Source organism: Durio zibethinus, chromosome 10, assembly GCF_047325235.1.
Source record: "Durio zibethinus cultivar Kanyao isolate XHJ-2024 chromosome 10, ASM4732523v1, whole genome shotgun sequence".
Taxonomy (NCBI): domain Eukaryota; kingdom Viridiplantae; phylum Streptophyta; class Magnoliopsida; order Malvales; family Malvaceae; genus Durio; species Durio zibethinus.
The window spans coordinates 8,259,710-8,331,798 of record NC_143171.1 but is presented as its reverse complement, the minus strand read 5'-3'; the positions used below and the strand labels follow the sequence as shown (position 1 = coordinate 8,331,798).

Here is a 72,089-nt window from a genome sequence, read left to right as displayed (position 1 = left end):
AATTTAAATGGGAGAGCGCCTTGGGTTAAAGGCTGATCCCAAATTTATTTTGATGAAAAATTAAACAATATATGAAATTAGTTAACCATGCTATAATTGGTAAAGTTTTGACTATTAAAAACATGAAAAAAATAATAATCTACTAACAAATTCGTTATTGAACTTTTATTATGAACTTCATATTCTCTTTCTATTATACTTTGAACATCTCATTAATTTTAGTCTCATAAAGATTTGACTTAAATTTGAGTTTTTCATCTTTTATTATAGTTTGTCTATGGACTAAATTTAATAAGGTGCTCTAAGTGCAATGAAGCAACTTGATGCTTAGGAATCATCAATTTGTTTATATTTTCTTTCTTACATTTGAGTAATGTTGAATGATAACATCTTCATTTCTATTGTAATCAAAGACGGCCTGAGCTAGACAAACGTTTGATTATATTGAACTCTGATGATGAGAATGCGATCAAAGCTACAATTGAGGAATTTCTTTGCATGTGCAACTTGATGAAGATAGTGTTTTAAACAAGTAAGAATGCGTGTGTTAGCTAGAATATGAATTAGGATAGGACCAGTGACTTTAGCATTTGTGAAACCTGATAGTTTTTATTACTTTCAGGAAACCAATAATTGATGAGTGTTTCTCAAAGGATACTATTACAAACATTATAAAATCATTTATATGTTCTTAATCTTTCTTCCTTTAATCTTTCACATAGAAAACATATATTATAGTTTTAATTGGCAAAATTCCTCATAATATTCTATAGCCTCTCTTATTTAATTCACATAATCTCTTGGTTTGAATGTACTCTAACAGGAAGTGGAAGCAAGCAAAGATGGAAATGGGTGGATTGGTCCTGTACTAAGAGGGTTGAAAAGATCATCACCAACAAGATTGAAAATAATATTGAGATCGATAAAAAGTTTTTTACTTTATTGTGCCATTCATTCATATGTTTCATTGGTTTGTAAAAATTGACATATATTTAAAAGCATTGGTAGAGATTTAAATTAAACTTTTATAGAGGATTGAGGCTTGTGCTTCTAGTATTAGCAACTCAAGTTAAATTTATTCTATGCTTCAAGGCTTAATTATGTTCATCACTTTTTCTACTAATAATATGGTGTCTAATCTTGACTTCTATGCAAAAAAAACATCTATCTTTTATGTTAATATTGATGCATTATGTTAATCTTGAACATGAGATCAGTGATTTCATCAAAATCTTTCTAATTTCTATACACAAGAGTGTATGAATATTTATATAGTTAGTATTGTAATGATTTTGAAGACCGCTAGACGAATTTAAAAACAAAAGATGGAGTCACCACCAATCTTTTTTGGCTAGGTGTGATTGGCCACCTATTAGAACTTACCTTTTTAATAAAATTTTAAAATTAATTAAAATTTATTAAAAAGATAATTTTTGGATATACGAAAATAGTTTGGGTTCAGGAGTTGGTTACATATGGTGAAGAATTAGCACCCCCATAGCGTTCGTTTAAAACAATACCAATTAATTATATGTTATCTTTTAATATTGACTAAAATGGTCTTAATTTTTTGTATATAAAGATTTAATTTCCTTAATTTTCTTTAAAAACACATTTTTATTTTTTAGCAAGCTTGAAAAATAAATAAGAACCTTATATAGAAAAATTAACTAAAAATATTCTAATACTTTAGCAATATTAAAAGGATCCATCTTACTAAAGAAATTTTTAAGAATCGCTACTTGAAATTCTCAAAAATCCTATCCTCAGTGGTTCAGATTTACTTTCATAAAATATGATATATATAATTTGAAAAACAAATAGTATTTTCTAAAACTCATTTCTATGCCATTTATAAAAAATTGAGAAATCTTTTTCAAAAATTAATTTAAATACTTCAATACATTGGTAATATTTTAGATAAATTTTCTTACCTAAAAATTTCTAAAAAATCACTACTCGGATTTCTTTAAGATCTCATTTTTGGAGATTTTTCATTTATTTTTGTTATAAAAATTATAAGTCATGTAATCATATAATTATCTGTAAATACATTTATTTTCTAAAAACATACTGTTATTTATTAAGAAAAATTGTTCAAATAAAAGAAAACAATTAAAAAATGAAAATTTTTTATATTGAAAAAAAACTTCTAAATATTCTAATATTTTGGCAATTTTTTAAAGACTTTTCTTACCTACGGAATTCTAGAGAATCACTATTCCAACGTGGAGTCCCATAATTGAAAATTCTCATTACTTAATTATTATTATTATTAATAAAAAATGCTTTTATAAATATATACATTTTTTTATCTTTTTTACGAGAATTGTTAAATTAATTAAAAAATTCTTATTGAAAAGAGTTTCTAAATATGCTAATATTTTGGTAATTTTTAAAAATCTTTTCTCGCTTAGGGAATTTTTAGGAACCATTACTTGGATTTCTAGGAGTCCCATCATCGAAAATTTTTATTTATACATAAAATTATGTAATGCAAGACAATAAAGTAGAATATGCATAAGAAACATATAACACTTATTGTTGTATTATACATTTTGTTATTCATTTTAATTATTATAATTATTTTTAAAACTTTTGAAAAAAACAAAGTAAATAAACACTTTATTGAAAATTTTCCTAGATACCCCGATACTTTAGTGGTATTTTAGAAAAGTTTCTCACCTAGGGATTTCTTAAGAATCTCTATTTGGACTTTCTTAGAATCCTATCCTTGAAAGTTCTCATTTACTTTTTCTTTTCTCATTTATTTTATTCTAATTTTTAATCTTTTTAATTATTATTATTATTATTACTCGATATAGATATATATTTATATATACATACATATATAAAATAGTATAACACTTAACTAGTAAACAGATAAGCATGGAATTTAAATTGCAAATAAATAAAGTCTACATGTCTACATGGATATAGATGGTATGCAACATGTGTTAAAAATAGATAAATGTATGACCTGTAGTTTTAAGATGTTAATTTTTGGTTAAAGGAAGAAATATCCTAATTAACAATGAAACAATCATCCCATCTATCTTTCATGCCAAAACCATTGCCTTTTTTCTTCTACCAACATTGTCTTTATTAATTATTTAATGGTTAGAACAATGGGATGAAGAACAAGGTCCTAGGATAACCAATTCTAGTCTTGGCCTGTCAAGCTATGAAGTTTCCAAGACAATTTTTTCTTTCAACTTGTAAGACTTTTGATTTCCAAAAGAAAACCTCATAGTTAGCAATCCATTTTCCTTTTGTTTTATAACTCAATTTCTTTAAATAGACAAAGGGGAAAGCTTTAAACCTTCATAACATATTGCATATGAAAGAAAAGAAGTAGCAAACTCAGAAGATATTAAGCTTTAAATTCCCTTATAGAGATCATGTGCAGAGAACATAAACCCAACTTGAAGAGGTGAACCTTTAAATATCTACTCCCATACTACATATCCAAAAAAGTTAACAAACATGTAAAATGAAACTTTAGGATCTTGTCTTCAGATTATGTAGAAAAATGAATGATAAATATGGGAATAATGGAGTTGAAAACTTCCTTAAACAAGTATGGAAGATAGTATGAATAGTTTTGTTTCTTTCAAAATCATAACATCAAGGTCTGACCTAAACCAAAAATACATTAAATTAGGTTTTGATGCTTTAAACCTTTTAAACCTCTGAAACTTTCTTATGTCTAGTTTATTTCAAAACTTTCTTCCCCTTTTTCAGTGTATAAAAAACTTTTCCATTCTTATGGATCAACCTTATGCAACAGGCTAATGGAGGAGAATTAAACCACTAGCACATATGAAACTTTAGGTGTTTTTGGTTTTTTTTTTTTTAGTCTCATGCCTTTTTTTTACTTATTGCAACAGTTTATGTATTCAGTTTTGCATGGAAGGTGATAGTAGTATTAACTACAACTCATGAATGTAGCAAAACATATGTAAGAACAAAGAAACGGTAAACATGAAATATGGATTAATGCCTAAACTGCATGCCAGAAGAAGAAGGAAGAAACCATTGCAAACATCTTAAGGATGAGATTTTGAGTTTGCAGGAAACATACTTTTCAAACCTTTCTTAGGGCTTTAACTTCCTCTTCTTTTTTTCATGAAGTTTCTCTTATTTCTTTTTTAGCTTTTCTTTTGCTACTTTCTATCTATTTTGTTCATGAAGTTTCTCTTTTTTTTTTAGCAATTCTACTTTTTTTTTAGCCATTTCTATCATTTTTTTTTTCAAATCCTTCTTCTCTCCACTAGCTTCCCAACTCTTTTTTTTTTTCCTTTTTTTTTTCTTTTTTTCTCCTCTATTCAGCTTGCCTTATTTTTTTTTAGCAGCCTTTTCTCTCTTTTTTTATGTGTTTGGCTTCCTTCCCTCTTTCTTTCAACCTTTTTCCCCATCTTCTTTGACTGAACTTCTCCCCTCCTAGTAGACTCTTCCCTTCTTTTCTAATAGTCAGCCTTTAAAAAAATTTTCATTCTTGGTGAATGTAAACCCTTGAATGAAATCTCATCCAAGGGTCAAAGCTTCCCTTTTTTCTTTTCAAGAAACTAACTTTGGCCATTGAATCAAGATCAATAAAAGATCCAATAGTTCACATTATTCACTACAAATGTTGGATTTTTTTAACCTTTTAGACCCATGAAAAGACCATTTTACCCCTAGTGTAAAAAGTTTTGGTATTTAGGTAATTTTTTTAGAAATCAATGTTTCAATGCTCAGTTTTGGGATTTTAAAATACCAAAAATCAAGAAATATTATAAAATTGATATCTAAAAAATTTCATGAAAATCTGAGCTTGGGAAGGTTAAATTACTAAAATACCTTTATAAGGTATTTTAGTAATTTCACACTTTTCGGGGTACTACTATGATTTCAAATGCATCAAAAATTGTGAAATATTATGAAATTAAGATTTGAAAAGTTTCATGAAAATTTGAGCTCGAAAAAGGTAAATTACGAAAATACATTTATAATAATATTTTAATAATTTCACACTTTTCGGGGTACTATTGTAATTTTAAATGCATCAAAAATTATGAAATATTATGAAATTAAGATTTGAAAAGTTTCATAAAATCTGACCTCAGGAAAGCCAAACTATGAAAATACCCCTTAAAGGGCATTTTAGTAATTTTGTACTTTCCTAGTGTAATAAAAATTTTAGTGTTTTAAAAATCACCAAATTTAATTTTAAACGACACTGATTTCAATTAGGTTATGAACTTTAAGGATTGACCTCGGTTCTATTTATTTTGATCAAGTTTTATGCAATTTTGATCGGAGTTGACTTCGGGTTTACTCGTTTCATTTATTTTTTATTTTTCATACATCCAACTGAAAAGATATCATCCATAAAAATCCCATATGAAAGAGCTTGACAATAAGCATATGGGACTCTTTTTCTTTTGTTTATTATAGGCTTAAATATCGATGCATTTTATAGGCTCTTAAAGGGGCATTTTAGAGGTTTCAAATGGGTTTGGGCTAACCATACTAAAATGTTTTGAACAAAATTTGGTATCTACAATTAGGTATATTCACAATTGCACACACCATTTTTAATTAGTTATACATATGAATATTTATACGGTTAGGTATATTTATAGGTATATTTCTACATTTTTAATTAGTTATATATATGAATATTTAATTAGTTATATATACACTGTTGCACATGCCATTTTTAATTAATTATACATATAAATATTGATATGGTTAGGTATATTTATTTGTGCACATTTTTAATTAGTTATACATATGAATATTTATATGGTTAGGTATATTTATAGTATATTTATAAATTTTTAATTAGTTATACATATGAATATTTAATTAGATATATAAACACAATTGTACACACTGTTTTTAATTAGTTATACATATGAATATTTATATGGTTAGGTAAATTTATATTGAATTAGTTATATATACATAATGGCACACACCATTTTTAATTAGTTATACATATGAATAATGATGTAATTAAGGAAAAGTGAGATTTTACTATTAATGCCATTTCTCATGTTTTTATTGAAAAGAATTATTTAATACAAGAGAAGCACTTGCTGTCACCAAAATAGGGAAATTTAGAAGTAGCTTTTGTTAAAGAAGCCCAAAATTAAATGCAAGATACCTTAAAAAGTGGGGTGCAAAAGTGCTGAGCTTGTATGCATGCCTTTCATTATTGTAATTATTTTCCAATATTCCTTCCAAGTTTTGGGTGTCTTAATTTTTTTCTCCCGATTTATTATTTAAGCAGAAGAATTTGGCACTAGAAATATATTGTTTAGTATAATGAAAAATATAGCGAAGTTTAATAGTAATTTTAAAATAGCAAAATGGATAACTTTTTTTTCTTTTTTTAATTTCTAATAAGTGATAACAATATTAGGTCAACTTTAAATTTTTTATTGATTTTCCATATTTATAAATGGTAAGTAGTTAAGCAATGAAAAAATAAAAAAGAAAAGAAACACAAATTAAACAAATAAAATTATTAAACAAATGAATTTTTTAATGGTTTGCTTGAATAAATAAATAAATGTAGTGCATATAAACAAATAAGAAGAATTCGACCACATAAGAATTAGGTGGTCTTTAAAACTATTGTCAACTTCTCAGTAACTATTATGTTATGAGAGATTTGACAATATTGAAAGGCAGATGCAGAAAATGAATAGCAAATAACTAACTGCACCATAATATTTAAGAAAGGAGAAATTAAACTTTCAAATTGAGTTTTAGAGATTAAGAGTTCCAATGTTCCAATGCTAACAAATTTTTACTTGTTACAAACTGCATCATTTTGTTACTAATTTCTCCTTAGCCTCACATTGTCTTACTGGTCCAAATAAATGCTTGCTTATTACTGTCTTTATTTAGCTTATCTCCTTGAATTTTGGTGATAATTAATTGTATTATGGTAGGATTTTTTTACTATTGGATTGGGATAGGTATTGTTTCATTTTGACATAAGTTACAATTTTTTTCTAAAAGACAATCCTTTTCTCTTTATCTTTACAGCCATCGTTACAACCTACAATTTTCTTCATTGGCTCTATTGTTACCATATTCGTTGACACAGTAGGAAGTCTTTTTCCACCTTCAGTCCTTGGTTGCTTCTAAAAGGTAAGTTTTCTTATTGCCATATTATTATATTTTATGATTCTTCATCATGAAAATCACTTTTATTGCTGCCATAACCCCTTCAACCGACAATTCATAGACTCAAATCATGGAAGCCATTTGTTATAAAGCCTTTTGCTTTGATTATTAAACTTTGCTTGGATTTGCTAAAAGTTTATTTAAATCACATGTTACTTTAAATCCATCGCTTATTAGTATATTTTATGAGTTTTTATTTCATGGTTGTCTTATTTGTTAGGACATAAAGGAGTTTTTCTTTAGATAACTTTGATTGTTGTTCTCAAGTTTACTTCAATTTTTAAGTTTTTTAAGAGATGATACATTGAGTTATTTAAATTCAAATTTTGAGTTTTTTATATCGTTACCATATCAAGTCACATTATTATTTTGGTTCTTTTTTTTATATGTATATAACATGTCAGGTAATTAAATATAATTTTATTATTAGGGTAAATTATCCTACATTCTATAGATAAGACGTGGATAAATCGTACATCAAGAGCCAGTGCAGAATACATAAAATGGGTTACTAATTTTTTAGACATTGCCTTTACAAGATCATCTAAGAATGGAAAATTTTGGTATCTTTGTGTTAAATGTGTCAATGCATATTAAGTATGCAAAAGAGATGCATTTGATCATATAATATATGATAGTTTTCTCAAAAGATATGTTCAATGGGTATTTCATGGAGAAGTCTTAGATAGGTGTATATCTACTCGAACAACTAATGAGGAAGAAAGAGAGTTAGATCCTGACATTCATGATTTATTACATGATATGATGGCTGAAAGAGCTATCAATGTTGATGTGGAAGAGCTAGGGTCATATCAAGAATTGAAAGAGCTAGGGTCATATCAAGAATTGAAAAAGATGATTTCTACCTTAAGTTTGGGATATGAAAAAAAATTCATGCTTGTCCTAATGATTGCATGTTGTTTTGGAAGGATAAGATAAATAAAGAAATGTGTTCAAAATATGAAACTTCTAGGTGGAAAGAGAGCTTGAATGATGTAGAAAATGATAATGAAGATACAGTGTTAGAAAAAAAAAAGCTGCCAAGATTTTGCATTGGTTTCCTCTAATTCTAAAACTACAAAGGTTATTCATGTCTTCAAAGACTGTTTCTTCGATGATTTGGCATGAATATGAACATACTAAGGATAGACGTCTAAGACATCCTATAGATTCTCCAGCTTGGAAAGAATTAGATTCTAAATATTCTGAGTTTTCATTTAACCTTTATAATGTTCACTTGAGATTGACTTCTGATGGCTTTAACCCTTTCAAAATTATGAGTGTGACACATCGCACTTGGCTTGTTATATTGATACCTTATATCTTACCTCTATGGATGTGCATGAAACAACCAAACATTATTTTGTCCCTACTTATTCTTGGTCTAAAAGATCCTAGAAACAATAAAGATATCTACCTATAACTTTTGGTAAAAAAGTTACAGGAATTTTAGGAAGTTTGTGTTCAAATTTTTGATGCCTCAAAAAATTAAAACTGTCAACTGCATACAACATTACTTTGGACCATTAATGACTTTCCTAAATATGCCAATTTATCTGGATAGAGTATTAGGAGAAAGTATGCATATCCTTATTATGGATTTGATATTGCATCTAAATGGTTACAACATGATAGAAAGTATTGTTAAATATGCCATCGTAGGTGGTTATAACCTAATTATAAGTTTTGAAATGTTAAAAACTCATTTGATGGGACTCAAAAATTTAGAAATGCTCTTTCACTGCCATCTGGAATGAAATGTTGAGATAGTTAGAATAATGAAAAGGTAATGAAGATGGCCCATGGACGAAGAAAAGTATTTTGTTCACATTACCTTATTGAGAACATCTTCTATTGCGTCACAATCTTAATGTGATGCATATAGAAAAGAATGTTTTATGATAACATTCTTGGTACATTTATTAGGCAAGAAAAAAAGTAAAAAGATAACTACAAAGCATAACTTGACCTTGTACAAATGGGTATAAGGAGTCTTCATCATCCAAAGACTTATTTTGGCACTAACACCTAATATTTGCCTCAAGTTTCATATCAAATGAGCTTGAATGAAAAAAATTCTTTTTTAAAAATTCTCAAGGAAATGAAAATTTTAGAGGAATACTATTCCAATATCTCACATTGTGTGTAACTTAAACAATGGAAGCTAATAGTGCTCAAAAGTTATAATTATAATCTCTTAATGCAATAATTTTTTCCCGTAACAGTACAAAGGTTTTTACATGATAAGGTGTGCTTGGTTCTTATTAAATTATGTACCTTCTTTAAAAAACTTTGTTCTAAAGTTCTTCAAAAGCATGAGTTTAAATTTCTTGAGTTTTAGGCTACATCAATTTTATGTGAAATGGAGAAGATTTTTCCTTCATCTTTTTTCACAATAATGGTACATTTAGTTATCTATTTGGCAAATGAAACAAAATTTGTTGATCCAGTCATTTATCGATGGATGTATCCTATTGAGAGACATATCTTAAAGTGTTATAGATTTTTATACTAAATTTCAACTAATATGTTTGCTAATGATCTTTTCTATTGAAGTTCAATTTAAATAGGTTTTTTTTTCTTTTAAATCATATATGCGTAATTGAGCTTGTCATAAAAGTTCAATTGCAGAAGGCTACTTACAAATGAATACATAACTTTTTGTTCAAGATATTTTGATAGGATAGAGACTACTTTTAATTGACCCATCCAAATTGAAAACCAAAATCCCTTTGTAGAGGAAGATGTATCCATTCTTTCTATTATAAAGAGACCATTGGGAAAGAAAAAAACGTAAAAGTTTTAATGTCAACAAACGTAAAACGGTCTCACGCATTGGACTTGATAAGAAAACTTTAGTTCAATCACATCGATATGTGTTATTTAATTATGATGAGGTTGTTCCTTTTATAAAGTAAAAACACATATCCACATATTTATTATAGTTGTGAAATTTTCACATCTAGTTCATAGTGGAACTAATTTGATCCATGATCCTTTGGTCTTAGCATCACAAGCTAAGAAAGTTTTTTATGTTAATGATGAAAGACATAATGGTTAGGTTTTTGTTAAGCATGCAAAACTTAAAGATATATTTTATATGAGTGATGAATCATCCTTGTATAGAGACTAAGGAAATGAAAAAATTCATGTGAAATTTAATGACACACATAGTGTTTCAAATTGGGTCAAAAGTGATATTGATGATGAAGAAGTTGAGGTCACACCCGAGATGAAAAATAAGCATATAGAAGAAGATCCCATAGATGAACATAATGGGGAGGACATTTTTTAATACTATAATACTATGTAATAGTTTAGCTTTATGTAAAGGTTTGTAATGTAAGTAGTTTAGTATTACTTTGTTTTCGTGTTACCAACTTGAATTACTTAATTTTATGTATGATCAAGTTGTTTATTAAATTATACTTAATTTTTTATATGGTTTGCCAAAATCAAGTTCTCTTTTATATTGTACTTAGTAAATTTTGTATATTATTAGACTTGAGATGGCACAACGTAGACAATTGAATATCACTAGAATAAATCGTGTATTTAGTTCTCAATTGCAAGCACAATTTGAAGAACATGTGCCCTAAGAACTAGAACTTTCACAATATGAGCCTCTACAAGAATCTTAAAAACCAAATTCTCAATCTACAAATAATAAAAATCAAGATGAACAGGTGAAACGTAATTCAGGTATAAAAACATTATATTTTGTTAGTACAAATCTTTATGTGTTATATTGTTGTACACTTAAATTTTTTAATGAATTTAATTTGTTGTTTTTGCATGTAATTTTTCTATGTAGGAAATGCTTAATGTAAAAAAGCTTAAGATCCTACACGTATGGTTGATATTTGAGATTTAGAAGAAGAAGAACGTGTTGTTGTTAAGGTCAATGATGATGCTGTACCTATTGGTGACGAATCTTGCTCTTTAACTCGATTCATTGGTAGCATGGTGAAAATGCCTAGCTTTGCGCCAATTAGTTATACAAATTGGCATGAAGTGTCGGATGATAAAAATGAATAAATGTGAAAAACATTAGAGGTATTAATATGTTAATTTTTACTTGCTAGTTAATGCCATTACAATAATCTTTTAGTTTCTAGTTGATAGTATGAATTCATTAGATATATTAACATTTTGTTTTCAATTACCTTTTTAAAATTTTAGTCAATGTTTGAATTTCATGAGTTTAATTCTAATGAGTGCATTATAAATAAATAATTTAAAAAATTAAATCTTAGGCATTAAGAAACATGGGTGGTAAATGGAGGCAATGAAAAAATGAATTGAAGTCTAAATTTTATGATGAAAATAAGATAACAGAATAAATGGTTGAAAAGGTTGATGATTCTTAAGTAGACAAAGATTAATTATTGTTTCTTGCTACACATTGGTTGACTAGAAAAGCGAAGGTAAATATTTACAAAATATAGGTATTTACTTTGTTTTAATACTGTGATATAATAATGAGCCATTTAATACATTTTTCTTATTCATTTGTTTAAAGGAATAAAGTGTTCAAAATTAAATGACCGTTATTATACAGGAATAAAATCATTCTCAAGAATCATTCAAACTTTGGTACATATATAAATTTTATTTGTGGTACTTAGTTAAATGAATATGAAATTTAATTTTTATATGTGTGATTTTGTCATGATAATAATTAATGTTATATCTTTGTAGAAACATGAAGCTAATGAAATTTCAATATCACGTGCTGAAGTGTATATACTTTCTCATACATGTAAAGATGAAAGTGTTATGAATGACAATGCAGCTGAACTTGTGGTTTTTGATTTAGTTTATACTTGTTTTTACTTATATGTAGTTTATTTGTACTAAAATGTTTGTTTACAATTTTAAAAATTCATGAAAAAAGGTTTGAGGGAAATTAATGCTTAAAATTCTGAAGATAGTTCATGAAAAGATGATGTTTATTCACAAGTTAAAAGGCTAGAAAGAAAACAGTGTGTTCATTATATGGTACAACATTTACTTCATCTAAATAATATGGTTTTTCATCTTCTGAATTGGTATAGCGTAAAGAAGAGGTATAAAAGTTAAAAGTTAAAATTAAAAACTTTAAAGAAACTTTAAGTATCGTCTTATCATTACTTCAAAGACAAATTTCAAATGACAATATAGATGTCTTGAATACTGTTACTCACATAGCAAATAGTCAGAGATATATATAACATCTATTTTAGTTTATATATATGTAACTTGTCATCTTGATCATGAATCTTGAACTTATTCAAATTTATTTTGAATTATTTTTAGGTTCTTGATGCTAGTAGTGCTCCAAAAATCACACATGAAAACTAGGGTTTTCAAATTCAACTCATCAACCTAATCAAAATGAAAATGGTAAATTCATTGTCAAATGATATATATGTGAAAATGCTTCGCTTGATACTTGTTTCCTATATAGAATGCCAATATTAGTGTTTAAATTTAGGTTTTGAATCATATAATTATGAAAATTTATCTTTGCTATAATTTTATGCTAATGGACTGTTATATAAGTGGATATGAACCAAAAACTATATTTGTTTAGGATTGATTTGTTTTTAAGTCACCAGACAGCTCAGTGTTTTTTTCTATTACTAGCCAAAGAAATTGCTTTTCTTTCAAGGATTGCATATGCAACATATTTTTTATATGAACTTTAGGAAAATACATTTATACGTGTATCGAATATCTTGTGCTTATTGTAATTGTCATAGGGGTGTTCATCCAAACAAGATAAAATGATGGTTGCTGCAAGAACAATATTATAGAATTTAATCCACTGCATTATGCTTATCATGTGTATTTAAGGGTAAATGCAAGAATAATATATTAAAATTTAACTCATTGCTTTCCATTTCTCATGTGTATGTAATTGTTGCTATTCATTGTATTGTTTTTATGTTTCTTATATAATGCAATTTGGTTTAATGATCTTTACTAGTTGTTAACAATGTTTTTATATGTGGGGCCATATTTTTATTCCTCTCATGTGGCTTTATTACATGTAAAAATAGATAAGAAAAAAAACAAATATAAATTAGAGATAAAGTGATGGTAGCTAAAAGAACAATATAATAGAATTTAATTCAATATATTATACTTCTCATGTGTATGTAAGGGTAAATGTAAGAATAATACAATAAAATTTAATTCATTGCTTTCCATTTCTTATGTGTATGTAATTGTTACTATTCATTGTAATGTTATCATGTTTCTTATATGATGCAATTTGGTTCGATGATCTTTGCTAATTGTTAATAGTGTTTTTATATGTGGGGTCATATTTTTGTTCCTCTCATATGGCTTTGCTACATGTAAAAATATAAAAGAAAAAAAACAAAGAAACAAATATAAATTAGAGATAAAGTGATGATAGCGGCAAGAACAATATTATAGAATTTAATTCACTGTGTTATGCTTTCCATGTGTATGTAAGGGTAAATGCAAGAATAATACAATAAAATTTAATTCATTGCTTTCCATTTCTCATGTGTAAGTTATTGTTGCTATTCATTGTATTGTTCTCATGTTTCTTAGATGATGCAATTTGGTTTGATGATCTTTACCAATTATTAATAGTGTTTTTATATGTGGGGTCATATTTTTTTCCTCTCATGTGGCTTTTTTACATTTAAAAATAGAAAAGAAAAGAAATAAATAAAAAATAAAAAAATAAGAAATTAGGAAAGGTTGTTATCATAGTGGGTCTGAATGTATTCTTGGCAAAATAAAAATCACACTTGTATTAGTTTTTTGTATGAATCATTTTTAGAATTACCATAATTCTTTTTACCTTTAACTTAATTATCTAATTATGTATTTTATGTTATGCAGATACTTCTCTGTATAAATCTATGATGGGACCACTTACTTTGGAAAGTTGTTTATTTACTTCAAGCACCGTGTTTGTAGACATTAATGTTCTTTTTTCTTTGAACTTGGTACAATAACGTTAGTTTATGACTTATTTTAAATTTATGGCTTATAAAACAATTTGGTTGTTGTTTTATTTCAAATGTTATTAAATATTTTTACTTTTTTGTGTACTTTTACTTTATATGAAATCATATCATATCATGATTATAAATAAATTAATATTTATAACTAAAAATATAATTCAAAAGAAAAGTTTTTATCAATGCTTTAAAATTGATACCAACGTGTTTTACTGTTAGAATATTTTAGGCTATATTGATAGCCATCACGAATAGATCGTCAATAAAAGTAAAAATACATAAGGCTACATTGACGGGCACTGATCATTGGTAAAAATATATTGATAGAGACACCATCGATATAGGTTGAAAAAATTAAAACATATGAGTTTATGCTAATAAAAGATAATAATTGATAAAAGGTATAATGTAAAACACACAATAGTTGCTATACCAACGGCTATACATATAGTGATGGACTAAAACCATCGGTATATCCCTATTACATATTCTGACAGCTTAAAAACCGTCAGTATAGGTCTATATTGACAAGGGATATACTAATGGTTATAAATTCATCGAAATAGATATTTTGACCATCGGTATAACGTTTATTTTGCTATAGTAACATATCTTTAAATTTTACTGATGGTTTTTTTAGCATCAATATATAGCAATTTTCTTGTAGTGAATGTTACATTAGGGTCAATTATTGTTCATGTAAAATCAACATGGCAAACAAATGGTTTTCATGTAAAGTGTATGTTATTTGCTCTGTCAATTAGTGTTGCTTCCAAGGCAGGCAAAAGAAAATCAAAATCTAACATATGTTCAAGTAAAAAAGCTAAAATAATCAAGCCCTAAAACTTAAACCCTAAAATAATCCCTAAATCTAAACTAGGCTAATAAAAAATCAAAATAATCCTTAAAATAATTAACATGAAAAACCTAAAATTTTCAAGTTTGAAAACATAAACCCTAAAATAATTCCCAAATCAAAACATGAATAATAAACAACCAAAATCATAAACAATGCCAAATTAGCAAAAATCAGAAATAAACAAGCAAAATCTAACCATAAAAATGTCATTATCATCCTCTCTTAACCTCTGGCCCATGATATCCCTTTTTTATAACCCTAAAACCACACGATCCCCTTTTGGTTGGTCTCCTTGTTGACAAGTGGTCCCCCATTGGTTAATCCTTTCTTCCATAGTTTTAGAGAAATTTTTCACTTCACAGAATCCCCTCTTTCTTGCTAAACTCTTTCTTTTTCACAGTTTGACAATCGACTTACTATTTTTTTTTTACTCTTTTATGTTTTTGTCTAGTCTAAGGTTTTTTTTTTAATCTTTAGTCTTTTTTGTTTTATGATTTGTTTAGCGGACATAAAAAATTCCATGTCATATTTTCAAACAATAATAAAATTCCATGTAATAAAACTTTGTAAGGTTATATGTCATTCCATGTTGGATTTTTCATCAATTTGGATGATCTAGCAGATGAAGAGACTATATTGATACACGTTTAATTGTGACTTAATTAGAACTTTTTAAAGTTTAAAGACTCATATAAAATTTAGCCCAAAATTTAGGGACCATAGATGGTATTAGAAATTTTTGTTAATTGGTGTAACAAAAATAATTATTGTTGGAGAAAAAAATAAAACTAATTTTAAAAAGTTAATTTTATTATTTTAACCGTAGAAAATATAATCTTATGAGACTCTAAATAAACTAAGGATAAAATAGTAAATTTAATTTTTATAAATTTAATTTTTATTATTTTTTTAATGAATATTTTTTATATTGATTAATAAAATTTTATAATAATTCTAACTAAACTATACTCTTACGAAAATTTTTTCATCTACTTATTAAGGTTTTTCTAGTTAATGTATTAGATTTTGACAAATTTGTATAATTTTCAGTAATATTATTTGCATAGTTTTAAGAAATTTCAATTTTCATATGTTGATAAAAATCAAGTAGCTCCTTCATCATCTTTTGTAATATTAAGAGATAAAGTATTTAATTAGGGCCTTACAATATTTTATTTTTTCTCCAAGATAAAATATTGAAATAAAATTTTTTTATTAATTTTAAAAACTATGATTTTTAATAATATTTTTATTACATCAATTAATAAAAATCTTTAATAAAATCCCTTTATTGTAATTTTTCTTAAATTTTTTTTCGATACAAAAATGAATTTCCCTCAATGTTATAAAACTTACCGAATTTTGAAAATTCATTTTTGATAAGTTTTATAACTTACCAAATATAAATATTAAAAGCTTATGAAAATAGTAATTAAATAATTTTTCTTACAAAAATTATGAAAAAAAAGGTGAAGTGCATTTAAAAACACCCAAAAATTTTTTATTTGAAATAAAGATATTGTAATTATATTTTTATCCTTCAACTAGAATAACTAGAGGAAAAATAAAGGAAATGACTCCACCAACAAGAGTGGAGAAAGATAAGAGATGACTCTACCAATAATAGTGGTCAGTCGGGGCTTTATATATATAAAAAAAGTTCTTTAATATAAGGATTCAATAATTGAAAAAGGTCTTTAGCTAGTTAAAAATCGAACCTAATCATTATTTTACCCATTTTTTACTTTATTTTTCCTTTTTTTTCCCCCTTTTGATCATCAGCAAGACATTGGCAACACCATAATGGTCAAAGCTTCATGAGCAATCACATTTTCCCTTATTTTCTCACTCATCCATTTCTCTCTTATAAACGTTTTAAAAAAGATTTAGAGTTAAAAAATTAAAATAAAATCTTGAAAATAAAGGTAAAATAGTACTTACAATCTTTTATTTTATAATTATTCAAAATTTATGTAAAAAATAACTATTCAAATTTTATTTAATTTTTAATAAATATTTATTATTACAGTAGTTAACTCAAATAATTTAGTTCCATTGGTCCATTTTCTAATTCATTTAATTCTTTTTTTTACTTTAATTTTATGAACATTTAAACATAAATATATAAATAGTACTAGTACTATAGTATAAATTTTTTTGTTACATAAATCTCGTAACTTGATATAGACAAAAATTGTTGCAAGGATTATATTTGAATTTTAAACTTGCTAAATGCTATATTTTAAAAGTAACTGCATAAACCAATTGAGTTATGCTCCAAATTCACCATTTTAAATAAAATGTTGAGTTAGCTCTTGAAAGTTATGGGTTTTAAAAACTATGGATCTATTTGGATAGGTAGTGATATTGGCTTTTCTGAGATTAAAAACAATAATGATGGTGAGATTAATTACCACAACGATAATATTATAAATAGTGGTGAAAGATGTATTTTGATACAAATGCAATGATGCCTATAAAATTAAGTATGATAGCCAACTGCCTAATTAAAGGCAATGCATTACCATAATTAAAAAATGTCGTCTATTTTAATTTTACATTATTGTAATTGTCTATCCTAAGATCAAATGAATCTTTAGACCTTTTAAATAGGAAGAAAAATGGAATCAACTACATCACGAAGTATTATTCAATTGCATCATATGGTGTATTTAACCAAAAAAAGCCCTAAATTCTATTGCACTAGGAATGTGATGGACTCCAAATAGAGGTATGTACATAGATGAAAGTTTATAATGTTAAGAGTAGATTAAGAAATTTAAATAAATAAATATTAAATATTAAAATTTTATTTTTTTTTCACAACTTAGGCTCTATTGGGTAATCATGAAATTCATTTTTAAAAATCCTTTTTATGTTTTTCGATACTTTAAAAGGCAAAATTAAATGATCAATCAAAAATATTTTTTGGTCAATATAAAGTCAAAGCATAACATGTGAAAATTATCTTTTTTTTTAAGTGAAACACAATTTTCCCATGAACTCTCTTGACAAACTCATATCTCTCTCATAAACTTTATCTCTTTCTCCATCACCAACCACCATTGGGGTATCAAGAAAGATTTCTCACCTTTTTTTTTCTCCTCATTTTTTTATTATTGTGGCATCTTTTTTTTTTCTCAGTGGATAAAAATTTCTTGCTCTAACTCTAACTTTTGTTTCAATTACAATAACCCATTTTTGTTTCATCTTTTTTAAAAAAACCCACAAGTAGCTTCAAATCTTTATCTCTTCTCTACAAATCTTTCTTTAATTCCTTTTTTTTTTTTTTATAATCATCATGAAACCCATAAATATCCCATCTTTTTGTTTTATTTTTTAATCTTTTTTCACTCTCAAATATTTTTTGTACAAAAACCCAAGAACCACAACCTTGATGAAAATATCTCTAACAAAAACTTACCTACCATGAAAGATCTTTCAATCTAAAGATTTTGATTGGGTTGTATCAATTTGAAAAAGGTATCATCAATTATTATGCATTTTTATGGGCTTTCATTTAAATTTTTATGAAAAAGGATGTGTTGAGTTTTGAGTTGATGAACTTGTATGAGTATTTGATGAATTTATTATTGTTAAAATCATGAAAATTGATATTAAAATATGGAATATTCATGAAAAAAAATGTTAAAATCATAAAAAGACGTTGATGAAAGCTGGTAGAAAATATTTTTGGTGTTGTCATCCAAAACATTGAAAGTTATTTTCCATAAAATTCTCCAAACAATAGAAAATATTGTCTTTTCTAGAAAAAAATTTTTTTTGTGAAAAATATCTTACTTTTAGAATTTATTTTCCATTTACCAAACGGAGCCTAAAAGTTATAAATTTTTTATGTAAAGTTATGAAACTTTCCTTAATTAGGAATAAGTAGTATTTATATTCTTTTTTAATACATACAAATCTCATTTAGTATGGTATGTACTAAAAGTTTAACATATTTGGCTTAATAATTATCATGTCGGAAGGTTTGATTTATCTTGTCAATATGCCCATTATTAATATGAAAATTTATAAATAAATAAGGTGTATAAGTTTGAATTTGAAAAAGAATTACTAAAGATTGAAAGTTGAAACTTGATTTACTAAAAATGCATTTTAGGATTTGTTGCTATTACCATTATTAGTTGAAAAATGTTGCTTAAATTAAATCTTTTTTAATACATTGTAGAAATATATTTGATTGAAATATATATATATATATATATATGTTTTTTCTGTTAAAATTGCTTTTCAAATCAAAAGTGAAATTTTATTCACTTCCCTAAATCAAAAAAGAAAACCACTTTTATTTCTTTAAATACTATCTAATTGTCGGATGATTGGTTTAAGTGATAAAAAAATGTGCTCTTTTTTATTGTTTGAGTTCAAATCTTTTGAGAGGTTGTAAGAAAATAATTTTTCATAAATTTACTAAATCTTATGTAAATAAACTTGCTTGGACTAATAAAAAAATATATTACGTAAAACCCAATAACCCCTTACTACTTAACTAAAGAAAAATGTAACTCCTATCAAATAATAATATTAATATTACACTAGCATTAAACTTGCGCATTGTTGCGGGTTCTTAAATTGTCAATGGTCATTCGAGAACGATAATAACAACCTACCGGTTTATAGTTGTTTTTTTATTTTGACAAAAATAGTTATATCTTAAAGTTCAAACAAAAGAAGTTGAAGCAAGCAAAATTTAAACATAACATAGATATATTCACCTTATGAAAAGAATTAAAAACAGCAAAAAACACTTAACTTAACCTTTTCATAACAAATTCAAAAATTATAAACAACAATCAACATGTAAAGCACACAAAAGATTGATAACACAAAAAAAAGTACCATTCTAAATAAGTAAGTTGAAGCATAAGCTTAAAAAGACATAAGAAATTTTTTAAATTTTAGATTATTGTAGTGGAGTTAACCAAATCATAGTAAGTTTTCTAATAAATGGACTTAAAATTTAAATTTACTATATATATTTATGATGTCTAAAAAAAAGATAATTACCATGTTGCTACAGTTTTATTAGCTTTTAATATAGGCTTTGAAGTTAATAGATCTTTTAGATTACTTATGTAAACCTAAAACATGCTTATTGAAAAAGTAAAAAAGAATGAGTTATCTAAAGAGACTTGACGAAAAAACTTTTCTAAAGCTCGTGGAACAATTCCTAGCTCAATTGTCGTACCATAATGAACAAACATTCCAATTCATCATTCACCAAACTGAATTTTGAAACTTCTAAAAAATGCAATAATAATACATGCAAAATTTTAATTATATAACATTGTAGATATCTTGCAAGTACCACTTTGACTATAAGAAAAAAATGCATACATTATGCTCATAAAGTGCAAATTTGAAGACTAGTTCAACCTTAACAAAAACATTATGAATTTTCAAACAAGGTTAACTCTTTTAACTACAACTGAAAACAACAAAGCTATGTTACTAAATCAAAGGAAAATCAAATAAAATCTAATGCTAACCTTGATTAGATGCTTGATGAAACACATTATTAAATCCAAACACTTTTCAACTTTCGAATGATCTAACCACAATCCTATTGAATCCACTCAAAATAAGTTCCTGGATTCTTCTTATATGTTCATAAGAAAAGTGTAACTTAATAAAATACTTTAATGGTGCCCACATATTGAAAACCACTCCTTACAATCAAACAAAGCAAACATACAAAATCACGTGTTCAAAATAACCATAACCTAATTACCTTTGATGTCTAATATCTTATTGAATGTTTTTCTCATTTTCTCATCCTGTGATCTTTATTTTAACCTTAATTGAACAGTTTTATCCTAAAATGAGCAATAAAAGATAACATAATTAACTAATACAATAACCTCAATCCTTAATTTATAGTTATAACAAAAACTTAAAATTTACTTTTTAATTTTATCACAGACTGTTCAAACTCATTTTTTACTTGATTAGGGCCAACATTGACATTGAAATAAATGGTAGAAAGTGGTAAATAATCAGGTAAATTAGGAATTGAGATTTGAGAGTAACCTATTAAAGGAATTAAGATTTGATCCCATTCGAAATAAGATAAAAGGCTTTTTTACCTCATTGGGAGCCAATGGGATTAATTTTATTCTATTATAAAGAAAATTAACATTTTTCAAAGAATCAAACTACATATAATAGAGCTTTTTGCAAAAAAAAAAAAATGAAGCAGTTAATAGTGTTAAATAACAATTTTTTGCTTTAATAATAATAACAATGAAAGAGATTTTAAAAAAAGAGAGAGCTGACAAAAAAATGAATGATAATGATCGTAAATGAAAAAGTAGATATTTAAGATACTATTTTTATATTTAAAGAACCTCATAAGTTGGTTAAAAGTATAAATGAATTTAAATAAAAAAACAGCTCGAATTTTCAATGCCTCAAAAGAAAAAATAGCTTGAACCATCTAAAAATTACCTCTGAAACCAAAAAATCTAAATTTAGTTTGTAGAAGAAAATTAAAAAAAATCAACATTTCTTTTATAAAACAAATGTAACCATTTCAAATAGCTTCAAGGTAGGTAACAGTAAAAAAATCCAATAAATCTACAATCAAGAAAACTTGTAATAAGAGAAATGTAGATTGAAAAAAAATTGAAGTATAAAGTTAAAACTGGTATCTTACTATCTTGAATATAACCAAAAAACAGGAAAAATATCATGTAATAATCATGAAAGTAAGAGAAAAAGGAGGTTAAGGCCATTAGTCAATAGCAAAGTGTTTTTTACATCCTAAAAAATTTTGAAAAGCCCCGCATGAGAAAACATTAAGGTTTCATTTATCACTTATTTTAATGATTGAGTAGTTAGGGTACAATATATATGTGTGTATGTGTTTGTATGTATGTTTGTATGCATGCAAGTATGTGTATAATTATAAATCACCAACAAATAAATGGAATGAGAAATCAAATGCCCAAATAATAATAATTTAAAAAATCTTCTTGAAAAGTGTTAAAATATATGAATTTTGGATGTTGTTTGGGAACTAGAAAGCAACCTAAATTAATCCTAAAATTATATTTAGGTTAAATTACAATTTATAAAAATTCAGTACAAACTCTTATAAACTTATAGCTTGAGAGTTTAAAATAAACTTTATATTATTATTTTAGATTGTCTTTTTCAAAAAGAAAATTAATTCAACATATCAAAATAACAAAAACAAAAAGAAAAAATTGAGTATTAATCATAGTGAAATTTCGTATTTAGAGTCAAATTGACTTTTGGATATCATATTAATCAATATCACAAAATAACTACTAATAGAAGAAAGTCACGATGACATACTCACAAAAGTTAAATTTGACAATACTTTCTTTCCAAAAGGCAATAAGCATTAAATAATTTTAAATAAAAAGTGTAAATAATTAAAGGTAACGGCAAAAGAACTGAGAAAGAAAGTTTCTATTCTCAAACAATATCTTCATTGAACTCCCAAAGACACCCAACCATTTTTTGCTTTCACCTTGATTTCAATAAATATTCCAATGTTGACCCAATAGTCTATGAAATCATTACAAATTTCAATCAAAACATATTATTTTATCAGGGGTGGTACCCATAGTAATAAATCAAAATAATACAATAATATATATTCCATTAACATACTTTTCATGATCCAATAAATAAAAATTCAACATTAAATTCAAAGGTAGCATAAAATTTAACAATAAATTCAAAGGTATAATGAGTTAGTATAGTATCATGCTATCAGCATCATTATGCTATTTAAACCCCAAGCAATAAATGTATATAAATGTTTCTACACATTTGTAAGTATAATATAAGATGCTTTTGATTTGAAAAAAAAAAAAAAGCTCTTGAAGGGCCAAAAACATCCTAATAATCTTAAAAAATAATAAAATGTTTGATAATCCATAAGATTAATTATTCAATTCTCAAATAACATAACATATAATAGATCTATTTAATGGATGCTTATCTTACAGATATTCCTTAAGATTAATTAATATTATTTTTAAAAAATTTCATTTAATGTATAAATTTTATCAAATTAAAAAATGTTAGCTATAGTTTTTTATATAAATATCACCTTAACAATATATATTAGTTAACATTCGTCAACATTTTCTTATATCTTATAGAAATAAATATAATTTTAAAGGTTGCAATTAATCTATTCTATTACCAAGTTGCTTTTAGAAAGTATGGATAGCAAAGAAAAATAAATAGTTTCTTATTTTCTTATGTTTATAAACTAAAAAAAAAAAATTAAAAGTACAATTAAAATTACAACTTGTTGTTTAAAGGCCAACAAAATCCTAATATGGTGGCCTTATGGTAACATTAGAATTAGTTTAGCTTCAACTTACAAAAGTGATCAAATAGAAAAAAGACAAAATTGAAAAGATTGATTAAGAAAAAGAGCAAATATGGTACAACACTTATATCAATCAAGACTGAAAGGAAATATAAATCTAAATTAGTTAACACAAATTGCTATGATCTATTCATTTTAAACTAAATTATAGTTCTATTATACAACACAAAATGAAAAATTATCTAATTATATATGTGTGATGCAAGAAATTTATGAAACAATAGGTGAATAATTAATCATATCAAGAAATCAATAGGGGAATATACTATGGAATATTATCCAAGAAATGAGATAAACTAGACAACTAACTAGGATCAATCTATCATTAATATTTCAATATTATTTTTTTAGCCATATAGGAGTTGAGCATATGAAAATGCTCTGAATTTCTTAATGATGTAATTGATGAGCTAACTTGGATAAGCCTCAGATTGAACATTTTTCTGCAAAAAACAAAGGCCATTAGAAAGGACTATCCTTATGAGGATTGTTTGCATCTAATAAGCCTTATCCATGGTATATTTGAAACTTTTATTTCTTAAAAGTATATAATTAAGACTCATGTTTTATAATTTGTAAAATTATGTTTTGTTAATTATTGCTTTATTTTTTTTATGGGGTTTGAACCTTAGAAAGGTGCTTTCTCATTCTAGCTTTGGAGATTTTTCCTAATAGGTTATTGTAAGTGAATCTTATATACTATATCAAGAAGTTCACGTTATTTACTACATCTATAATAGTATATATACTACACTAATAAAAATAAAGATAATGTCATCCCCAATTAACCAATCATATTACTAAATTCTATTCATGATCCTTGGTGTCATAAGTGACTCATAACATGTTGGTTGTACTTTTAACAAATCAATTGTTCACCAAAAGGTAATTCTTTACAGATTTGAAACTTCTATTTAAAAAAAGAATTAAGTTTACAAATAATTCATTACTTTAAATTTCTAACAAAATCCCTACATCTTATAAATTCTGATTCTATTATATTGTTGGTACAATATTTAAGGAAAATCCTAATTCACAACTTTATCTACAACACTAAATGTAGAGTGTACTCAGAGGAATATATACTTAACAATGTGATGATGTCATGGGGGCATGATGACTACATGTATCTAGTATCTCTCTTAATATATCTGTATCTAAGATATGAATTGACAATGCCTTACTGATACCCTTTTAGCATTCTTCAATCTCTATTATCTTTCATAATATATGTGTTAAGATATTGTCTTTTATTTGTCTACTATCTCAAAAACCCATTCAATTAATTTCATAAAAAGCATAATTAAAAATAAAAGAAGTTATATTAAAAAAGAAAACTAAATGATTTGCTTGCACTAGATTGTTGAAGCCGACATTAAACCATTAAGAAAAGGGTGACCAATAGCGAACGATCAAACCATTGATTGAGAAAGGCTTGACCATTGGGATCAAGTTCCTAAGAAAAGAAATTGAAAGGGTTTTTAAAAGCTGACCCTTTCTTTCCATTTAAAGTAATCTTTTTTATTATTAATTTTCTTAGAAAATCAATAAAAAGTTAAAAGAATCAATAAAAGATGAAAGGTAAAAGGATTGAAGTTCTTAAATGAAATCAACATTTTTCCAACTTGAATGATTTATTGAATGGAAAGGGTAAAAAAAATATAATCGAAAGGAAATCAAAGAATAAAAAGAAAAAAAAAAACAAAATCAATAACATTTGTGAAAAGTAAAAGGTTAAGATTAAATTTCTTACTTTTAGAAATATTGGTTCAATGGAACACATGTCAAAAAAAATTTAAAAAGGTATAAGAGTTTTTAAATTTTACCACAATAAAATAAATTTCATTCAAAGTACATGTGCCACGTTCTTAGAATCTTGCAAATAAAAATAATATATTGTTAAATTAAAAGTATGGATTCAAATAATAATCATAAACAATAGAGTTCTACTTCTCAAGTAACATAAAAATTAATTAATTCTACTTTTTAAGTAACATACAAATTAATTTATATGAATAAAAAACAAAAAAAAGTGAAAAATATAAGATTTTTGAGTTCCAATGTTATTCTTTCAATAAAAAAAATCAACTGAGTATTGGTTCATATGATATGTATGATGACCAGGTTTTTGAAAATTATGAGTTCAAGAGAATTTAGATGCATACAAGTTAAACATATATAAATTTGGAGTTAAAAATAGATAAAAAAAAATTCAAAAGATTGGAATGAGAAAATAAAATTAGAACTCTACTAAAACATATTGTTAAAGTTGGAAAGAGAAAAAGATTTGCTATATAATTAATTTAAAAGAGAGTGAATTTTGATTTTTTTTAATATAGACATTAAAAGGGTAAATTTTAATCATAAAATAAAAGTACTAATCTATATTTAAAAAAACACTAATCATATTTGTTCAAATTGTATAATTTATAACGAACAAATAAAATAGTCCCCAACTTCTTAACTTAACAATTTAGTAGCACATTATTGTTGTCTTTAAAAATAACTTGAGGGGTAATTTTGGAATAAAAATTTACATTAAAATGTTCTAGAAAGTTTTAAACTCTTCATCCTAACTCAAACAATTCTTAAATAAGTCACCTAAACCAAAAAAGAAATTCATACCCACCTAACCGTGAAATCACTTAAAACCCAAGGAAAATTCAAAAAATCAAACTAACACATAGTAAGCTCAATCGACCTAGTTTTCACAATATAGAGATAAACCCAAACCCTGTACATAATCAAATCAGAACTTAGAGCAAATACACCCAACAAAGACAACATAATTAAGCAGTTAACACAATCATATGCAAATTCACAATAGTGAAAATATAAAAAAAAAAACCTTAGATGGCTTTAATTTTTAAGCTTTCCTTTAGAATTTCTAGGTATTTGGTTCCTTGGTGGGCATCAATTTTTTGGGTTTTCTTTTGAAATTTTTAGGTATTTGAGGTCATTTAGCTTGTAGAAAAGAGATAGTAGATCTTGTGTGGTTTTATGTGGTATCGACAATAAAAAATAGAGGTAAATAGCTAGGAGATTTCAGGTCGTATAATAATCAACCAATTTTTTTTTATTTTTGGTCTTGAGGTTGTTTGGTGTTTTAGAAAGAATGTAAGAAAAAGAAGAAGGAAATGAGAAGAGAAATAAGGAAACAACGACAACCAATAGTAGTGAGCATTTGCACCGATTATAGTGGGTTCACCGGGTTTTGGATTAAGTTAATAGGGTTTGGAGAAAAAAAAAAGAGACTTTAGGAGGTTGTATGAGAGAACGAGGAAAAAAAAGATGAGAAGATAGCTGAATTTTGGGCTTATACCCTTTATAAAAAAGGTAATATTTCAATTGAAAAATAAAATGATGAGCATACTACTGCAAATTTTGGACTTACAACTTGTGCACCTTAACTAACCCAAATCATAATTTTCACTTTTTTTTTTTATTTTAGATTTTTTATTTGTTTTGGTTCAATTCATGTGAAAATTGAGATTTTGTATGTTAGGTTTCCTAGTTTTATATTTCATGGATATCTCTCTAACACAATTAAAGTTTGTTAAGTGCTTGAAGATTTCTATATATAACTCAATTATAAATGGCTAGGTATGTAATAAGTTTATGTAGTTAGAGTTTTTTTGGTATATTATATTTGTATATATTTTTTTCCTAAAATTTTATGCTTGTCGATACATGTTAGCTAATATGTCTGAAATTCTAGATGATTTTGTTTAAATTGATAAATTATTTTACTCTAAATTAGTAGTTGTTTAGCTTGAATTTGTTAATATATCATACTCTTAAGAATGAATAGTTAGGAATCTGTGGCACTCACATTTTTATGTTTGCCTTATATATTTCTTACTTTTTTTACTGTGTGTTTGTTGATATAGCTTTATGCAAATTGAAGTGCTTCTTTGATCCTTGTGGTTTTAATAGATAAAAAATGATAAATTCTTATTATTTTTCACATTTCAAGCAAAAGGTTGCTTAGTACTAATAAACAATAAGGTTATGATTTTATTTAGGGGCAGTAGAGCTGGTAAGTTGTAATTTGTCATTAATAGTTTCTTTTAAAGGTTTGATTTTTTGTGTCTTTTTTTTTTCCTTTTAATGATAGAAATTAATCATTTCAAGTTGCATCTTTTAAATATTACAAGATGAGAAGCAATAAGGGTTTTACATAAGTTTATAAGGTTTGAATGCTACGTAATTGTTATATAGTTTCTTCGATGGTACAAACACAATGTGTTTTGGTCACACATTCTCTAATGGTATTTTAGATGATAAAGTAGAAGCAGAAATTGTTGTTATGATATGAATCACCTTTTTTATTAAAGTTTATATATTTTTTTTTAACATTGAATTATATTTGAAAAAAAGTTTATATCTTAAGATTACACTATACAATTTTTTTTTATATTTTATAATTATATTTTTAGAATTGAATTATATAAATGCATATTTTAAATTTTTTAACAATTCTCGCAATGACGCACGGATTTATTTTTTATTAACAATAATTTTTTGACAATCAATTTTAGTTATTGTTAGTTGAAATTTAAGGTTGAGAGTGTAAGATTATAATTAAACAGTTCAAATTTAATTTGATTAATGTATAATATTTTAAATTTAAAAAAATTGAGTTGAATTTAAATTAATTTTTTTAAAAATTGAATTAATTAAAATTTTATCAGTTCATTTTGATTCAATTCTTAAAAATTATTTTAAAACTTTTTACTATTATTTTCATATTATTTATAATAAATTTAAATATAAATAATTATTTTTATCTTATAAAAATTTAATAAAATATAATTAGATTTGATTTGAATTTTTTGATTTTTTTATTTATGATAAGAAAAGAAATAAAAAGTTGACTTGATAATAATTGTATATTATATTTTAAATCAAATTTTCGTTTTTTATATGTGATAATGTTATGATTAATTTTTAAATTATAATAAAGTATTTAATATGATATTTAAATTTTAAACATTTTTAATATGATATTTAGACTATAAATTTATTAACTAATATAATATTTAAATAATTATTTATACATCACATGTATGATTTGAAGCTAATTATGTAAGTATTATATTAATTAATAAATTCACAATTAAGATACTTATTAGAAAATTTTAAAATTGCAATCATATTTATATTCTATTTGTTTTGTGAAAAATGATTTTTAAAAAATGATTTTTATATTTTTAGGTATTTATTTAATAAAAAATTGACTGATTAACAGAAAATGACTTACTAATTAATGAAACATGAAGCTATTTTTTAAAAAATTATTTTACGGATTTAAAAAGAGAAATAATTTTAAGCATAATTTATACTTAAAAATAATATTATATTAATAAATAAATAATATTATATTATAATATATTAATAAATAATATAACAAATATTATTAATTTAATTAATAAATATTATAATAATATATGAATAAATAATATATTATTAATAAATAATATACTATTAATATAATATATTAATAAATATTATTAAAATTTTTTTTAAAAGATAATCAAATAACTAAAAATATTTTTTATTAACTCATTCAAATAATTAAAATTTTTTTTAATTCAAAAAATATAAATTTTGGCCTAGCCTGGTTGAGTGGTTGCTGGCTACCAGGCTTGGAATACTAACTAATCCTAATCAGATTTGTTAGACTTAAAAGAGAGCTTTAAACACACAACACTACGCAGTACAGAAGCCATTGAAATCATTTCATTTGTTTTTCCAAAAAAAACCCAAAAAGTTAACAAATCCCCCACAGATTCCAACGCTTCGAACACGAAAACCAGTAAAAATCAGAGAAGGATCCAAAATCCAAACCCAAAAACTTTCTTCCAATTAGCCAAATGTACATCTTCAGTTGCTCAAACAAAGCCCTCAAATGCCAAAGCAAGCATACTTTGATCCCTCACTCTCTAATCCTAACTCTAAATTAAAGAGACAAGAAGAAGAAAAAGATGGCGAAGCACACATCCGTCGCCGTCGGCTGGGGCCACCACCACATACAGAAACGCTGGCTTTTAGCTCTTCTCTTAATGCTCTCTGTTTCGACGGTTATTGCCTTCTTCATTAGAGCCGCCTTCGATTCCTGTGACCGGAGCGTTTCTGGTGCTGTTTCCTCTGATAATGTTATCGGTTCCGCTCGGAATGCCATCCAACTAGCCGAGAAGCGAGCCTCTATGGTCCCTGCTGCAAAGCCGAGTCCACTCAGCTTTATGAAGTCGAAGATTGTTCTACTCGTGTCGCACGAGCTCTCGCTTTCTGGTACTCTCCATTTTATGTTAATAGCTATCGTTGGTGCGTTTCAGTGGTTTTGGAATTAATTTCTAATTTTGCGGTTGAATTTCGATGTATTGGAGTTTGTTTTAATTGCCTAGGTTTACTGTAAAGTGACTTGTTAGGGTTTATTTTACTGTACGATTGTTTCCGTTGAAGTAGTATTAGTATTGCAAAAGAAACGAATTTATGTGGAAGTAGCTTTGAGGTGGCCTTTTTGCATTGTCTCTAGCAGTCATTGCAGAATTATAGATCTATCCATAGATATAAGTAAAATGAGATTTGATATTGTATAGAGGAACTAGCAGAGGATTTACAGTTAATATGTTGGGCTTATTTTGATTGAAGTAATTAATATAAGATGCATTTGCATATGCATTAATTACTATTTGCGGAATGTCAGATTTAATATCATGGTTTTCATGGTCAGCAAATCATTTGCTTTAAGTTTCTTTAACATTGAATGCGGGAAAGCATGTGAGGATCTCTGTTGAATTTCATTGCAAAATTTTAATAAAAAACCATATGTGCATTAGGGCCCCTTTTCATCTTAATTTAATCCCTTTATCAAGTTATGCTATTTTTGAGGCTCAGGAAAAGCATTCCACCAGTGTGCTAATATCTCAAGGTTTAATCAATTTTGGAGGTTCTGTTGACATGTTAGTAATGACTTATCCTTTTGTTCTTATGGATGATAATGTCGTAGGTTCTTAAATTCATTTTGATTCCTAGGTATTCTGCGTTTTATTATAGAATGTACTTTTGGCATTTTGCTAACATGTGCTATAAATGTTTTGTGCATATAAAGAATCTTCATGTTCTTGTACGATGCGTAGTTGTCCTTGTCATCACCTTGTGTGAAAATTTTTTGTTACCAAATCATCAAATTCTTCAGTTATAAAGTAATGTCTATTGCTTTCAGCGGTCAATGCTTGCTCACTCATGTTGACGTCTAAATTGTGGTTTTGCTACTCTATTTTAATCTCTAAATTGTGGTTTTGCTACTCTATTTTCACTGGTATATGTCTTTTTCTTAGACTAATCTTTACTGGAAGATGTGTTTTATTGGTTAGAAGTAAAGAAAACTTATTTCTGAAGACAGTTGTTATTATCATCTTTCCTTGTAAAGAGGCTATTTAGAATTAAATTCTGTCATCTTTATTTCTTTTTATAATGTTTCCTTTTCTTTTTCCAGGTGGACCATTGTTGTTGATGGAGCTGGCATTTCTATTAAGAAGTGTTGGTGCTGAAGTTTATTGGATTACAATTCTGAAACCATCTGAAACAGATGAAGTAATATATAGTTTAGAACATAAGATGTTGGACAGAGGGGTTCAGGTTGTAAGTTCTCTGGATTATTACAATTTGGTTATTTATCTGTTTATACTGCTTTTGCTATATAATGGTGCAACTTTATGTTACTCAATATGATGGACTAGCATTCTATTTGTGAAAGCTTAGATGATTGCATTGTAAATATTTACCTTGCTTCTAATTAGGCTTTTACCTGTATTTTCAGGTTTTCTCTGCAAAGGGAAAAGAGGCTATAAACACTGCTCTGAGAGCTGATTTGGTTGTTTTGAACACTGCGGTTGCTGGGAAATGGCTGGATGCTGTTCTTAAGGAAGATGTTCATCGTGTTCTCCCTAAGGTGTTGTGGTGGATCCATGAAATGCGAGGCCATTACTTCAAATTAGACTATGTAAAGCATCTTCCTTTTGTAGCTGGTGCCATGATTGATTCACATGTTACAGCAGAATACTGGAAGAATAGGACTCAAGAGCGTTTAAAGTAAGCTTCTAAAATCCTCATTTCTACTCTCTGTGCTTATTGTTGCTTTAAAATATTAATATTCATTCTATATACATAGCAACAGAAATCCAAACAACTTTTTCACACATTTAGTTCCTCAATTGATACATACATTTTACCTATCTTAAGTTTTAATGACAAATTTGATCCTCTCTTCTTTTTCATTTGTTTACTTTTGCAGGATTAAAATGCCTGAGACCTATGTTGTTCACCTTGGCAATAGCAAGGAACTGATGCAAGTTGCCGAAGACAGTGTGGCTAAAAGGATTTTGCGTGAACATGTTCGTGAATCTCTTGGAGTGCGCAATGAGGATTTACTCTTTGCCTTGATAAATAGTATGCTTTTGGGTTTTCATCTTGAATAGATTTTTCCCTTCTTTTTCATTTTCCTCCAATCAATGCACCTAGTTTTATTTGCATGAAGTTATGCCATGAAACCAAAAAAAGATCCTTATTTCAGTTTGATAAGAGGAGGGTTGTTAGAATCAGGTTTGGCAATCGTATAATTATTCTGACTGTGAAATTAATTGGTGAATTCCATTTCATGCCATTTATGCTGTTTCATTGTGTGCTCAATCATGTTGTTTGGTGACATTTTATCTTTTTGAAAAAAAAAAAGAAGAACAGTCCATGTAGCTTATTCAATTGTTATGGATTGACACTCCTGCATTTTGAGTTCTGCTCTAAGAGCTGTAGTATGGTTCTTTAGACCACTTTTTGTAGTGATTTTCCTTTTCTTCCCTGAATTATCACTACATTATTTTCCATTAACCACCCATTCACTGTGCCCTATCCCTCCCTCAATTTTATAGTTTTCTAAGACAAATACAAGAAGGTATAGAGATGGGGAAACTAAAACTAAAAGCCTTATGGTTTTCTGCTATTCATCACTAATAGTACTGAATTAATATTTAACTGCAGGTGTTTCACGAGGTAAAGGGCAGGATCTTTTTCTGCGTTCCTTCTATGAGGCCTTGCAACTGATTAAGGCAAAGAAAATGCAGGTGCCACCACTGCATGCAGTAATTGTGGGAAGTGACATGAGTGCTCAGACCAAATTTGAAACGGAATTACGAGATTATGTAATGCAGAAGAAAATTCAAGACCGTGTTCACTTTGTGAACAAAACTCTGACAGTAGCCCCATATTTAGCGTCCATTGATGTTCTTGTTCAGAATTCCCAGGTTATTTTTTTTTTTAAAAAAACATTCTCTGTTTCAATATAATTTAAATGAAATTCATCTAATTTGTCATCTTATTGATGTATGTTTTTAATTCCTAGTGTAAATAGTAGATACTACCTTAAATATATGTTTAAATCCTATGGCTGTTTAATATTTGAAGCTATAGAACAGAGTCAGAGATATTGAAGGCCCTTTTACCATAGCATTTGCTGATACCTAAGATAATAAGTCTTAACCAGTAGTTGACTTGACAACATTGATAATTGACTTGATGACATTGGTTTCTGGTGGTTAGGGCCGGCACTTCTGATAGAGTAATATTATTCATACGTTATATGTTCATTTTCCAATTGATGTTCTTAGAAGTGTTTAAGTCACATGACGTCACTGAGAAGAATCAAAATTCTAAGTCACCAAAATTGAACAATCAGATGTCAGGAATGTGCATCTCATTGGAAATAGAACAATTTTGTCCTCGAGGTTATAGTTTCTTTTTTTTATTCATCCGTGGGAGTGGAGAACCTCGCATTTCTTTGAATAGGTACCTTATCAACTGAGAATAAATCAAGGGATGCACGTGAAGGTTTTGAATTTTTCAGACTTCCATTAGGCTTGTGAGTTTTTACTAATTTTTTGTCTTTCAGTTTTGTCCATGATTAGTGTTACATTTCATGCTAAGACCTCCCTGTTATTTTCTTAAAAGTTGCTTTGACAGAAAAGGAATCACATAAGGTTTTTCTTACGTGTAGGCACGGGGAGAATGCTTTGGACGAATAACAATTGAAGCCATGGCATTTCAGTTGCCTGTACTGGTAATCTATTAACTTTACCTGATTTTCTTTTGCGTGGTGTTACATTTTTAGTGAGGCTTACGAGCTTATGATAAATAAAATATGTGGAACTCATTCACTGCTTGTATTCTCTAGCCAGTAATCACTGGAGCTGGTTTTTTATATTTACATCCTATTATATACAAAACAGGGAACAGCTGCTGGAGGCACCACGGAAATAGTAGTGAACGGAACTACAGGTTTATTGCATCCTATTGGAAAAGAGGGGGTTACTCCGCTCGCAAAAAATGTTGTTAAACTGGCTACACATGTTGAGAGGAGGCTTACGATCGGAAAGAGAGGCTACGAAAGGGTCAAAGAAAGGTTTCTAGAACAGCACATGGCAGAGAGAATTGCCGGAGTACTTAAAGAAGTGTTAAGGAAGTCTAAAAACAACTCAAGTAGACAACCTTGATTGAAAACACCCATAACAACGAGGTAGATCCACTTTCCACAAAACAGCCATGGTGGCCCAAAGTACAGGATGAAATAGGATGCTCTTTTTTTTTCCCCTCACATAATGGAGTGACATCTTTAATCATGGCCCTAGTTTTTCTGTCTTCTTGTCAGCTTACCATCCAGTTTTCCATCTAGGGATGTAAATTATGTACATGCTAAGACAAGTAGCTGTTTATATGGTCAAGAAGTTCCATCAAGGTATGAAGAGTTTTTACTTGTTTATTATGGCATTGACACGTTGGGACGGGTAGGATACATGCTGGAAGGACTATCCAAAGTGCAGGTTGCTGTTGCCATTGCCATTTTGGCCTGAGAAACAGTTCCTTTTTGAATTGTCATATGTAAAATATGAAAATTATCATGTCATATTATGTTAAACACAAGATTTTTTTTCATAATTTATATATGATTTTTATCAATTTTAAATTATTTTATTTTTATATCTTTTTCATATTATTTTTAAGTTGTATAATCGTGTTGTATTTAAAATTATTAATTTTTAAAATTATTAGTTTTATTTAAAGATGTCAATAGATAGAGTATAGGGTGGATAGAGCATTTTTCATCTTTATTTTTGGTTTTTTGTATTATACTCATTTCATACTTATATTCAATAGATATTTTAAATTTATTCTTATCTTCATTTTTGTTAGGTTTTAAGGAGTAAGGGTGGTCTCTATACTCATTGCTTTTTTAAAATAAAAATCAATATTTATTTATTTATTTTTATTTTATATATTTAGATAATTTTTTATAAATATATATTAATATATAATTATTCAATAAAAATATATTAATTTTAATTCATTTAAAATAATAATTTGTATTATTTAATCAAAAATTTATTTACTAGATATATATAAAAAAATATATATATAGATATATATAAAATGCGAATTTGAGGTGTGTTATATTATTCGATTTTATCCTTATATTCAATAAATTTTTAAAATCATATCAATCTCATTCTTTTACTTATAATATAATATTTATCTTAATCGTAATATAATACTTAATTTTATTTTCATAAGTAGAAAATTGAGTTTCCTGTTAACAACGAGTAAGATTTGACATTTTAAGTTTTATTATTAATAGACTTTGAGATGTGATTTATTATCAATAAAAGTTAATAAATTAATAAAAATATAAAATTGCCAATTACCATTAACCAACACCACAAGGCATGGTCTCGTTCGCCACCGTCGTTGTTCAATTTGTATTCCGTACTTTTGGTTCGTGCGGTTTGGAGCTAGAAACTTTCTTTGAACTCTGTAATGTACATCTCCCGCAATTTCTCTACAACACCTCTAAATTTTATCCCAAAACAGTTCTCTCAATACCATCAGCAACAAATCCAATCCCAAAGAACCCAACCTTTCGTTCCCTTCTCTCAGCTTCAAAACCAACGCAATCATTTGGAATCCCACCTCATTTCGACTCTCAATGGCTGTACCTCCCTCACCCAAATCAAACAAACCCATGCTCACATTCTCCGAAACGGCCTTGAGCAGTGCTGCTATATCCTCACCAAACTCATACGAATCCTCACCAAAATGGAATTCCCCATGGATTGTTACGCTAAGCTTGTTTTTGACCAGGTTCAATACCCAAACCCTTTTCTTTGGACTGCTTTTATTCGTGGATATTGTTTACAAGGTCTTGTTAAGGAATCCGTTTCTGTTTATAATTGTATGAGAAAAGAGGGTACTTTGCCTGTTTCTTTTACATTTTCAGCTCTTTTTAAGGCTTGTTGTACAGTTCTTGATGTCAATTTGGGCAGGCAAATTCATGCCCAGACGATTTTGATTGGTGGGTTTGGTTCTGATTTATATGTTAACAATAGCTTGATAGAAATGTATGTTAAATTAGGATTTTTGGAGTGTGGGAGGAAGGTGTTTGATGATTTGCCTGAAAGGGATTTGATTTCTTGGACGAAGCTGATTGTTGCGTATGGGAAAATTGGAAATATGGAATCTGCAGGGGAATTGTTTGGTCAGTTGCCTCTCAGGGATATGGTGGCATGGACGGCTATGGTTACAGGGTATGCTCAGAATGCTAAGCCTAGAGAGGCATTGGTGTTTTTTGAGAGAATGCAAAATGAAGGGGTGGAAACGGATGAGGTTACGTTGGTTGGGGCTATTTCTGCTTGTGCACAATTAGGTGCTGCAAAGTATGCCAATTGGATTCGAGGTATTGCTGGGAATTTGGGGTTTAATCCTAGTCATTGTGTTGTGGTGGGATCAGCTTTGATTGATATGTACTCGAAGTGTGGGAGTGTTGAGGATGCATATAAGGTTTTTGAGGCAATGGAAGAAAGGAATGTGTTTTCATACAGTTCGATGATTGCAGGGTTTGCTATGCATGGTTGTGCTAATGCAGCATTGCAATTGTTTTATGAGATGGTGAAAGTGGGGATCAAACCAAATAGGGTTACATTTATAGCAGTGCTTACAGCGTGTAGCCATTCAGGAATGGTAGAACAAGGTCGTCAAATATTTGCATCCATGGAGGAGGAATATGGGGTTTCTCCAGGAGTTGATCATTATGCTTGCATGGTGGATCTTCTTGGTCGAGCTGGATGGCTAGGAGAAGCGCTTAACCTTGCAGAAACAATGCCGGTGGAGCCTGATGGGGGTGTTTGGGGGGCATTGCTTGGAGCATGTCGCACTTATGGGAATCCTGATATTGCTCAGATTGCTGCTAACCATTTATTTGAGCTGGAACCTGATACTATTGGAAACCACATTTTGCTCTCCAACATATATGCTTCGGCAGGGCGGTGGAATGATGTTTCAAGGGTAAGGAAACTGATGAGAGAGAAAGGTCTGAGAAAAAATCCAGCACGTAGCTGGCTGGAAGCAGAGAAGGGTGTAATTCATGAGTTCTTTGCTGGGGACATGACACATCCAAGGTCTGGTGATATGAAACAGGTGCTTGAGGATCTTCTAAATAGGTTAAAGGCTATTGGCTACCAACCGAACATGAATTCTGTTGCTTATGATATGAATGATGAAGACAAGAGGTGGATACTAATGGCTCATAGCGAGAAGCTAGCTCTAGCATTTGGGCTACTCAGTATAAGTACTGATTCCCCTATTAGGATTATGAAGAATATAAGAATATGTGAAGATTGCCACTCATTTATATGTGGTGTATCTCAAATCACAGGAAGGGTAATTATTGTAAGGGATAACTTGAGATTCCACCATTTCCATGGTGGGAACTGCTCCTGTGGTAACTTCTGGTGATTGAATGTCGTAGCTGAATATTTTTCAAGGTTGAATACTGATGCATTTGAATCATTTGCTCATGAGAAATGTTGGCACTGACATGGATGGTTTGTGATGTTGATACACTGACTTATTGAATCCTATCATCCATGACAGAGGGTGAAATGGGATTTAATACCATCATATTCTGAAATTTGCATCAATTGACAGTCTTAGTGTTGCATTTGTCTTAGTATTAGCTGTTCTCTGAACATATACTCCATAACTATAATATATAGTCATAGAATTAAGTTTAGGTAGTCAAAGAGAGTATTTATTTAGTAACTTGAGTCGTGTACATAATAAAGCTAGAGTTCCTATGCAGAAACCAGCCTGTATGAGAACACATCTATTATTATACTAGCTACCGTCGCCGCTGCCTGGTCACTGCCGGTCATCGTCACTGCCTGGTCACCGTTGGCCATCACCAACCGACTTTCGTTGACACCCAAATTTTACCACGAACTTCCTCTTGGTCTTCTCATCCTAGATCTGGATTTCGATTTTCACAAATTGGCCTCTAATGTCCCAGATTTAGAGTTAAAGCCGCGGCCTTTCAAACTGTTCGCCTTTCTCTTTTAAACAGGTTTTCAAAGAATCTTTCAAAAATCCACAAACAAAATTCGAAAACTACAACTTTCACTGTCTTTTTTGGATAGGGTCTGCCACTAACACAAAGTCTTTCCTAAGAACAAAACTCAAATCCTACAATTTTAACTTAAAATTTTAATGTCGAAACCTTAATCTCTTTTCCCTTTTTTGTGCTTTTGCTTTTTTGTGATAGTGGGTGTGGATAGTGGTTGTTTTCTGTTAGGTTCAGATACGGTGTGCTGGATATCTTGGTTGCATGTAGGATTTGGGTTTGAGGAAGCTAGATTGTTTGTGGGTGTTCTGGGGTTGATGAGATTTATGGGTTTTGATATTGAGTTGCTTGAGTTTTCTCTGTGTTAACTCGTGAATCTGTTTTTGCTTGGTTTGGAGCTGTTGATTTGGCCTCTGGGATTTTGCTTGAATGCTTTCGGTTGTCTATGCTAAATCTTTCTTTGGGTTGACTTGATTTTTGAGTTTGGGTTTCGCTTTTTTTGTTATTGAGATTGTGGGTTTTGCTAGGTTTTTTCAATTGTCTGGTGTTAAAGGTGTTTTTGTTTCTTGCTTAATTGAAAATTTCTTACTTTTGATTTTGAATTTTTTTACTGGGAAATTGGCTCTTTAATTTTTGAGAGGGACTTGGCAAAGAAGATCTTTAAGAATATTTTTTTAATTTTTCTTAGAATATTGACGTGACATTGATGGTGTGAGGTTGATTGAATATTTTTCAACACGTGTTAGCGTTTTATTGAATTTTTATGTCATGTTAACATTTAGGGTTAATAATGTTAACAGTTGGGACAAATTAACACATGGAAATGTGGCTTAAGTATATGATTTTCATTTTGTTTAAGTACCATATTAAAAAACATGCAATAGTTTAAGGGTCATATAAGATATTATTTGAAAAAAAAATTTTTCTACTAAATGGAAAAATGGTATAGTTTTAATTGATTTTTCATTTTTATAACCATTATTCAAAATAGTTTTTTCAATATTTTAATACTAATCAACTTATTCATTTGGAAAGAGTAAAAAATTATTACAAAGGGCACAACAACAAAATAAATGTTTAACTTTATGTTGTTTGCATGAATGAGTTCGAACTATAATATTATCTCTTTCAAATTGAATGTTTGAAAACGATTATAAACTTTTTGACTTGTATTAATAATTTTACAAGATGAATTTCAAAATCATCAAAATAAATAAATAAATATCTAATTTTTGCAAAACTTAGGTATAAGGATTTTCTTCTAAAATTATCATTAGTATTTTCATCATTTTTGCACTTAAATTTTCATTATGTTATATTCTTATTTTATTTTGATATTTATTATCGGTGTTTTAAGAGTATAGTTAAAATAATATGGATTAATCAATTAAAATTAGAAACAATTCAAAACTCAAATTGAATATAAATTAAATTTTTTCTCATTTTAAATTTTAATTTAATTAAAAAATAATATGACACACATAATTATAAAAATGAATTAATTTGACTCTATTTTAATTAATTTTAAAACATAAGCAATTTAGTCGTTATTTAAAACCTGAACTGTCTAAATATAACAAAAATCTGAATTGAAATAGTAACCCAATTAAAATCTATTATTAGTTATTCATTTTTTATAACAATTTAAAAAGTTTTTATTTAAGTTTTTTTCCTTTCATCTTCAATGATTTTTTTTTTATTCTCTTTGTGTTTGAATTAGTTAATTAATTTTAAGAGTATTTTTCAAGTGAAATTGAAATTATAAGTAATTCAGTATACTTTTTTTTATTTAAATTTAAAACAATTTTAATATATCTTTTTAAACAAAGAAAAACATGCACAAATTATTAAGTCAAATTTGTTTAGGTATATAAGTAAAGATCGCTACTTTCAAGTTTAAAATACAACTTGAAATTATAAAAAATCAAAATTTAAAATGATTGAAATATTAAATATACAATTAAATAAAGATTTATTAAATAAATTTTGCTAATAAATGACTTTAAATCACTTTTAAGTTTAGTTAAATTATAACTTATAATAATTTTTTTAAAAAAATTTTTGATGTAAAATGATAATTAATGTGATGAATTTCAATTTTTTTTGAGCAAATATTACCTAACATGACAACCTCAAAAATTTTTATATAATGGCAAACATTCTTCAATTGATATAAAAAGAGAAAATAAATGAAAGTATATAATATTTCTCAAAATAAAAAGAATTTCATATTAATACAAAAGAAATTTAAAATCAATTCATTTGTATATTTTTATTGAAATATCATATAGCACTAACATTCTTTGTCATATGAAGATGATAGAGTTATGCATAATAAATCAATCTTTTATTTCATTTTTCTACTTAGAATAATTTTTCATTGGTGCTTTCATTAATTGAATGTAATTATACATTTTATCAATTGAAAGGTTAATTTTTTTTACTAGACATAAATTTTTATTAATAATATTAAACAACATAATTTTAAAAAATAAAAAAATAAATTCCTAATCTTGGTACTTGTCACGTTTTCTTAATTATAATAATATTAAACTTGTTATATAAACCTATACAATTTATAAATATTTCATTTTCAACATTAACAATATAAATTTTCGTAAATAAATGTAATTTTGCAATTAACACATATAAAAAATAGTTTCAATGAATTGTGTCACCTTGAAAGAATTCACTGAAAATAAATAATTTTATTTCACTTGATAACTTTTTTACTTAGAATAATTTACATTAGATCTTTCAACCACCTAGATTATATAATGTGAAAATCTATTCTACTTATAAAAAGGAGTAATATTAAAAGGGTTATTTAAATTAAAATTTATAAAAAATTACTAATGGTATTTTAATTAATCACTTTTAATATTTTTTAAATTAAAATTTTATTAAAGATATTTTAATTAATCATTTTAGCACTTTTTTAGTCTAATTATAAAAAAAGAGTCTAATAATAAAAAAATCATTTTAATTAAATTTTATAAAAACATTACCAAAGATATTTTAGGTCATCATTTTACCATTTTTAGAATTAAAATTTTAAATAGTTTAATTTCACATAAACTTTATTTTTAATTTAGTTGATTTAAATTAAATTTGAATAAATTAATAAAAGTTATACATATCTAAGGATAAATTTATTAATTTAAAAATTTAGAGAGATATTTAGATCGATCACTATTAACTATTTTGAAGTTCATACTTTTTATATATAGATGATATATTTTGATAATACTTTTTTTATCACCCTTTTGTAACGAACGCTTATGACTAGTAACCTGCACAAATATGCTACAAACAAGGCTGTAGAGATTATATCATTATAATCTAGCATTTTAAAAATATCTAATTCAATCAATAGAGCTTTTTTGTGATGTTTTGGAGCGCTCATTTTTCTTATGGTGCTCTTACTGCTACGTTGAGGCAGCATAGGAGACTGGTCATTGGTCTTATCCCATTCCATATACTGCATAGACAATATTCAAATATTAAAATGTCTATCTCAAGAAATTAATCAGAATTGCATTCTATATGATGTTTATAATTGATCATATATTGAAATGTACAATTGTATATGTTCATAAGCATTATGCTATAGTTTTAAATTAATGATGTTTTACATTGTTTTTATTTTTTGGAAATTAACATCATATGCTGAAATTATTATATAAAAAAACTTGGTCATAGATAAAGAGAGGGTTGATAAATGAGTGATAATAAGTGAAAATGAGTTAATTAAAAGAAACAAATGTTGTCTAGTTAGAAAGTAATTAACTAGTGAAATGAATTTTTAAAGAACAAATGTTCTACCTTATACTATTTAAGGTTATGGCATGTATAATTATATCATGAGAGAATATAAGTATATTTACACATAACTAAATGTACAATTATTGACAACATATTTTAATATGCCCCCTCAAGTGATTGGGGAGAACTTCACAAGAGCTTGTTCTTAAATGGATGAAAATTTGAAAAAGAAAGTCCCTTGGTAAATATATCAGCTAGTTGTGATTAAGAACGAACAAAAAGGACTTCAAGACAATGTTTGCAAATAAGGTTTCGAACAAAGTGATAAAAAGTCTCTATATGTTGTGTCGAGCATGAAAAATTAGATCAGTAGCAAGTTGAGTAGCACCAATATTATTAGAATATACAAAACAAAGTAGTGCAAGAGGAAATCCAACCTCATTTAATATATAAGAAATCTAAAGTATATCTAGAGAAGCTATAGAAAGAGCTAAATACTCTATTTCAGTACTAGATTGAGCAACAAAAACTTACTTTTTGGTATAACAAAAAACATGATTAGAACTTAAGAAAACACAACAACCACAATCAGCATCAACATAGTCTACCGGGCTTCGTGTAGTGCAAGAAAGTAATCAAATACCACAATTGATAGTTCTTTTAAGATATCTCAAGATTCATTTCACAACTTGAAAGTAAATATTATGAGGCGCATGTATAAATTGACTGACTTGTTGCACAGCATAAGTAATGTCAAGTCTAGTAAAGGTAAGATATTACAAAGCTCCAACAATGGTGTGATATTATAATGGGTTTGAAAGTAAAGTTTCATCATATAGATAAAGCTTTTTACTAGTAGTTACTGGACTAGATGTATGTATGTTTTCAATTTTCCATACTCAAACGTAAAAGTAAATATAACACATATTTTGTTTATGTCTATAACAAATGTTTAGGTGTATAATGTACCTCTATTCCAAAAAAATAATAAAGTTCACTAAGATCTTTCATTGAAAATTATGAAGAAAGCTGTTAAATGAATGAATGAATAACACTTAATGAAAAGCTAGTAAGAATGATATCATCCACATAAAGTAAAAGTAATATCATGTTAGATGAACATAGAAGGATCTGCTTGATTGCTTTTGAAACCAAAAGCATGAAGAGTAGCACTAAATCTTTGAAACCAAGCTTGTGGAGCTTGTCAAAGACCATAAAGAAAGCGATGTAATTTATAAAAATGATGAAGATGATTAGGGTCCACAAACCTTGATGGTTGTGCCATATAAACTCTTTCATGCAACTTGCATGTAAAAATGCATTTTTTACATCTAATTTTGTGATGGACCATCCTTTACTAATAGCAATAGAGAAAACAATTCGAATAGTTATGGCCTTAACAACAAGGTTAAAGGTGGAGTCAAAGTCCATACCTTTTAGTTATGTGAAGCCTTTGGCCACTATTCTTATTTTATATTGCTTAATAGTACCATTAGCTCGTTCTTTGATTTTATAGATCCAATGACAACCATCAACATTCATGGATGAATTACAAGACACTAAGGACCAAGCATTATTTTGCATCAAAGCAAAATATTCATCATTTATAACTAAAATCCATTTTTCATCTTAAAATGCTGTTTTAAAAGATTATGGCTCAAGAGATGGATAATTTGTAGCATGTAAAGAGTATGGTACTTTGGATCTTCGAGTATCATTTCGACTTCGTGTAACCATGGAATGTATAGTTCTAGAACCAGAAGAAGTGGATGGCTTAAATGATGGTTAAGCGGAGGGTGCCAACACAGTTGTATCAAGTTAAAAAATAGTTGTATTTGGGATTAAAGCATTTGGTAATGGTTCTGACATAATTGTAATAGGAGGTATAGGCAGAGATACTTGTCATAACGATTTGGGGATCGCCAGACATAAAGAATTTTAAAATTGAGGAAAAATGAGAGAGTCACCACCAATCTTTTTGAGGGTTAATTAGCTACTCAAAAGTTTATCTTTTTAATAAAACTATAAAAGAAGGTTTAAAGTTTATCAAAAAGATAAATTTTGATCTATGAAAAATCAAATTAGGCTCGAAAGTTAGTTACATGTGGGGAAGGATTAGCACCCCGACAATGCTCATAAATTGGTACCATTTAATCATGCACTATTTTCGGTATTGGATAAAATGGTTTCGATTTGAAATTTAATAATAATCCCCTTTATTTAAAAATAAATTTTTGTTAAAACTCTTTATTTAGGAATATTGAGAAAATCTTTAAGGATTAACACCCCCACAACGCACATAAATTGATGTCATTTAATCATGTGCTATTTTCAATGTTGGATGAAATGGTTTCAAATTGAAAAATAATACTAATTCCCTTTTATTATTTTAAAACGAAAATTAATTTTATCAAAATTCTTTATTTAAGAATATCGAGAAAATCTTTAAATTAAAGAATTATCTTAAAATTCTTCAACATCTAGGCAAAATTTAAAGTAACTCTTTTTGCTCAAAATTTAATACAATATTCCTTAAAAAAAATAACACTTTTGTAGAAGATAATTGTTGGTTACTCTCCAATGTCTAGGCAGAGTTCCAAAAATTATTTTCTTTGGAATGTTATTTTATAATATCACAATTTTAAAATACATATTTCCCTTTTTTTTTGTAAAACAATTTATACGAGAAAGTAAATGATGATATTATCATATAACAAATAAAAATTAAAGATAGAAAAATACAAAACAAATGTCAATAATAACATAATGATGTATGTATTCCAATGGTTGTTATGTGAGGTGATGAAATGCAATTTAAAAATGGATTCTTAAATATAATGAGACCACCTTAATTCTTCAATATCTAGGCAGAGCGTAGGTGTGACTTTTTATATTTAAAGTCTCATTATTTCTATTCCTTTGTTTGTTTAATCCTTTTATTAATGCAAATTAAGGACTTGTATAAAAACTTAATGAAATAAAGTTTCTTGAATACCCCATTGTTTAAGCGGCATTCGAGAATAAATTATTTCAAGTGTGATTTTCACACGTATCTTTAAAATTTTTGAATGGTTTTGAGTATGAGTTTATGGGTCGAGGTTTTAAAGTTTGAATAATTTTTTTGTGATAATTTAGGATTCAGGCCAGATTTGGGGTTTTAGGATTTTAGAGTTTGGGATTTTGAATTTAGGTTTTGAGGTTTAGGATTTTGATTTTAGGGTTTATAGTTCAATTTTAAGGTTTAAAGATTTTAAGGCTTGAGTTTTAGGGTTTAGAAAGTTTGGGGTTTTGATTTTAAGGTTTAGAGGATTTAGGGTTTTGATTTTCATTTTGAAATTTGAAAATACGAACATCTCTAAAAATCTCCAACATCTAGGCAGACTTTTAAAGCAAGTTCGATTTTTATGATTTTTGAAAATTAATTAAAAATTTTCATATATTTTTTATGAAAATTTATTATTTTTATTATTAATAAAATTATTAATTAATTTATTGATTTTTTAAAATAATTTCCTAACATTTAGGCGAAATTATTATTATAAAAAAATGCTATTATGTTCCTTCTAACATCCAGGTAGGAAAAATTTTCTTATTACTAATTTATTTTATGATCATTTTATAATTTTCTATTTAACACCTAGGTTATTATCATTAAAGAAAAATATACCAAAAATTTGAAATCATTTTTTTATTATTGTTGTTACTATCAATTATTAATATAAAATACAAAATATTTATTCCAACAATTTTAGAGGTATTAAACATATATAAATAATAATAATAAAACCAAAATAATATAAATAATATATATATAAAAAAATCAATGCCGGTTTGATCGGTTCAAGTGGTTTGGTGGTTCGATCAACGGTTCGGGTGATTCGATTAATAATTCAGGGAAAAGATAGTTTAAACCAGTTCAGTTGGATTGATCAGAGGTAGGGGCTAAAGGGTGTCGGGTCGACGAGTTGGTTTATACAGATCTCAGGTTGGATTCGGGTTGACACATGAATTCTCCATAGTCTAAATGACATCATTTTGGGCTTTAGTTTTCTATATAAAGCTAGAGCTCCAAGGGCTCTGTCGATGTTCAATAGTTGGCGCCCTTACCGTCGCACCAACCCCCACCTGAGGTCACTGTTGGCGGGCATTACTATTGGTCGCTAGTGGCCAAAAAATGCCAAATATCACAAAAAAAACTCTCTTTGATCTTTTGAGCTCAAATCCACCTTTCTTTTTTACCAGAAATAGCCTCGATCAATGTAGATCAAGGCTTGAAGTTTTCGATCTTTTTTTTTTATTATTTTAAACTAAAATTGTTGTGATTTTTGTTTTTTTGTTTTTACAAGTGGCTTGACACTGGGTTCCTCCTTATGGGAAGACTGTGTTTGAATTGTTTCAATTTTTTTTTTTTTGTGGTTGTGGCTATTTGAAAGGGAACTCGGTTAAAAGTAAAACTAGATTTTTGAACAGGTATCTCGAAGGTGCTAGTGTGGTGGTTTCGGGTGTAGGGAGTGGGTGTGTAGCACTAGGTAAGCTTGGGTTCATGGAGTGTAGATGTTTGAAGGCCTGGTGAGGGTCGAATAAGGGTAAGAGGGATCGATACTTGAGGGTTTCTGGGTTTTTATCTTTTAATAGTGGCTGAATGGGGTTTCTAGGCATCCAAGAGAGATTAAAATGGGGAAAACTAGGTGCTTTAAGGAGCTAAGGATCTGGGTGGCTGTAGATGTTGCTAGGGTAGGTTGTAGAGAATAGCTATAGGTGGCTAGTCTAGTGGCTGTAGGGGTGGCTATAGGGTGGTGGCAAGAGGCTACAGGGTGGCTAGTGTTAAGCATTAGCCCTTTACTTTCTTTTACGTTTTTTTTGTATTTTTTTAATTAATTAATTTTTAATAAATTATTATTAATATCTAATAAATAACAAAAAAAGGAAAAACAACAATAATGGGCTCAGGCCTGAAGAAAAAATCAACCTTTAGCTCGTGAGCTCTATAAAACCCAAAACTTAAATCAAGATCTGAACAAATTTGGTATCTACAATACCTCGGAACTAACCTCAAAAGATGTAAAAGAATTAATGAGATGAGAAGAATCCCAAGAATTGTAGAACCAGAACATTTTACAAAAATAAAAAAGTAATTTTCATTAAAAACAACATGCCATGAGATATAAACCCGATTCTTATAGGGGTCTAAACAATGATATCCTTTGTGGATTGAACCATACCCCAAGAAGACACAACGAGTGGATTTTAGAGAAAATTTATCTTTTTTATAAGGAACTAAATGAGGATAACATACACATAAAAAAACTTTCAAATGATTATAGTCTAGCACAGAGTTAAATAACACCTTAAAAGGAGAATGATTACCCAAAATTGATGTAAGAAGCTGATTGATAAGATAAACAACCATAGAAAATGCCGCAAGCCAAAGAGATCGTGGTAAGAAAGTTTAAAACAATAAAGTTAGGTCCATTTCCTTAATATGTCTATGTTTTCATTCTGCTAAACCATTTTGTTCATGGATATGTGGGCACAAAATTTGAAAAGAAATGCCATCATGATCAAGAAGATTTTTAAAATCACCTTTAACAAGCTCATTAGCTTTATTACACTGAAAATTTTGATCTTATTGCCAAATTGATTTTTAGTCATAATCTTAAAATTTTCAAAACAAGTAACATTATCAAAATGACACTTCAATAGATAAAACCAAGTATAAAAATTGAAATCACCCAAAAGTATAATATTATAGCGAAAATTAGTAATAATAGCAGTGGGCAATGGCCCCCAAAGATCATAATGAATTAATTCAAGAATATTAGAAATTATCCTAGTAGATAAACCAAAAGGCAAACATTTACGTTTTCCTACTTGATAAGCTGCATAAGTTAAGTTACAAAAGGAGGAATCCTTAGGATAGATAAATTTATTAGATTTTAACTATGCCGTAATTTTGCTAGTTATGTCCAAGTCGTCAATACCAATTTATTCTAGAAACTGAAGAAGAACTACCATTGAACAAAGCTTATTAGTCGCATTACCTCACACCAATGAATCGTTCTACATCTTTTATAGGAATCACATAAAGGTTGCCTTTAACTGGTTCATCCATAAGTACCTTTATCGTGCAAAGATCCTTAATAGCAAAACCATAAGGAAAACAATAAAAACCACAGTTATTATCTCTAGTTAGCTTGGCAATAGACAATAAATTTTTCTTTAATGCTGGAACAAATAGAATATTTTTCAATGTTAATCTTGTAGAACCAAGACATATAATAGAATCATCAATACGAGTAATGTTTAGAGAATTACCATCACCAATAAAAACACCTTCACTACTAACATAAGAAGTGGGCTAATGTACCAACGATGGATTGAAAGTCATGTGATTGGTAGCACTTGAATTTGCCAGCTTATAGGCATCATTATCATTGTCCATTAAAGCATTAAGTGGAGTCTCATTTGAAGTAACAGTAGAAAGATGAAGACCAATAAAAGAATTGCTCAAACTATGATCAAATTTATTATAATGGTATTGACATATTACAATAATATGGTTGAATTGGTGAGAAATCTGACACTTTATGGCACCGTTTGCATGTTAAAAATGTGAAAAGTTCATATTATCTCGATTATTTGATAGAAAATCTCGTTGGAGCATTGATTTGTGTGAAGAAAAGATTGAGAATCATGATAATCATACCTTTGATTAATCTGTCAAGTGCGTCTAAAATCATGGCAAGAATTATTGAAGCGCTGACCTCGACTGTTTAAGTGAGAACCATGGCTATCTCATGGGAACTAATAATGGCATTCATAGGTTGTGATGACAATACCTACATTCTTTACAAACACTACTCATGAACTAATAACCGTTCTTTCAAATTATTAAAGGAAATGGGATTCTTTCTTTTTTCAATAACAAAGACAATTGGTTTATATTCAATGGTATTTGGCATTCAAAGTACAAGTGACCAATTTTGAATAAGAGATAAGATGATTTATGGCTACTAAATTATCAAAAATGGATTTGATCTTAACAAGATATTCTTCAATAGACATAATTCTTTTACTTAAACTCTACAACTCATCACGCACTAGATCTAACTTTACTTGACATTGTTGATGAAAAACTTAATACCCCTAAAATTTTTGTTAATATTATTTTCTATATTATAAAAAATATTATTTTATTTTACCTTGGGTGTTTTAATTTTGGTATGTTGTTGGATGAATCTTTGAAAGGGACGAAATAGCAAAAATAAATTTTTGATGATTTTTGGCAACAAGGACTATTTTAAATAACAGAACACTTTTATGGGTCATGTTGTAATTTATCAAATTTTAATCCTGTTATTACACATTCTTGTCTCTGATCGAAAAAAATAATAGTTTAAAAAAAAAAAGAACAACAATGGATACAGGCTGCCATCTTGAGCTTTAAAAGTTGTATATCAAGTTTTAAGGTAAGATTAAATTTCATTTTTCATAAAATTTTTAGTATTTTGTTAGTTTTCTTCATAACCCAACATTAGGTTTCAAGCTTTTTAATTTTTTGGCAACCTTCTGGTGGTTTTCCGATGACATGTTTAGTATCTATGGAAAGGTTTCTTGAAGACCTTTCAATGGACTTTGTAACTCTTCATTTGATTGTATATTTTAAAAGTTATGATTTTTTTTAAAATTGAAAAAATGGGTATTTGATGATTTTGACAACCCAAATTTAAGTCATAAAAAATCTATTTTTCGATAGGTTTTTTGCTCGACTCTTTGGGGATTTTTTAAATATGAAATGTGATCTTGATTTTGTTATAAGTGGCTCTGTCATGGGGTTTTTGTGCTAAATGAATCAAAACTCTAAAATAGCTAAATACTTTTGAAACCCAAAAACTTTTGGGCATTTTTGTGATGATTTTGAAATTTCAGGCCTTTGAAACTTATGATTTTTGGTGTCTTTTTAAGTGAAACAAAATTTTAAGTTGTAGTATTATATTCCTACTTCAAATTCGAGTCTTATTTTGTCATTAGAAATTATGGGATGTTGAAGATTTTGTGGCTTAAAATAAGCTAAATATTCATATAATGCAAAATTTCAGAATTGACAAAATTTCATTTTAAATTATTTTAAAAATTAGTTTCAGCTAATATTTAATATATTTAGTTATAAATAACATAAATTTTAGTTATATTATTTTTAATGAATTTTTACTTATTTTAATATATTTTTATTATATTAATTTCATGTTATTTGTTTGTTTATAAAATTATTAAGTTAGATTTAGACTTATGAAAATGATTACTATTAAATATTAAAATTAAATATTTATAAATTGATTTTTGTGTTTTTAATTTTTAATTTTATATTTATACTCAATGTTAAGTATTTTGCTATATTAAAAGAAAATTTGTTTTAATATGCTAAAAATACTTTCAAATAGTTTCGAATTGTCGAAAAGGTTGACATACAACTCAATTTGCTTAGGATGACCCACAGAAGGTTTGCCTTATTAAAATTTTGTTGTGGGTTAAATTTTGATTTTTTGAATATTTCTTGAATTATTAGGATACTAAGAGAATTGAGTGCATTGCTGGTTAAATTTCAATTTAGCACATCAAGTAAGTGACTTAATATCCTTTTGGTTTTTATATTCCTAAAATTCAATCTCAATATGTTTAGAGTTGAAATATATAATATATATTATTTTGTTCATTTTTTTTTGTAAATCGGGTTGAGCATACAAAATGTATATATGATTTCTTTATTATGAGTTTGAAATATGGTTTGGCATTATTTTGATTTTCGAATATGATTTCGTAACAATATATCCATATCCATTATTTGTTGGAATATGAAATTTTGTTTTGATATAATTATGGAAATGACTTTGTATGGATTATGTTTTTTAGTAAATATATAAATATCAATTTTGTCTATATTAGGTAATCTAAAAATATGTTTTGGTTTTATCTCCTAGTATAACTATGTTTTGACCCTACCAATGGAGGTTAATTGTTGGCCATGTTGACATGTATTTTGTGATATCAATACCTATTTCGAACAGTGCTACCGGTTGAGAATAATAATTTTTATTCATCATACCATCGATGATATGCTTCTGTCCCATTGTACTAAAGGGGTTATTTTTGTCCCATTGCACTTAAGGAATTTTTGTAATTTTTGTTCGTACCATTGCACTAATAGGTTAATTATGATTATCAGTGCAACAATTTAGTTGCTTTTGATATATTTCTATCCTATTACACTAAAAGAAAATTTTTGATTCTAACTTGTACAATAGGGGTCAAGTGTGATCGTAGAATGTTATGAGGGACTAATAAATTTATAGTTTTGCGATATTTGATTCTATTTTATAATATGAGAACCTAGTTTTGAAAATATATTTTGTGAAAACATGTTTACGAATACAAGATTACCCAAAATATTTCAAATCATTTAGATTATGTTTTAGCCTAAATGTTTTGTGGCATGTTTAATCCAACTGAGGAGATATCGATTACTTGTTAAGTAATTGTACTTATTATTTTAATTTGCCTTATTTTTCAGATTTCGATATTTGCATCTTCATGACTTAGTTCTGGTAAGAAATTATGTTTCAAGATTTCACCTATCTTTTGCTATCATATAGCTTGTAATGTGAGTACCTTGTTATAATAAAGTTAGAATATTATTATACTTTTCGATCAAGTGTAATATGTACATTTTAGAGACCTTGTTCTGTAAACTAAAATCTCAAAGATCCTTAGGAGTTTAATTTTAAATTGGTACAATATTTTGGAGTTTGATTAGTGATATTTGTTGCCTTGCATACTTGTAGGATTCCTCTTATGAGTATGCGGCATTGTTACGTCATAAATTTTTGGGTTTGGGGCATGACAAATTAGTGGTATCAAAGTTAGATTTGTGATTTTGTGGATCTTGGAGTCTTTAGTGTAATTGATAGTTAGACATCAGCTTTAAAAATTATGGTGAGGATAAAGTTTGTTAAGGTTAAAAAAAAAAGGTAAACGACAAGGTTTTAAATTATTGGTTTTGGTATGAACTATGATAAAATAGTTATCTTAAGCTCAAACTAATTATGGAATGAATTTGAAACAAAGTATGAAATATTGGAGATGCCATAAAGTGATATGTTTTTAAATGAAGTGACTTTAGTGGAATTTTTATATAAATTACATTTTTTAAGCTTAAGAGTTATTGCAGAGAATGCTTTTGATCTGTTGGGGTATTATGATATTAAAGTCAGATTTTGACCTATAGAGATTTTGGAGTTTGAGATGGATTTTTTGTGAATCTTCAATCTTGAAATGAATTATACTTTATTGAGAGTATCTTACTTATAGAGATTTTGGAGTTTTGTGATAGATCTTTAGTGAATCTTCGATCTTGGACATGAATTATACTTTATTGAAGGTAACATATGAAATATAGGAATTGATAAGGTTGTTAAAAAATCTTGAGGTATTTATTAGTATAAATGTTGTGAACTTTCTTATGGATTATGTTTTAACTTGCACCCATGATTAATTAGAATTATGATGCAAATGGGGATTTTGATACTATTAAATTGTATTCTAGTTTTGCATTTCTTGTAAGTTCTCATTGGTAAAGAGAATATTTGCTTAATCTGATGTAGTTAGGTTTTAGTGAAAGAATATATAACTTGATGACTAGAACTGATATATTTTGATATTTTGCTTGAGGTTTGACTATTAGGTGACTATTTTGAAGTACTGTGGAATGGTAGATAGTAAAAGTAATAATTGGTAATTAACTTTTCTAATTGAGGAGTAATATAGGAATATTACATTTAAGGGAGACTATCACTTATCATATGAAAATGTTATAATTTGTGTATAAGGGTTAAGCTCTATGGATATGTTACCTAAAGATTTTAATTAAATAATAGATTTGGAATAAGTATTTTTTAGGTATAAAATAAGGTCGCAAAAAATGAAACCAAATATGTTCTAAGGGCAAAGTATGAATTTTATTTTGGTAAGATGGTTTAATAGATGACTGGTATTAATGTTTGAGAATTGCCTTGATATATTTTTATTTTAAAGATTTCACTTGTGGTGATAGCATTATATACGTAAATGAGGATATTCATCTACTTTAAGACAATTTTGTTTTTTACTTTTAGAAAGCATTTGGGTCTGATGATAAGATTTAGAATCTTACGCAATTAGCTTGAAATGTGACTAGTATATTGTACTAGGAGTGCAAAGGATTTATTAGCAGTTCTTGTGATTAAATTACGATTATAGTTTTTATTAAAGATAGAATATGAGTTTCCTTAGAGTAATGTTAAAGGAGAATATCACTTGTTATAGTATAAGACACATGTTGTCATTCTTTCTATGGAAGCTAGTTACGATTATTGAAAGAGTTCATTAAAGAACTAGATTATGAATGAGTAATTTAAGTTATGAGATTACCTTTTGTTAAGAACTATCTGTTGTTATAAGTGTAGAGATGAGACTCTTATTGTGGTGATTATGACTAATTGCCAATTATAGCTTAGTGTAATTGGCAGTATCGATTATGGTTTCAATTTTAAAGAAATTTTAGAAAAATCTATGATATTAAGTTACACACGTGGTGGGTTTATAAATTCTCTTGCTATGAGTTATATTTTTGAAGTTATATTGATTGAAGTTTTAATAAAGGAATTTCTTCTGGTATGGAAATTTTCTACTTTGACTTGGAGCTAACAATAATATACTTATTGAAGCAAATTTGGGATATCATGATATTTATGAGCTTTTTGATTAATGAAATTGTTATATGATATTTGATTCTTGAAATTAGAGTTGTTTTGGTACTCGAAGGTTATGTTTGAATTTGTGTAATATGAAACTTCAGATTTGATTTATTGCATTGGTTGATCTTTGTCATAAATTATGATGGTTAAGGCGGTAAGGAATATTTTGATAGTCGATAAAAAATATTTTTGCATGTGATACAAGAGTAACTAAAGGATATATTAAGATCATAAATCAATTTAAGATTATGTTTGATTATAAGCATTTTAAATTAATTAAAAAATTGTATTCATAGAGATGCAATGAATCTTGATTAAACTAATGGAAGACAATGACATGAAAGTATATCTTGTGGGATTAAAGATTATCTTTGGATGAAATATTAGAATGTGCAAATATGTGATTTGGTGTAATTGCGAACTTTAGATTATTGATAATTTAGAATTCATTGCTTGTTACTAAATAAAGATAGATTGAATTATAAAGGATTAGTGTAGAGATTATGAATTGTAATATTTAGGACTTTTGGAAACTTTATAAAGTATAGAGTGCTATTATTCTATCAGATTTGATTTTAGATATTTTTGGAGCCTAAGCTGTTTAAGAAAAAAAAATGAGAGAAATTTTGGAATTTATAATCTTACTAAAAGGGATATGTGATGGTTGTCGTAATTTAGTCCCAAGTTAGGGGTGTGACAACCTTAGATATATATATATATTTTTGGAGGATTTTATAAAACTAGAATTGCACTCAATTATCCATTGGAAGTATGTTCATTTGTCTAGCCTTTAAGTTCAACTATTTTGATAGAAATAATTAAATGCTTTATAAGGATGATAAATGGCAAAAAATTTCAATGCAAAGCTAAGTGAACAAAATGACTTTTGTATTCATGATGATGGGGGCTTTGAAGAATTAAGATGGATTATGTGCTCATGATAAGAACAAGCTAAAGAAAGAGATTTTAGAGGAAAGCCATAACGTTAGATAGTTTATGCATCCAAGTGATACAAAGAAGAATATGTTTTAAAAGCAAATTTTCAATGAAATAACATTAATCAAGATATTGCACAATATCTTGCACAATATTAGGTTTGTCAATAAGTTAAACTAAACATTTTAGACTTAATGCAAAGTTACAATTCTTTTATTCTAAATGGAAGTGAAAGCATACTATTATGGATTATGTATCAGGGTTACCAATGAGTTCAAGAAGAAATGATTCTGTCACGCCCCGAGACCGAGACACAACATGATCATATTACCTTCAAATAATCTCCAAAGTAATACGAAGCCTTCTTTCTTAATCATTATAAAATTCTTCAATAAACTGATATAGTCTACCAAGTAAAATCTATATCTTTAATCTAACTAATGATACATCTCTATATATCCAAATACAAATCATATAAAAATACAAAATTATTTCATAAAATCTCATTGGCCAACATTGTCTCCGACGACTAAGTAATCTTTCCCATTTGATCTTCTAGCTTTTCACAAAACTAAGCAAACTTATCACTTACTCATCTGTAAAGAAAAAGTAAAAGGGGAATGAGCAAATCACAGCTCAACAAGTATAGGCTCACATCCCTTATCGGATCAAGCATCTTTTTCATACATATCATATAAATCATTCAAAATATTTGTCAAATCATAATGTCAAAACATTTCAAAAATCATCATTATGTCAAATATTTTGTAGATCATAAATCAATATTAAAACATGTCAATTCATCAATTATAAATCATAAATCATGATCAAATACATATTTCATACAAATCATGGATCAGTCTTTAAAATCATTATAAATCATCATTATCATTCATTTATCATTAGCTACGGTCATTGTTATAACTCGTGACATTGGTTGTATCGATAATTTTATTCTCATGATCATTGCTAACTATTATAACCCACTAGCCAGGGCCTTACGTTAACTACTATAACCCATTAGCAGGGCCATATGATTATGTCTATGCTAACTACTATAACTTGTTAGCTAGGGCCATAGAACTAGTTGTGGTGTCGATGATTCCACTTTTCAGAAATGTAAAAACGTAACTATCATAAAATTGTTCCTTAAACATAAATCATTTTCTCATTTCATTCATAAGCATGATCCATCATTTATATAGAAAAACATAAAATAATCATATGCTTGATCCTATTGTCATACATAAAAAATAATAAAATAAAACATTCATTCATTTAGAAACATATAAATACATAGATTTGAAGATAAGCAAAGTGTGTGAGATTCTATTTACCTCCCTTCGATTCCACCACTTAGTTTTTCTTCAAAAATAATTATTGGCCTATTCAAGATAATTTCAACATAATAGAAATTAATCAATTCATTTCAAAACCAATGATACCAAAAACAATTAAGTTAAACAAGAATTAACTCGAGTAACTAATTCTGGCAGCTTGCACTACTTTCACTAAAATGACAATATCTCAAGATATCCAACTTGGAATGAAAAATATTTTTAATGCATTAGAAACTAGACTCGATAAACTTTCTAACTATATATGGCCCATATCGTGATTCCTTGTGGATTAATTATAATAATTTTTACAATTCACGTCATATGCTGCTGCCAGACAGCCTGTACACCTTCTAATAAAAATTATGCAGTTATTCATCAATTTCGCTTATTTCGTTAAAAAATAGACTCAATGAACTTTTCAAACATGTATGGCTCAATACATAATTCCTTGTATAAAAATTAAGAGGAATTTTTGTAATTTAACCCTGATACTGTTACCTTATAACCTGTATATCTTTAAGTAAAAATTAGACAACTCTCCATAGAAAACTCAGATTCGACTTCTGTTTATTTCATCAGAAAGTAGATTTAACAGGCTTTCCAACAATATATAATACTTATAGTAATAATCTATCCATTAATATAAAATTCTATTTTAATTCACTATTATAGATCATAGCAATCAACATGATATTTTTTCTTAAATAAAAAAAGGACATATACTCACCTTTAGGGGATTAACTTGATTGTAGCCTTAGATTTTTAAATCGCCAACTTGATTTTTCATATTCTCTAACCCTAAGGAAGATGAAAAAGAAAAACTCCTATTTTTTTTTTTTCTCAATATCTAGGTTTTCTTTCATTTAATACTTTAGCTCTTTTTCTTTTACTAATTAATCTCTTAATAAACTGATGGGCTTTGGTATTGGTCTAACCCAATTATTATTTAGGCTAGGGTATTACATTCTCCCCTCCTTATAAAAAGTTTCCTCCTCCAAACTTGATTTACATTCACATCTTATTCCTTTACTTTTGCAATCACTTCTCTTGCTGTATGGTGTCTTATTAAACTTTGACAAAAGTAATCATTTTGCCTCAAAACTTGTTCTTTCCAATCAACCATTCAAAAAAAAAGATATTTTCAATATGTTAAAGCTTATATCATTTTGAATTTCTAAATACTTATATCCAACCACATAGCTTCTATCAAGATATTCTCTTGATATAGATTCATCATGTATACTAGACATCTGAGGTGATAGCATTCTTCATTTTGAATTTCTTTCACTTTACCAAATGTCCTTACATACTACAAACTTAACCTTTCTTACTTTATAATCCTTGTAATGAATATAAATAATTGACCACTTGAAGCTATAAAGCATATCTTCGAATTTTGGTGTAATTCTTTTGCTTATTTTAAATCATTGCTTAATCAACCAAAATTTATCAACCATTTGTTCCATGAATTTAAAAAAAAAATAAAAAATTTTTCTTCCATGTCCTTATGCCAATAAGTCTAAGACTTAGATCTACTTTCATACAAAACCTCAAAATGAATCCTTGATTGTTTATCTTATGACTATTGTTATAAAAAGTTTCTCTCTTCAAGTCATGACTTAAGCATTGCTTAGAAGAATATCTACCACTGATAAAACCTTTAAAACTAGAAGGAACACAAAATATTCTTATCCAAAATAGTGATATAAAATATCAATTACTCTTTATTTATTAAAGATTCATTACTTTTTTGAATAATAATAGCTTAAGAATTTCTAACTTAAATCAAATTAAGCTTTCGTTGCATACTCAAATATTTCTTTCTAGTAAAACTCTAGAATAACAAATTAACTTTCATAACATGTTTCATGACAAGAAAAATGTATGTTCACAAAATTTCATGTAATTTGCTTTATGCTGGATATTCATAACCATAAACAACCTTAAAGTTAATAACAGTATCAACAAATCCTTTAGTTACCAAAAAAAAAATCACATATTACTTTAATTTTCTTTTCTTCTCACCGGCAATATAAAATTTTCTATCAATTAACCATTATAAAACATATGAAATCAATGCAATAGATCACATCCATAAATTTACAATATGTAAATTCAAACATAAATCTCTAGTTATCAAAGTTGTCTCCAATTTGGAATATTTGTTCTTTCTGATTTAATAGAGCAATTATCATATAACAATTGATTTTTCAAAATCCCCATAAACATCATAATATCTCAAATTTTCTTTTTACTAAATATATTGCTATCATTTCTAAATCAAAGTCAAAACCTATGCATCATAATCCACAAGTAAAATTCTCTTATAGAATTTAAACAATAAAAACTCCAAATACTTGTATTCGTGCTGAAAGTATACTTATGAATAATAACCAAATGCATCACATTATTTTAGAAGTTCTTTTTCTTTTTTTTTTTTCAAACTTCTCTAAAATCATATACATGCTTAGTATCACCAAGTACACAAAATCATCACTTGTAAGATTTCAAACAATCTTTTTCCCTTGTAAGATTTCAAGCAATCATTCTTAGCCAAAACATATATATTTTTTCTGTAAATCAATTACTCCTTGAAAACCAACTTCCTTACTAAATCATCTAGATAACCACAATTTTAATTTTTATCCATAATTTAATTCCTTGCTAAGTACACAACCTTGTACCATAAGTACACAGCCTTGAACCACAATAGGCAATGTTCTCTATAAATATAAAGTTAGAAGAAATTCAATAGTATACTTCAATTAGAAACTATAACCATAAATTAGTCACTTTAGCCATTAAAAAAATCAATGCACCCCAAATAAGAATTTAATGATCAAACTTTAAATTAACTATAGAAACATCCAACTCACATGATCAAATCTCAAATACTTTCTTAATAAAAATGTATAATAAAATCAAGTGAATATCCTTCTTTACGAATATTAAACTATTTACCACAATTATAACATTTCGGACTAAATCCTTCAAAATAAATTCTCAAACATTATAATCTATAAATAATTACTTCAAAATTTCAAAACATCATTTAATTCAAGCTCCAATATTCTATACTTTTAATTTCAATAGTGTACACCAATATTCCAATCTTAATTCATGATTAAGAATTCACTTTAACATTCATCAAATAACATCAAAATCTTGTTAAGTCGAAGGTCTTTTCTCAAACCCGTAAGATCTTCAATGATCAAATCATTCTTTTAAATAATCTTTTAACTCATAAAATATGTCTCATTATATGTCGCATAGAAAATCTCTTCAATTTATAAAATTATACTATATTAAAGTAATTACTCTTTCTCTTTATTGCAAGATCGAAAAGCAACAAATAAATATCAACCAAAATAATTACACCAAGAATTCATTAAAATTATTGATTCCTCAAAATTCATTTAAACTTTAACTACTCCAAAATTCATCGAATCATTTGCTTATACTCACCACTATAGTCTTTGGATCAAAGTTATGTCCTTGAAAAATCATCACATTATCCAGAGGTCATCATCTAAATTCTTAAAAATCTCTAAATAATATATAGATCATAACCATACTCATAGAATATCTCTTTCAATCAAAAGATCATAAACTATATTCTTTAAAAATCATCATTAATCTAATTATCATAATTTAACCTTTTAGAAATCTCTAAAGATTATAATCTCATAATTCTTAGAAAATTCTCAAAATCATACTACAAGCTCTTTAACATCTCACAAAATTTAAAGATCATAACTTGAACTCTTAGAAAATCTCCAAGAAACATAACTTAGGCTTTTAAAGAAAATCTCATCATAGTCTAACTTTTAAAAAATTCTCCAAAAACCATAACTTAAGCTCTGATACTACTTTTATGTCACACCCCGAGATCGAGACACAACACGATCATATTACCTTGAAGTAATCCCCAAAGTAATACAAAGCCTTCTTTCTTAATCATTCTAAAATTCCTCAATAAACTAATATAGTCTACCAAGTAAAATCTATATTTTTAATCTAACTAAAGATACATCTTCGTATATCCAAATACAAACCATATAAAAATACAAAACAATTTCATAAGATCTCATTGGCCAACATTGTCTCCGATAACTAAATAATCTTTTTCATTTGATTTTCTAGCTTTTTACAAAACTAAGCAAACTTATCACTTACTGATCTATAAAAAAAAGTAAGAGGGGAATGAACAAATCATATCTCAGCAAGTATAGGCTTACACACTTTACTGGATCAAGCATCTTTTTCATAAATATCATTTAGATCATTCAAAACATTCATCAAATCATAATGTCAAAACATTTAAAAAACCATCATTATGTTAAATATTTCATAGATCTTAAATCAATATTAAAACATGTCAATTCATCAATTATAAATCATAAATCACGGTTAAATACATATTTTATACAAATCATGGATCAATCTTTAAAATCATCATAAATCATTATCATCATAAATCCTCATTATCATTCATTTATCGTTAGCTACGGTTACTGTTATAACTCGTGACATTGGCCGTAATAACAATTTCATTCTCATGATCATTGCTAACTATTATAACCCGTTAGTCAAAGTCTTACACTAACTACTATAACCTATTAGTAGGGTCGTATGATCATGTCTATGCTAATTACTATAACCCATTAACCAAAGTAGTAGAACTAGTTGTGGTGTTAATGATCCCACTTTTCAAGGATGTAAAAACGTAACTATCATAAAATCGTTCCTTAAACATAAATAATTTTCTCATTTCATTCATAAGCATGACCCATCATTTATATAGAAAAATAAAAAAATAATAATATGTTTGATCCTATTTTCGTACATCGAAAATAATAAAATAAAATATTCATTCATTTAGAAACATAGATATACATAGATTTGAAGATAAGCAAAGTGTGTAAGATTATACTTACCTTCTTTCAATTCCACCACTTAGTTTTTTCCCCAAAATAATTAATGGCCTATTCAAGATAATTTCAACATAATAGAAATTAATCAACTCATTATGCTACTTTCACTAAAACGACCATATCTCAAGATATCCAACTCAGAATCAAAATCTTTTTAATGCATTATAAACTAGACTTGATAAGCTTTCTAACCATATATGGCTTATCTCATGATTCTTTGTGGATTAATTATAATAATTTTTACAATCCATGTTATATGCTACTGCCAGACAACCTATTTACTTTTTAATAAAAATTACGCAATTATTCATAGGAAACTCTAAATTTAATTTCGCTTATTTCGTTGAAAAGTAGACTCAATGTATGGCTCAATACATAATTTCGTGTATAAAAATTAAAAGAATTTTCATAATTTAACCCTAGTGTTGCTACCTTATAGCCTATATATCTTTAAGTTAAAATTAGACAACTCTCCATAGAAAACTCGAATTTGACTTCTGTTTGTTTCATCAGAAAGTAGATTCAATAAGCTTTCCAACAATATGTAATACTTATAGTAATAATCTATCCATTAATATAAAATTTTATTTTAATTCACTATTGTAGATAATAGTAATAACATGATATTTTTTCTTAAATAAAAAAAGGGCATATACTCACTTTTAGGGGATTAGCTTGATTTTAGCCTCTGATTTTTAAATCGCCAACTTGATTTTTCATATTCTCTAACCCTAAGAAAGTTGAAGAAAAAGAACTCCTATTTTTTTTTTTATATTTCTCGATAGCTAGGTTTTCTTTCATTTAATATCTCAACCCTTTTTCTTTTACTAATTAATCTCTTAATAAATTGACGGGCTTTGGTATTAGTCTAACCCAATTATTATTTGGGTTGAGGTATTACATATTCTCTTTGGGTGATTGTTGATATAGATAGACTAACTTTACTCTTTAAACATCTAAGTTAAAATTTCATTGGCATAGTTGATAAGATTGTATGTCAACGAAATTGTGAGATTACATGGTATTCTAATTATAATAGTATCTCATAAAGATAATTGACTTGTGTCTAATTTTTGAAAGGAGTGTACAAAGCTTTGAGAAACTTGTATGAAAAAAAAATTATGGTTAGTTTATTATTTTGACATTGTTAGTTAAAATCGTATCGATGTTCATTTGCTCGATCATCATTCAGAATTAAGAAATAGGTATTTTGTATATTCCTTTGTGGAAGTTTATGGAGTTTTATACTTTTGATAATTACATCTTATTGAGACATGAATTGAGATGGAATATGGGAAAATTTGTAGTACAAGATTTAGATTGAGGTGTCATTTGACTTGATTATTAGGTAAATGATTTTAAGGAATTTCAAGGATGCTTATTTGACTATACAATATGGGTTTTTGACAAATATATGATATTAGTCAAAGATGTGTTCCATTTTGGATACATGAGATTTTGAATCTGGAAGACCAAATTCTTTTATGATAGAGATGATGTAATATCTCCCAAATTTTTTATTAATATTATTTTCTATATCATAAAAGAATATTATTTTATTTTACCTTGAGTGTCTTAATGTTGGTATGTTGTTGGATGAATTTGTGAAATGGACAAAATTGCAAAAATAAATTTTTGATGATTTTTGGTAATAAGGACTGTTTTGAATAACGGAACACTTTTAGGGGCCATGGTGTAATTTATCAGATTTTAATCCTATTATAACACATTTTTCTCTTTAATCGGAAAGAAAAAAAAGTTTTAGAAAAAAAAGAAAGGGAGAATAACAATCGATGGAGGTTGTCATTTTGAGAGTTAAAAGTTGCATATTAAGTTTTAAGGTAAGATTAAACTTCATTTTCATGAAATTTTTAGTTTTTTGTTAGTTTTCTTCATAACCCAACCTTAGGTTTCAAACTTTTTAATTTTTTGGCAACTTTTCGGTCGTTTTTCGATATATTTGGTATCTATAAAAAGGTCTCTTGAAAACCTTTTCAATGAACTTTATAGCTCTTTATTTGATTGTATATTTTATAAGTTATAATTTTTTTTAAATTGAAAAAAAAAGGTATTTGACAATTCTGACAACCCAAATTTAGGTCACAAAAACTTCACTTTTTGATAAGCTTTTTGGTTGACTTTTTAGGGATTTTTGTAGTATGAAATGTGATCTTGATTTTGTTATAAGTGGATATGTCATTGGGTTTTTGTACTAAACGAATCAAAACTATAAAAATAGCTAAATACTTTTGAAACCCAAAATTTTGGGCATTTTTGTGATGATTTTGAAATTTCAGACCTTTGAGACTTATGATTTTTGGTGTCTTTTTAAGTGAAACAAAATTTTAAGTTGTAGTATTATATTCCTACTTCAAATTCGAATCTTCTTTTGTCATTAGAAATTATGGGATGTTAAAGATTTTGTGGCTCAAAAAAAGATAAATATTCATAGAATGCAAAATTTCAGAATTGACAAATTTTCATTTTAAATTATTTTAAAAATTAGTTTCAGCTAATATTTAATGTGTTTAGTTATAAATTACATAAATTTTAGTTATATTATTTTTAATGCATTTTTACTTATTTTAATATATTTTTATTATATTAATTTCATGTTAATTGTCTGTTTATAAAATTATTAAGTTAGATTTAGACTTACAAAAATGATTACTATTAGATATTAAAACTAAATATTTATAAACTAATTTTTGTGTTTTTAATTCTTTAATTTTATATTTATACTCAATGTTAAGTATTTTGCTATATTAAAAGAAAATTTGTTTTAATATGTTAAAAATACTTTCAAATAGTTTCAAATTGTCGAAAAGGTTGACATACAACTCAATTTGCTTAGGATAACCTGCGAAAGGTTTGCCTTATTAAATTTTTGTTTTGGGTTAAATTTTGATTTCTTGAATATTTCTTGAATTATCAAGATATTAAGAGAATTGAGTGAATTGCTATTTAAATTTCGGTTTGGCACATCAAGTAAGTGACTTAATATCCCTTTGGTTTTTATGTTCCTAAAAATTAGTCTCAATATGTTTAGAGTTGAAATATATAATATATACTATTTTGTCCATTTGTTTTGTAAATCAGGTTGAGCATACAAAATGTATATATGATTTCTTTGTTATGACTTTGAAATACAGTTTGGCATTATTTGATTTTCGAATATGATTTCGTAACAATATATTTATACATCCATTAATTGTTGGCATATGAAATTTTGTTTTGATATAATTATGGAAATGACTTTGTATGGATTATGCTTTTGAGAAAGTATATGAATATCAATTTTATCTATATTAAGTAATCTAAAAATATGTTTTGGTTTTATCTCCTAGAATAACTATGTTCTGACCTTGCCAATGGAGGTTAATTGTTGGCCATGTCGATATGTATTTTGTGATATCAATACTGGTTTTGAATCATGCCACTAGTTGAGAATAGTAATTTTTATTCACCATACCATCAATAATATGCTTCTATCCTATTACACTAAAGGGGTTGTTTTTGTCTCATTGCATTAAAAAGATTTCTGTAATCTTTGTTTTGTTCCATTGCACTAACAGGTTAATTATGATTATCAGTTCTACGATTTAGTTGCTTCTGAAATATTTCTGTTCTATTGCACTAAAGGAAAATTTCTTATTTTGACTTGTACCATAGGGGTTAAGTTTGGTCATAGTATGTATAAGAGACTAATAAATTTATAGTTTTGGATATTAGATTCCGTTTTATAATATGAGAATTTGGTTTTGAGAATATGTTTTATGAAATATGTTTGCGAATATAAGATTACCCAAAATATTTCGAATCATTTAGTTTATATTTTGACCTAAATGTTTTGTGGTATTCTTAATCCAACTGATGGGATATTAGTTACTTGCTGAGTTGTTGCACTCATTCTTTTAATTTTTCTTACTTTTCAGATTTAGATATCTGCATCTTTGCAACTTAGTTCTGATAAGAGATTATGTTTCAAGATTTCATCTATCCTTTGCTATCATATAGCTTGTAATGTGAGTACCTTGTTATAATAAAGTTAGAATATTATTATACTTTTCAATCACATGTAATACATACATTTCAAAGACCTTGTTTAGTAAACTAAAATCTTGAAGATCCTTTGGAGTTTGATTTTAAATTGGTATCATATTTTGGAGTTTGATTAGTGATATTTGTTAACTTGCATACTTATTGTGAGAGTCCTTTCTTGAGCATGCAATGTTGTTACGTCCTAAATTTTTTGGTTTGAAGTGTGACAAAATAGTTTCTAAAGTTATTCAAACTTGGTGAAAAGATGACAAAATCAAGAACTGTGCTTGTGCACTTTGCGACAATATTGCCTTTAGGCAAGAGAGAACAAATTAATCTTTCTTCACCCACTTTGTATATGTAGGATTGAATGTAGTTTCATTATCTTTGGTTATTGTTTTAGGATGAGGTGCAGTGGTGTCATTAACATGCCCCATTAAATCAATGCATAATAAAAAAAGGCGTTACCAATCACTCCAAATCAAATAATTTTTTGAGTTCAACTTAATAGAGATAAACTAGAAATATTAGGGAAAGAAAAAGATGGTATGAAAGAGGATTGGTTGTTGGAAGCTATTAGAAGGTTTTAAAAATATTATCTTATAAAAAAAGTTATTGGAGTAGAATAATAGAAAGTAATTATTTTTAGATTTGAGAAGAAAACAAATATTTGGATCAAAATTGAAGATGATAAAAGAAGGAAAGCCATCACTCTAATACCATAAAATGAATCTGTAAAAAATAAATATTTTGTCCTATCCCATTTAAAGTTATGACATGTATATTTATATCATGAAAAAGTACAAGTATATTTATATATAACTAAATGTATAACTATCAATAACATATTCTAATAAGTAAACTTACGTAGGAAGAGCTTAAGGAATGTTCGAGCTTGCCATTTTCATACTTTTCAAGTTTTTGCATCAACAATTCCTCATTGATCATTGGTTTATTACCCAAAGCTTTTTTGTTATCAATTTTGCGAGCTTCAATACGTTCGAATTTATATGCCATTTTCAGGTATGACTTTTGACTATAGTTAGCTATTCTTCTCTACTTTAAAGAAGATAAGGTCATTTTGGGTACAGAATAAAACTGAAATGCATGAGGATTTATCTAGGTAAGAAAGGAATAATGCAGTAAGTCAAGAGTTGATCATGCATTGCCACTAATGCACTTTCATTGGCTTGAGATAAATGAAAAAATTAAGTGGACTAGCAAAACCTAGCATTGTTCGGCTTACATCACTATAGGGGTTTAGGTTTTTAGTGGCATTTTTTTTTTTACGTTTAACAGTGTTTATGAACACCACTAAAAGTTTTACGGTGTTTGCGAAAAACTCCACTTAGAGTGCTGGCTATACACTGTCGTGAAAAATAGCATCATTTTAGAAAAAATGCTGCCATTTTAGTGGCATTTCTATCTTTGAAACGTCGCTAAATTAGTTGCATTTTTATGAGAAAAACACTGTTGCTTTGGTGGTATTTGTAACTGAAAATGCTGCTATTTTAGAGGCATTCGTATTTGAAAATGCCTCTATATTAGTGGCATTTGTATATTTGGGACGTCATTAATTTAGTGATATTTTTATGAGAAAAACACCATTGCTTTGGTGGCATTTGTAATTGAAAATGTCGCTACTTTAGAGATGTTTGTATCTGAAAATGCCTCCATATTAGTGACATTTCTATCTTTGAGATGCCACTAATTTAGTGGTATTTTTATGAGAAAAATGCCATTGCTTTGGTGGTGTTTGTATGAAAAATGCCACTATCTAGTGGCGTTTGCTGGTAAGAGTGCCACTATTTTCAGTAATGTTTTATGATACAAACACCACTAAATTATTCATTTAACGATGTTGTTGAATGTAAATACTGTCATTATGTAAAAATGTATTTTTTTAAAATTTCTATTAATAAATTTTAATTTCATCAAAGAGCTTAAATTCAGAAACTAAAATTAATATAAACTTAATTTACGTTTAAATAAGCATCTAATTAATACAAAGTTTAACAATTAGTATAATAACATTCAAATATTTTTAATACATTAAGAAAATAAAAATAAAAATATATGAAATGGATGACTGCATACATTTTATTGGCTGCCAATTGATGAAGAAAATTTTTCACCTTGGTCATTAGCGTGCTCAAGAACCTACTGAATAATACCATATAAGTTTTAACACTTTATTGTAAGCCTTTTTTATATTTAAAAATTTAAATATTTACTAAATATAATACCTGAGTTAGTGGAGCCCCATGATCATTTCCTAGAAATTATTGTCGCACAAAATTCATAAGATGATCGAATTGATCATGCAACTATTAAAATTTTGCACACTCTTACTTTATTCTAGCATGTTCTTCTTTAATTTTGGCATGCTCATGTTCTCTTTCTGCTTCCATTTGCTGAAAACATTGTTGCATAGTTTGCAACTCCTCTCTCAATATTGAAATGTCTCGCAAAGATTGACTTATTGATTATGTAAATTGCTGAGAGCTATGTCCATAGTAGGCAGATAGTGTTGGACCTAATCCAAGGCCTCGGACTAGTCCATGCCTTTCTTTTCTAGCAACTTTTATGAATATCCTATTTTTTATTTCTTGCATATTGAGAGAACCATTGATGCTACTTCAATTTTAGTAGCCATTTTTTTTTCCTTTCTCCTGTGAATTTGTCATATACAACTATCAAATTTAATGATTAATTGCTATTATGTTAAAAAGAGTAAATATTTACTTTCTATTAAAATAGATGATACAAATTATCATAATTTCTTATTTTTCAACATTCATGTAAGATCCATCTTTTTTTTTTGTGTTATGCGAAAAAGTTCCACACATCCAATTGTATCACCCATCTCATTCTCTTATACAAAAACATATGTTATTTGATAGGATACATATCAACTGTAACTTATTCATGCATATCAAGCCTATCAATCAAGTATTAACATTTTGAATAATTTTAATTTCATGTATTTATATTTTGGCCCCGTAACAAGACAATACTCTTAAACATATGCAAACAATAAAAGCATTTTAGGCTTTCACACATATCAATCATGGAAATCAAATTCAATTATTTTCTTCCTGTTTAATATCAAGGATTGAAGCCATTCAATATGTTGAAAGCCATCCAAAAGTTTAATTTGTATATTTGCCTTTTAAATGCAAAAATAGTCCCAAATAGACATAAACGACAACTTTTTCTCCCATATCAATCGTAAAAACCAAGCTCAATCAATCGAATAAGTTTAATATCAAGTATTGAAGCTATCCAAAATATTAAAATACAACAATAACAACAAATTTGTATTTTTACCTAAATACATGTAAATAATAACTTTTTCATACATATCATCTGAGTCAACTAAGTTCAAAATTTTCGATGAGTTTAATATCATGTATTGAAACTATCAAAACTATTAAAACAAAACAATAACTGTTAATTTGCATATTTATCTTTTAACAACAGAAAAAGTTCATTCATTAAAATAAGTTTATTATCATAAACTTACTATTTCTTTTTGCTTTCTTGCAAAATTTTTTGAGCCATTTGTGTGGTTATATTTTTGTTGCTTTCTACTATCAATCCCAATCTGTTCTCTTTCTTGTCATAAAAACTAATTGCTATATGATAGAAATACAAATATTACCAACTTAAACCATAAAACACTTTCATCATTTCATTATACTATACAAAGTTATAAACTAGTACCTTTCTTTTTCTTGAGAATCAAAATCTAACTAATTGTTCATATTGCCACCTAATCACATTACAGGGTAGATTTTCCATCATCGCTTCTACAAAAGTATTTCAATCAAAATACTTAGTCTTCAAACTATGTTTATAATCTTTCCATTTCTTTCCCAATGACTTAAGCACAAATGAAGTTGGTATTTCAAGAACAAATCTTGACTGTAATAATACAATAAGAAAAGTTTGAATAAGTAAACAAAATGTAAAATAAAAAAATTTTATTTCTAATTAATTATACTAATATTTCAATAAAGTTTAAAGCATCGGCCTTAACTTCTTCTAGAACTTTATGCCATGTTTCATAATGAATAGGCAATTTCATTCAATTATGAGCTAGCATGCCTAAAAATCCAGCCAATAATTGAGCCTTTTCACTAATTGGTTGCTTATCAAAGTTTGTAGACACTGCAATATGCTCGTTATGAGGTAGTGCAAACAATTCGTTCAAAGTTGTCTGGGCTCTGGTCCTCCGTTGACCATTGTTATCAACTGCAACAAATAAAAAATAAAATTGTAAAATCACAATACTGTTATCATTATACTCAAATTCTAAAATTGGAGTATATCATACTAGCATTCAAATTTAAAGCATAATCAATTGATGGGGTACTATCTAAACCTAAACCTCCTGTATTGCCAGATCCAATATCAGTTGAAAGGTTAGAATTGACGGAGTTAGATCCGATAGTACGTTCATTTCCTTCCAAAAGATTCAGTCCATAGCCAATATCTACAGGTATCGCAGACGATTCTGAACTAATATCTCTAATATGTTTTTCTTTCAACCTACTTCTCTGCATTGTAGCTTACCTACATTATAAAAGCGAATATAGAAAAGATATTAGTTTAGAACATATATAAAGCCATTGAGAAGTTAAGAAATTAAAACCTACGATATATAAAGAACATATCGATTTAATTAAATCAAAAGTTAATGTATGATTTAGAATACAATAATTATACAGTAGCGAATGTGACATTAATTACATACAATCATTTATTACATTATATCTTAAACACTCAAATTACAAATTATAGATGGACCATTTCATGGTTCATAAATGTCTTTAGTAACATCTTCGCAGGCCTACTGAGCGTAGGTACTGGAGATATTTTCATCCAAGTTTTGTTTAGCAAAAGAATAACATTTAGTTTCATGTTCAACATCATCTTTAGTATCTAACCCCATATCAAATAAGTCTCTAGGTGTGTTTCAAAGAACAACAAACTAACCTAATTCTTTGGGATCTTCAGAGTAAAATATTTGTTTGACTTGAGATGAAAAAACATAAGGTTCATCTATGAGTTGTTGTCCAGTGAGAATTAATCGAGAAAAATTCACAAGTGCAAATTCATACTGATCTTTCTTAATATTTATTGTACTATTCACATCAGCCCAATCACATCGAAATAAGATAACTTTTCACTTGCCATAATAATCCAACTCAATGATGTATTAATCATGCCATAATAGTCAACAATTCCCTCTAAAGGGTTTGTGTCCCTAGCACTAGCATACCTAATAGCTAATGAAGTCACAATAACTCTTGAATTTTGTGTACTTTTAAATCTCTCACGGGATTTAGTGTGAAATCTAAATCCATTGATGATGAAACCTTTGTATCATTTCACAATCTGGTTTGGACCGTATGAAAGACATTTCACCTCTTCACTAACAAGCCTTCCACTCTAAACTTATAAAAGTGGAATAAATATATATATGTTATTAATGTTATTTATATCATAAGCATTCTATGTAGATTTCTCATAATGGTAAGTATGGCATTACTTATAGTTGCTCTTAACCATTCATGAAAGTTTTTAGCGAACAACTTATCAAGCTCTCGAGAATTTGATCGTCGATAATATACAGGATCTCTCAAATTATTTTTATACTCATTATAAAGCATCATGATAAAGTATTAAAAAAAAAGATAATAAATTATGCTTAATGTAATGAATAATTTTCATGCTAAAAAATTTACGTGCGAAATGATTCAATTGAGTCATGATAAAAAAGAACACATCAATGTGTTTGTGCCTAAGATTTATTATCTAACTCCACCAATTGAGCTTTGCCTATTGGTTGTCCTAAACTTTGAAAAAGATAATTGTACGCAGAGTCTGTATACTGCATACCAACATTTCTCAATGGTCTATTAAATATCATTTCAACATCTTCCAAATAATGAGAACAAAATGTCATACATTCTTCTACTAAAAATCTTTTAGTAATAAAACCTTCCGAATAACGTTTGTTGCGACAATAAGACTTTAACCTCCCCAAAAACCTATAGTATAAAACATGTGTCATACGTTATTTTAAGTAGAGTGGCTTTATCATCAATAAAAATGTAATCAATCTATAACAAATAATACCTTTCAATAGGATAGATCCATCGATAATAAACCAGCCCACCAACTTTTGCTTCATATGGAAGGTGTATAACCAAATGCATCATAATAACGAAGAAGTTTGGAGGGAAGATTTTCTTTAAATGGCATAAAGTAATCATGGCTCGATCTTGAAGCTTGTCAAGCTCTTCCACATTCATACATTTTTGACATAGAGATTTCAACATGTTACTCAATTCAATTACCACAGAAATGACTTGGTTTGACATTGATGAACATAAAGCAATCAGAAGTAAGTTTTGCATCAAAATGTGATAATTATGTGACTTCAATGAAAAAAGTTTTCACTCCTTCAGATTCATACATCTCGATATATTTGACGCATAGCCATTCGAAACTTTGACATTTTTTAAAACCTTACAAAACACATCTTTTTTAGCTTTAGAAATCCCAAAATAAGTAGCAGGCGATTGATATTTGCCATTAGGAAGTAACTTCGGATAAAGGTCTAGGTGAATCCCTATATTAACTAGGTCAAGTTGACTCTTTAAGTCATCATTGGATCTTTTATTCACATTAAAAATTATCCTGATAAAATTTTCATAAACATTCTTCTCTATGTGCATCAATTCAAGGTTATGACATAATAAATTATATTCCCAATAAGGCAACTAAAAGAATATACTTTTTTTTCACAACCCAAACTCATTGGGGTCATATGCTTCATCGTCTTCTTCATCACTTTGGACATCAAGATTACCAACTTGAGTATGAGTATCACCAACTTACGTAATACAAGGCCATACACCTTCAAAGATGTCCCTCACTTTTTTCTTTGATGGAATTTTTTTTTCATAAGTGAAATTGATATCTTTTAACTTTGACAAGATATTAGACCCACTAATGGGTGAAGACGATCTCCTCAACCCTTCAGTTCCATCAAAAAGATGTTTTTGGAATCTAAATCGAATGATTATCATCTAACCATCGATGATGTCTCATATAACATAACTTTCTACCATTAGGTAACCACATCGAATATGTCTGTGCAGCGTAACATGGATAAGCAATACGATCTTTTGTACTCCAATCAGATAAATTTGCATAAGCAAAAAAATTATTGATAGTCCATAATAAAGCAGCACGTATATTGAAGTTCTCTTCTTTTGATGCATCATAAGTTTTAACTCCTTCTTATAATTGTTTTAACTCTTTAATAAGAGATTGTAAGTAGATATCTATATCATTACCTGGATTTTTTTCCCCAAAAATTATCATAGACAATATAAA

At 27.5% G+C, this 72,089-nt stretch overlaps 2 protein-coding genes across 5 annotated transcripts; both read left to right on the top strand.

Annotated features, from left to right (window-relative positions):
- Positions 1-29,109: 29,109 nt before the first annotated feature.
- On the top strand, positions 29,110-34,438 carry LOC111292771 (uncharacterized). Of its 3 annotated transcripts, none has more exons than XM_022885335.2 (7): positions 29,110-29,722; positions 30,930-31,072; positions 31,254-31,525; positions 31,728-31,882; positions 32,468-32,730; positions 33,480-33,542; positions 33,712-34,438. In XM_022885335.2, the coding sequence occupies exons 1-7, from the start codon at positions 29,416-29,418 to the stop codon at positions 33,973-33,975; spliced, it is 1,467 nt and encodes a 488-aa protein (XP_022741070.1). In that variant the 5' UTR covers positions 29,110-29,415; the 3' UTR covers positions 33,976-34,438. The 3 variants fall into 3 exon arrangements, 2 of the variants coding, with proteins under 2 accessions (XP_022741070.1, XP_022741069.1); XR_016345715.1 differs by having other exon boundaries at positions 29,122-29,722; positions 32,468-33,344; XM_022885334.2 differs by having other exon boundaries at positions 29,122-29,722; positions 30,930-31,075.
- A 726-nt stretch (positions 34,439-35,164) lies between these two features.
- Positions 35,165-37,329, top strand: LOC111292732 (Pentatricopeptide repeat (PPR) superfamily protein). Of its 2 annotated transcripts, XM_022885260.2 has the most exons (2): positions 35,332-35,617; positions 35,800-37,329. In XM_022885260.2, the coding sequence occupies exons 1-2, from the start codon at positions 35,463-35,465 to the stop codon at positions 37,265-37,267; spliced, it is 1,623 nt and encodes a 540-aa protein (XP_022740995.2). In that variant the 5' UTR covers positions 35,332-35,462; the 3' UTR covers positions 37,268-37,329. The 2 variants fall into 2 exon arrangements, with proteins under 2 accessions (XP_022740994.2, XP_022740995.2); XM_022885259.2 differs by having other exon boundaries at positions 35,165-37,329.
- Positions 37,330-72,089: the final 34,760 nt, after the last annotated feature.

Excerpts from the sequence above, each read along its gene's own strand:
- LOC111292732 (XM_022885259.2), top strand. The coding sequence starts at position 35,294 with ATGTACATCTCCCGCAATTTCTCTACAACACCTCTAAATTTTATCCCA.
- LOC111292771 (XM_022885334.2), top strand. The coding sequence starts at position 29,416 with ATGGCGAAGCACACATCCGTCGCCGTCGGCTGGGGCCACCACCACATA. Across the intron at positions 31,526-31,727 it reads AGGACTCAAGAGCGTTTAAA|GATTAAAATGCCTGAGACCT; the intron begins GTAAGCTTCTAA and ends TTACTTTTGCAG. Across the intron at positions 32,731-33,479 it reads TTCTTGTTCAGAATTCCCAG|GCACGGGGAGAATGCTTTGG; the intron begins GTTATTTTTTTT and ends TCTTACGTGTAG.